The 72089-nt window shown below is 36.3% G+C and overlaps 6 protein-coding genes across 8 annotated transcripts in view; 4 read left to right on the top strand and 2 right to left on the bottom strand.

Annotated features, from left to right (window-relative positions):
- LOC104905763 (uncharacterized) overlaps positions 1–275 on the top strand; it is a 599-nt gene extending 324 nt beyond the window's left edge. Inside the window, exon 1 of the mRNA XM_010694393.3 lies at positions 1–275. This exon is cut by the window's left edge and continues 324 nt beyond it. Within this exon, the coding sequence (XP_010692695.1) occupies positions 1–167 (167 nt within the window). The 3' untranslated portion in view covers positions 168–275.
- The window catches only part of LOC104905765 (uncharacterized), a 14013-nt gene extending 9297 nt beyond the window's left edge, over positions 1–4716 (bottom strand). Inside the window, exons 1-3 of the mRNA XM_010694394.3 lie at positions 4544–4716; positions 4238–4450; positions 3870–3965 (exon numbers count right to left, since the gene is read on the bottom strand). Coding sequence (XP_010692696.1) covers positions 3870–3965; positions 4238–4450; positions 4544–4624 — 390 coding nt within the window. The 5' untranslated portion in view covers positions 4625–4716. The remainder of the gene's footprint in view (positions 1–3869; positions 3966–4237; positions 4451–4543) is intronic.
- Positions 4717–8226: 3510 nt separating this feature from the next.
- On the bottom strand, positions 8227–11186 carry LOC104905766 (hypothetical protein). Its single transcript, XM_010694395.4, has 2 exons — positions 10838–11186; positions 8227–8855 (listed from the first exon to the last, which is right to left on the bottom strand). The coding sequence occupies exons 1-2, from the start codon at positions 11012–11014 to the stop codon at positions 8667–8669; spliced, it is 366 nt and encodes a 121-aa protein (XP_010692697.1). The 5' UTR covers positions 11015–11186; the 3' UTR covers positions 8227–8666.
- Positions 11187–23046: 11860 nt separating this feature from the next.
- Positions 23047–23654, top strand: LOC104905767 (hypothetical protein). The gene has a single exon (XM_010694396.2). The coding sequence runs from the start codon at positions 23137–23139 to the stop codon at positions 23383–23385; it is 249 nt and encodes an 82-aa protein (XP_010692698.1). The 5' UTR covers positions 23047–23136; the 3' UTR covers positions 23386–23654.
- A 12310-nt stretch (positions 23655–35964) lies between these two features.
- On the top strand, positions 35965–44254 carry LOC104905768 (protein IQ-DOMAIN 32). Of its 3 annotated transcripts, none has more exons than XM_048647198.1 (6): positions 35965–36264; positions 39317–39907; positions 40009–40164; positions 41078–41149; positions 41257–42988; positions 43921–44254. In XM_048647198.1, exons 1-6 carry the CDS (start codon positions 36187–36189, stop codon positions 43938–43940), a joined length of 2649 nt encoding a protein of 882 aa, XP_048503155.1. In that variant the 5' UTR covers positions 35965–36186; the 3' UTR covers positions 43941–44254. The 3 variants fall into 3 exon arrangements, with proteins under 3 accessions (XP_048503155.1, XP_048503150.1, XP_010692700.1); XM_048647193.1 differs by having other exon boundaries at positions 39311–39907; XM_010694398.3 differs by having other exon boundaries at positions 35966–36264; positions 39329–39907.
- Positions 44255–51380: 7126 nt separating this feature from the next.
- LOC104905770 (BRASSINOSTEROID INSENSITIVE 1-associated receptor kinase 1) lies at positions 51381–58014 on the top strand. The gene is given in 12 exon segments (XM_010694400.4): positions 51381–51769; positions 53245–53374; positions 53476–53547; positions 53936–54079; positions 54701–54772; positions 54880–54951; positions 55034–55089; positions 55484–55615; positions 55706–55789; positions 55792–56046; positions 56264–56658; positions 57551–58014. Coding segments are annotated over 12 exon segments (1815 nt in total). The 5' UTR covers positions 51381–51681; the 3' UTR covers positions 57866–58014.
- Positions 58015–72089: the final 14075 nt, after the last annotated feature.

The following is a 72089-nucleotide window of genomic DNA, read 5'->3' as shown; positions in this document are numbered from 1 at the left end:
ACATGCAGTTCCAAAGCCATGCAATCTTAGCTCTTCAGATAGCATCTGAGGATTACCTTGTTGATCTCTTTGCAGATGCGAACCTCTGTGCTACTCATGCTAGGCGTGTCACTGTCATACCAGAAGACATCCATCTGGCTCAGATGATCCGCAATAAACATGCTTGAACTTGTTTCAACTGCATATCCTCTTAAATTATTCTAGTGTTTCCACCTTAATTCACTGCAACAGTATCTAATCTTAATTGAATACTACAGCCTGGAATAATAATAAATGTTCGCTATAATTGTTGTTGTTTTTTCTTTTTGCTACGCTTGCTATTCTTATTGTGAATCTTGTCTCTTCCTTCTTTTGCGATTATTGTTTCTGTTCTTACTAGGAAATTATTGTCATTATCTACGCCGTTTCGGAATGAATACAGCAAAGTTCTCCAAGGAAAAAAGATTCAGAAATTTGGTGATGGCAAGCAAAATGTGATTAAGGTAATTAAAAGATTAAAGAATGACAGTATATAAATTGTCATTCCATAATGAATGTATGGATTTCTCATGCAACTTTCTTGGCTTTCCAAAGATCTGCAAGATTAAAGCAAAAGTTGCAACACTAATTCTTAGACTGTTCAGCTCCAGGTTTGAAAATGTGGGTTTGATACCGGTCTTAGAAAGAGTAGTGTTGTCACTAGAACAGAATTGATACGTTGATCGCACACCAGATTTTAATGATTGTGTTGTACCCCATTATTATTGTGATAATATAATAGATTCTAATACTTAATTAAACCTTTCGTATTCCCTAGACAAATTGTCGTCAAATATGAAACAGATTTTGATACTGAATAAGGTTGTTTGGACCCATTATGTTTAATACAACATTACAATTACTGATGATCGATTTTAAAAATATCAAATGACATAAAGAAAACGAAATAAAAACCTTTGGTGGTCAACAACTCCACCATTGCATACCAACCACATTTATACATAACCTTTTCTCTCTCCAAGTCTTCTTTAGTTCTCTACTTTGGAAGAATATGACACTCAGAGAGAAGAAGAAAAATCAGCTCCTCCAGAAACCCAACATTCCCATAAGAGGTTAAGCTTACCTTCAAGCTTGAAGCTTAAGCAGATTTAGATGTAATCTGGACTCTGATACAAGTGCCAGATACGGGTACGTGTCCGAGTTTTTGATTTGGATACGGGTAAGGAGACACCACAGGTGTGTCTTTGTGTTTGTGTGTAATATTTTATTCAATATATATGATTTGTATGAAGTCGTAATGATTTAGGTATATATAAAGCTAGAAGTGAAAACATTAAGCAATAGTAACGCACTAATAACATCAATCGATGAGTGATTTGATTTCTTAATATCCTAACGAATACCACTTTAGAAAATATATTTGATCCTTATTCTTAGCACGCTCCTCACATATATTAAACACTAATTATCATTTTTAATATATGTAATATGTTGACAGAAAACAAAAGAAACATATGGTTTTTCTTTATATGGATGCTAGACCTATGTTACTACGCATCTTCAATTTACCTCAAGTACCCGTGTCGAAACCTCGATACTCAAACATGGGTATGGAATATGGATACTTCGATATTTCATTTTGGGCCGTGATCATGGAACATTTTAATGAAACAGATGTGTAGACACTTAGGCACGTACCCGTGTCAAACATAGGTACCGGAGTCTAAGTAACATAGTGCTAGACAGAAAACCAAAGTAAATCAAATACATAAAACATTTGGGGCCTTAAACCCACGCCCAAACAATGTTTTAAATGAATCGCCTAAGGTCAAACACTAAAAGGAATATCGAGAAGATTTTCTCTCTCCCCTTTCCTCTCTCTTCTCCTTCTATCATTGCTAGCCTATCACCATTTCTGTCTCCTTCTCTAGCAATTTAACATCACCCACACCAAATCTATCTCTCTCTCCCCCTCGCTATCTCAGACCTTGATTGGCTTGCAAAAGCAGCTGCGTCCAAATCTGCATAACATAGAATCTGGCTATGGTATCCAGATTCCGTACTCCAGTGTCTTTTCAACACAGGTTTGTGGAGCATGTTACTGAGTCTGAGGGTATTATAGGATCTTGCTATGGTGACTGCATCTGACGATGACAAACCTACATAGCCGCTGTGAGACCTTCTTGTTCTTCCTCTTCTTCTCCTTCGTGGAGCCATGCTTTTATTTTTGGTTAGCATTCAAGTCTTTTACTTTTGTTCTTCAAAAACTTTCAGATTTTCGTTCTCTAATATGCAGAATACGACTGTCCACAAGAGAACACACAACTACTAAAAAGGCACTCCCTCGTCATGTTGTGACGTCAAATGCAGGCAATTCAGGTTTTCACGGTAGACCAACCAATTTCGTGAATGCCCAAATCAGAACCAGCAAATTTCAGTTCACCAAAGTGGAAAACGATACAACTTGGACGAACCAAAATTGTAAGGCCACGTAATAACACCGTGATCGCAATTTCATAGAAGCAAGTATTTAAAATTATTAGGACCACAACTATTGATAATATTCAAGCACCTGAAATGGAAAACTAGCCTATGTCCAAAGTGATTATGTTGAAAACTTTTGGCGTTCTATTCCACCTTCTCAGTTGTAATATCTAACTATGTAGGGTGGAAACAGAAGAAATTTCCAAACGGGAACATTTAGATATGGGGAAGTGGCAATTCAAGAATTCATGTAAGCAAGGAAACGTTAAATTAATAGGAAATTCAAAATTTTCCATTTCTTATTAGGTATATCATAATTTTTATCCAGTTTGTTCTTTTTTTGGTCATAAGTCTATTTAGTGCTTAATACTAAGAAACCAAACTTTTGTATTCGTTAATTGTTAAGGTTCAACTTATAAGCCCAACCCACAAAGGGTTTTTTTTTCTTTCTGGTATAACACCAACAAAAAATTAACCCTACCGGCTTCCTCACATGAATAGTCGAAATCAAGCTTGTGACATGTGTCTCTCCCTCTTCCCCCAGACATTTTTTCCAGCTAACTAGCTAAAGCAGAAAGAGATGAAACCACAATAGGAGAGACAGAACATGTGGACAGAGAAGAACAACCGCCAACAGCCCACCGGCAACTGGCGACCATGGTTGTCATAGCAGATGAAGCTGGCAAAGTCATAGCCGGGGTCTACTGTGAGTGAGAGTGAGAATGATACATGATAGAAAACATATGCTGTTGTTCCTTGATTCCGTGCTTCAATAAGGCCTCATCTCGGCTATAAAAAAGAATTATACTACAAACAACCTCCTCTCCACCCATAAACAACTTCATACTGCCAGCAGCCCCCTCCAAATCATTATGCACCTCAACATTATCCACCTATGCAACCACGTAGTGATACTAATGGGATAAAGTTTACACTTCCAGAATAAACCAGTGAAGGTAAACCTAACGGGTTCATGAATGCAGAGAATATTTTCATCACTCAAGGAGTTCTGGAAGAAAGACGTGCTGCCTTTGCTGTTGAGTGAAAAAAATTATTTCTCCTTGCTGTGAGCACAAAATGTACTATAAGTTGAATGACCTAGCCCAAGAAGATATCTTTGTCAATGCATACACCCTAGACTTTCATAAAGTGTATGCCAGATGCCATTTATATGAGTTGCCAAAGCAATAGATATGCCTGGAATTATATATATAACATGGTAAAATTGTCATGCATTCAGAGTCTAGACAAACATGGAGTCTCCATGTTGAATACTGTCACCATTCAAAGGTAAATACTAAATATCAAGGTTCAAATTTGTACTAATCTATGCCTTCTTCTCTATAACTCAAACATCAGTAATAAAAAAACACCGACACTAAGAGTTAGGTCCGAGCCATATTTACCTGGCAAAGTACTAGTGTTGAATTCTTGAAGACAATTTCAGCAACCCAGACATAGATACCAATTACCTTGACACCACCAACCAGCAACCGAGAAACCTGAACAAACAACAAAAATAACAACCCCATATCCATCAATGCCAATTGCCAAAGACCAATCATATTTTAACTACTCAGCATAGTCAACCAAGAAACCTTTTTAAAGCATCCATGTTTAAAATATTAGACGACGACGACAACAACAACAATGTCGGAGCCTTAGTCCCATTACAATAATTACATCAATGAAAATGCAAATACCAAGCTACCTAAAAGTAAGTTCAAATTCAACAAAATGCAACTCAATAAAGCAACAGAAGCAAAATATATACCTGCCGAGCGTGTTCGGCGATCCAATCTTTATCGACAAAGAGAGAAGAAGAGTCAGGTGAAGATTTAGGCTTGGAATTCTTCTTCTTATCGGCTTTAAAAGGTTCAATGATGGAACAAGGAGGATCTCCAGCATCATTAGGAGGTGTTGGAACTAAATCAAAGATAAAACCTCGATCTAATTTCCGATTAAGCTTGCCTATCACTAACCCTACCTGTTGAGAGAGAGAACATTTAAAATTGAAGTTTGGTGCCCTAATTCTGAGAATTTCGGAGGAGAGAGAGAGAGACAAAGAGAAGGAGCAGACCTGAGCAGGAATTGCAGATTGAGCAAGACGATCTTCGGCTAATTGAAGACGAGTTTCTTCTCCCACCACTGCTTTCACCATTGTTAGTCTGTGTGATCACTTTTGAGAAGCTTCACTTGAGAACTTTTCATTTTGTTGACAAACTAAAATTAGTCGTCTGGGTTATGGTGCTGATCGTGCGTCCCGTGTAGGGGTGATAATGAGCCTGACAACTTCGCGAGCAGTTCGGGCTCGGCTCGGTCAAAGCTCGACTCGTTGAAACTCGGCTCGAACTTGGGTTCGGCTCGAGACTTAAACGAGCCGAAGCCGAGCTAGGCAAAGCTCGACTCGTAAAGCTCATGAACAGCTCGATTATTATTTTATACTAAAAAAATTATATTAAAAAAATATTTTACATTAAAAAAATTTAATACAAATTTATATTTTAATTTAGATTACAAATTATATATTTTAATTTGTGATCCAACTTCACCTCTACTCTACTAAGCACTAAAGTCCCAACTCTCACATTGGTTAAGAAAACAAAGATCAACCTTATTTTATTTATAAATAGCTACTACTTCTTACTTTAACTTAAAGTTTAATTAAAGTTTAATTTTGTATCTCCTTGATTGGAAGACATAAACTATACTTTATTTTCTTCATAGAGGGAATGAAGTATAATTTTAAATATTTGATTATTTAATACTTAAAATATTTGATAATTTTTTCTTTTAGCAAAACATGGAGTCCACATTGAAATTGTAACAATGCTAGGATGGATTCCAAGTTATAAAAGCATATGTAAACAAAATAAGGGTATAATGAGTTTTTTTTTTTAACAAAACATGGAGTCCTACATTAAAATTTTAGCAATGCTAATGCTAAGAGGGATTCCAAGTTATATAAGTATATATATATGAGAGGGAAACCAAGTTATAAAGCATGGGGACAGTGAGTTTGTTTTTCCTTACCAAACCATGAAATCCCACATCGAAATCTTAGCAATGCTAAGAGGGAAATCAAGTTATAAAAGCATATGATGGGTGAGTGAATAAGCTCACCTACTTTCAGCCGAGCTCATTAGTCGAGCCTAAACGAGCTCATGAGCCGAGCCTAAACGAACTCACGAGCCGAGCTCGAGCCTCAAATTTTAATCATGAGCTCGAGCCGAGCCCATGAAAAGTTAAACGAGCTCGAGCCGAGCCCAGTACTATTCGGGCTCGGCTTGCTCGATAAGCACCCCTAGTCCCGTGCTTACGGGCGTGCGCTATCACCTTGATTAATTGTTATTTTTCGGCCTTTGCACAAAATTCTCCTAAAAAATTTATTTGGCATATAGAAAAAAGGGATGACAAATTACGGTTGTATCATAGAGATATTTTAAGTAAGACTCCAGAGAATGCTATTGTAGTTGTGTGTTTATTTTCTCCCTCGAATTACAGTATATATAGTGTCGGGTGATACATCATGTCACTTCAGTTATGCAGTGAAATGTCTAATCTTCGGCGACAAAATACAACATCATTTTATATGTTCCCTGTTTACATAGAATATTACAACACTCCCCGTTGAATGGATCCTAAAACGTAAATGACGGGGTGACAACTGTCTTATTAAAAACTTTACATTTGAAAAAAAATCCTAATGGGATAAAAACAAACATAAAGGAAAAATAGTACAATTGGGCTTTGATATGCCTATATGTTTTTCTACATCGTTAAAACCTTGCCAAGAAAAACCCTACGGGATAAAAACTTGGATGAAGGAAAAAGAGTACAGAACATATAGGTCTCCCCTTCAATTTAATGTATATCTCGAAGGCGACACAGACCATTAGGTGTACAAGCTCTTAGAATGTTTTCCCTAGTAATGCCTTTTTGAGTAGGTCAGCTAAATTGTCGCATAAATCTTGTGGTGTTGAGTGTTGTTCAGTTGGGGGTGGTGGTGTTGAGTGTTGTTCAATTGAGGGAGGTAGTGTTGAGTGGTGTGGAGGTGAGTAAAGTGGTGGTGATTCAGTAGGAAGGCTAGGTGGTGGTGGTGGTGAGGGGGGTTGTGAAGGTGTGGCAGTTGGAGGTGAAGGAGGTGGTGTTGAGTGGTTAGGTGGACTGACAGGTGGAGGTGAGGGAGGTTGTTGTGGTTGTGAAGGTGTGGCAGTTGGAGGTAAGTTGTTAGGTGGAGATGTAGGTGGTGGTGAAGGTTGGTTCTGTGATGGTGGGGGTTGTGAATCCCCAGGAAATACCACAACATGCTCTTGTAAGGAGTAAACCCCCATATACTCACACACAACCTCAGGTGCATCAGCATCCCTAACTGGGACCTCCATAGCCACTAGGAGCCTCCTTAACTCCGCTTCTTCCCTTTCTTCCTCCTCCTGTTTTTTCAATCTTTCCTCCTCTTCAGCCTGTTTTTTCAGTTCCTCCTCCCTCTCCTTCCTTAACCTCTCCTCATAAAGTTTCCTCTGTTCTATTACCTCCCTCTCAGCTTGTTCCTTCAAGGCTAAGTATGACTTAAACACTACACTAGGTTTGTCTGTTTCCTCAACCCAAAGTTCTATGGTGTCACTACCCCAATACATATCCCACAACTTCATCAACTCAAGGTCACATGCAAGCTCTGTTTTCCTATTTGTTCTAGGCCCTCTGAATAACAGCCTAAATCCTTTGGGTAAGTACACATTTTGCTTCTCAGATTCAGTTACTATATCCTCAAACAACCCAATCAAATGACACAAGTCAATGTCACTAACCCTAACATCAAAGTCATTAGAACCATAATGCAACAACAATTACACAACTACCATCCTAACACATGCACAAGAAAGTGAACAACAAAAAAATTCACAAATTTAATCAAAATTCGCACTTTAGTGTATACCAAACAAACGCATAAACCCACAAATTAACTCTAAACAAATTGCGAACAAATTTTAACTTACCTGAGTTCGAATTTTGTTCAAAAATTTGAATTTTGACCACCGCGAACTTCCCAAAATGCTTCCTCTCAGTTGCTATTCAAAAGAAATGTGTCCTCGAGTTCAGTTGTCGAAGAAATTCACTCGCAAATATCGTTTACTTCGCAAAATTATAGGGTTTTTCCTTGATTTGTGATGAACAAAGTTTTGGGAGAGAAGAATATGAAGGGGATCTAATTTTTTGGTTGCATAAACTGTAAGAAGATTACGTGTCCAGCACCTGACAAACTGCCGCCAAAACACTTAATACTAAGTAAGGGTAATCTTGTAAATAAAGGCTAACGGAGAAATAACGGACATTAAAATAAGGGTATTTGGTGCACAAAAATGAAATGTCAGGGGTATATGGTAAATTGCTGAAACATTGAGGGTATACTGTGAATTTCTTGATTTGTCAGGGGTATTTGGTGAAAAAACCGTTAAAATAAATTGAAACTTATTGAATTTGTTTGGACCTATTTAAATTTTATTATTTAGATGAGTCAATATAGAAAAATCAAAATAGGGACATATGAATAGCAAAAGAATACTAGCATTACTAATTCTTTTGTTTGCAAGAAATTAGGCACAAGGCCATAAGTCCATGACGTTCCCCTTGCTTTTGGACCAATGTCACACTTGGTCATCATATGATTCATTCTAATTATAACAAATCTTATAAATCATTTCTCTTTCTTGTGTCAAGCTTGATGACACATCTTCTGATCTTGAAAGAAAATGCTCCAAGGACTTGTACTTCCACCTTGAAAGAAAGGTTCCAAGGAAAAATGAAATCATGGAAATTTCAATTACAGAAGTTATGATAAGGTCACCCCTGTTCAATTCATAACTAAAACAACATTATATAACTACATTTCATGTGAAAAGAACGGTATCCTGATACAACTAAGCATTGGCTTCATAGTGCCAAATATGACAACAAAACTTCCAGCAAAGTTGCTAAATATATTCACAAACTCTCGCGAGCAAGACCTCATCACACGAACCGCATATCACAAGAAAACCAAGCTTACTTTCTAGAAACATCACAAGTACTTCTTCCAAAGCCATGATCAGCTTAAGCTCACTTCCATAGAACAAGCACTAAAGCTGGCTTGCCACGAGTCGTTTTCCAGTAACTAATCAAGTTCAAGAACTGCAAAACACTTTTGACACTTCACACTTCCTATCTTAATCATTTGAAGCATGACTTCTGGGTTTAGCTGGCTTGATGTTTTCCTTTGTGAACCACGTGGAATACAAAAATTGCTTATGAGGTCCAACATGGTTACAGAACAATTTAAGTTTCTGCCTCTGTCTCATCCATCTCATAACTGTTTTCATCTGTGATTTGCTTGTCAGTTCCTTCAAACCAACTTCCTGAAAGGAATCAAAGCTCGGTTAAGACCAAGTTACCAGATATCCCTATGCTCAATTGCTCATAACATCATAGATACATCAAATAATCGATGATGACCAGAACAAATATAATCTATATTCTAGTAACTAGACATCATCTTCTCAAAACCATTTAGGATAAGTCGCTCTCAAGCCAAGGTATTTTGGATATATGGTTTAATCAAAACAATAAAGACTCAAACTACCAACTAGTATGATCAACATCTTAACCATAAACACGAAAAATGACAAATATGCTTATTTGCAGGGCTCACAAAGCAACAATATCTTGATTACCTAAAGTAACTCAAAAATGAAGCTTGAACCTAAGAAATTGCTCAACTGTCCATGTGGATGTGCGACTTTTGTCCACATGGATAAAATTCATGATTGTAGTGGCTAGGAGGCCATGTTACCAACTTACCGTAGTTGATAATAAAATCAAACTTCTGACAAAAGTTCATCTGATGATGAAAGATATAATTCAGGACCAATTTGGTTGAAGATTACAGCAGCAGATTCAGTGACAGTCCAAGGTTCTAATTTTGATGTAACTCAACAAACCAAAACGTGTGAAAAAGCCGCAAACCAAAATGGGCAGGGCTCTGACTCTTTTATAGAAGTATGTCTGTAACAATACCCCCTTTCAGAATGCACCAAAATACTATGCATCAGCATAACTATTAAGCAATATATATACAACAACCCTTGATCCCAAAGAAATCAGTATATACCTCACAAAGTCATGTAAACACGTCACACAACCAAGAAAGCAAGTAAAGTTCACCACAAAGCAAAAATTCTTACGTAATCTCAACTCCTTAGCAGTGCATACATGATCGAAATGCACAATTAGCTATAGATTTAGGAGCTTTGCCAAATTCCTCTCGTGAAGAACGTAAAATTGTTCATACCATGCCCAAACTTAAACTATTATTTATACAACATAATAATATTTTCGTTAATTTTTTATACCACATTTATCATTCGTTATGCAACAATAATAGTTTTACATACAACAATTGTCATTTATTATAAAAGTACTTCAAGAAAACAACATAAATTTTTTTTCTTTTTATTTGATTCTCAAGAAAACCTACTTCATTATTTACAAAAATCCCATGAGAGGAACATTTTACGTACTTACCTGAGAGGATTTAGGCATTTCTCATAGCGTTAGGCAATGTCCTCTCTACACAAACTTATTACTTATTCTTGTCAGAATCACATCAGACCCAACCACCTTATTTCAGGTGAAGAGAACATAGCCTTAGCCTCTACGGAGTATTTGGTAATCTATCAGTTTTAGAGCGTTTGGGCAGAACAAAAATGCCTTTACAGAAGTGGTCTTCCTATTAGTTTAGAGTTCTTGTTTTGGAGGAAAACCGTTTTCCCCATTTCCGTTGTTGGACAAAGAATTTAAAAAGGAAACCTAAGGTGAAAATATTTTTCCATTACTTTGTAAACATTTTCCTCCACTCTCTCATTCCCAACATCTCTATTTTCCCCTACTTAGCATAATAGCTTTCCATCAAACCAAACAAAGGAAAACTAATATTCATTTGCGTTTTCAGGCCCTTAGTAATATATGAGAGTAAAAGTATTGTCCAATAACTAAACTGAACTCAACTGAATTTAATTAAACTGAACTGAAAATAAGTTGGGAAAAATAAGCCCTTAGTGCATTAGCATATCAGATGAGAGGTCATGGATTTGAGTTTTGAAACAAACATTTTCATTGCTTAATATGTCATTTGATTGTGTGGGAAAAGGGAGAGTAGATGTGACAGCATGATATTTGTTTATCTTGAGTTTTAGATATACATATATATAATATTCCTAATACATACAGAAAAAATGGCATACAAATTCACTTAGTTCACAAAAATCATTGAATGATGAGCAATTCGATCAAAAAAAAAATCTGCAAAATAGTGAAATAAAAAAAAAAGGAAGAAAGAAACCTGAAGTCTTTCCCAAGTTTGAGCGATGGTGAGAGGTCCATGCTCCTTCAGAATGTCGAAGATGGTGCGAGTAATAGTCTGAGTTTGCTCCGGTTGTTGTGATTTGAGCTCAATTGGCTTCATTTTTGGCTTTGGTTTCTTGGCTGTCATTAACCTAATTGCCGTCCTAAACACCATTTTTGTACTCCTTCAATTCAATTCATCAACTGTAATTCTCTGCCTTTTTTTCTAACCACTGCAAATTGCAATGCCAATTCAAAAAGAGTTGCTTGCAGTCGTAGGTTCAAATTTAAGGCATGTTTTTTAGTTTAACCCAAAGTTTTAAGGGATTCTTTTTCCTCTTTTTAACTTGTTAGTTGGGCTCTTAGTATTATGTATGGGCTTCTGTTACTTTTAAGTCCGTCCTTTACTTTTTCTTTTTTCACCGGGTTAACTAAGAGTTAAGTACACAGGAGGGTACTGAACTTTGAGAAAAGTTTCAGTTAAGGTACTAAACTTTCAAAAGTTCCAGTTAAGGTACTCAAATTGGATGTCTGTTAACTTAAGATACTAAACTTTGGTTTGTACCGTTATCAACCCCAAAAATAAAAGAAAAATATAACATGGCATTAATTAAACAGAAAAAGGTGACATAACATTAATTATAAAAATTCCAAACTCTTTTTTCTCTCCTCTAATTCCTCCCCCTCTTTTCTCTCTCCTCCTCTATTATTCCTCAAAGTTCAACCATTGCAATATTGTTATGTGGTGAATGGTGATGCAAACATAGGAAATAGGAATAAGATGATGGTTGTGATTGTTTGATTGTTTTGATGGGATTAGAAATCAACAGTGATGACTATAGTATGGTTTCTAGGTGAAGGTCCAGCATGTACCGCGACACAAAGGATCCATGTCACATTTTTCTTTTATCAAACAAACCCACAAAATTATCAAAGTTAATCCTCTAATCATCCATTGCTTTACTTCTAGATCGATTTGCCATTGATAATCTTAATCTATCAACTTTTTGTGCATCACCCAGTAGATTTTCCAACTTATATCTATCTTCCATTCTTTTTCACGTCCACCATTAACACCTTTTCTTTCTCTAATTACTTCACCATCTTCAACTTTACACATTATGCAAAATTCTTGGGTTTTTTGCTTTTTTTCAGCAATACCCATGATTTATTTTCTGCCAAAGATAAGGTAAAGTTTCAAGCTTTCAATTTCCCGCTCAACCCTTATGATAATTTGAAGCAAATTTTCTGAAACATAAAGAGTATAAATTGTTTTAGAATAATAAAAAAATATATCAGCAAGCAATTATGAGGAAATACCCAGGAAATTGAAGCAAATAGAACAATGGGAGATAAACGAATGAATGAATCTAAAATTTTAAGAAGAGTAAGTTAATCTGTGATGGTTTCAGAACAAATAATTAATGAAGTTTGCCTTGAAATTCTAAAAACAAAATACTAGTATAAATCTGCCTTGATAATGGTAAATCTGAGTAGAAAAAAGTTCTCAAATAGTCAAAGAAAATATTTATAATTCCACAACAACTCAAACTTTTTTTCTAAAAGAATGGAAGAATAATAGCAAAAAAAAAAAAATTCAAGCAAACCTTAGGAATAACGCGTGCTGAAATTTAGAGCAACACTTTTCTAATAATCATCTGAGAAACTTAAGAAAAGAAAAAGTAGCAAAAAAGTAAAAAGAGGGTGAGGAATCAGAGGAGAGAGAAAAGAAAGTGAGGAATTAGAGGAGAGAGAAAAGAGTGTGGAATTTTATAATTAATGTCATGTCACATTTTTCTTTTAATTAATGTCATGTCAAATTTTTCTTTTATTTTTGGGGCTGATAACGGTACAAACCAAAGTTTAGTACCTTAAGTTAACAAACAATCTATTTTGAGTACCCTAACTGGAACTTTTGAAAGTTCAGTACCCTAACTGAAACTTTTATCAAAGTTCAGTACCCTCCTGTGTACTTAACTCGGTTAACTAAGGATCTATTTACTTTGTTTGGTTTGACGAAAAACGAAAAAAAAAACTTACTATATTATATAAAAATCACATTAAAATAAATTAAGGGTTTGTTACTTTGTTTGGTTTGATATTATTTTTCTTTTTTTAATTGTAGTCAGTTTTTGTGGGATAAAATTATATGTAGATAGTGTTAACTAAGGGTCTGTTGATATTATTTTTCCTTTGTTTTGTTTGATGGAAAACTAAGGGGAAATTCGAGATATTGGGAACAAGAGAGTGGAGGAAAATAGTTTTCCTTCAAATTTTGGAGGAAAGTGTTTACAAAAGGATGGAAAACTCTTTTCCGCTTAGTTTTCCTTTATAAATTTCTTGTCCAACCAAATAACGAAAAATGGAAAAAATGATTTTCTTGGAACATGTTTTCCTCCAAATCGAACGAAAAACTTAATAATCACGATGATATGTGTATAGCATTATATTATTTTGTGTAATTTTGAGAAAGACTATAAGTTTTGTACAAATTTTTCAAAAATGAAAATAGAGGAGCGTTTTGATAATAATTTTCTCTTTTTTTTCTTCAAAAATTACAAATGTGATACATATTAGATAAATTATTAAAAGAGACGGTCTAATTTTAATATAAAAGTAGACCTAGTAACTAAATGGATTAAACTAGTGACCGAAATAAATTAACCTAGTAACTATTGGGCTTCAATATTGGGCTTAGCATTGCCTAATTTTAATTTAAAAGTAGGCGGTCTCTTACAAGACAAACTCTACATATTATCCACATATGACAGTGAGTTGTGAATTGTGATTATTTAGTACTTTCTCCTTTTTCACACTACCTATTGTAAATTGTAACACTCCATAACTACATGTCTAACCTACCACGCACTTAGCTTGATTATCAACGCCTACTATTAGAAATTTAACTCCACAATGTGAATATCATCTAGTAATAGCTTATTTAATAAAGTCGGAAGGAGGTGGTACGTTTAATATAAAGGATCAAATCTCGTCTACATCAGTACACTATTTGTCTATCTACACAGATAAAAATAACTAGCTCTACGTTTTTCTAATATCAGGGCAAATTTCTCTGATTTTGTAATTCATTCATTTACAATTTAGGTGGTCAATTTTATAAAATTTGATCCCGTAACTTCAAGTTCATAAATGAAAGTTTTAACCACTCAAACAAGTGATATTTGGTATTATCATATTAAAGTAAAATATTAATAAATGATAAATTATAATTACAAGGTATAGTCGAGCCTAAAAAGTAAAAACTAGTTATTGACAGGGGCTCTGTTAAGGGAAGTATTTTAGGTGCCTAAAATGATAAGTTGCTAAAACATTCAGGTGCTAAAATCAATTAGGAAAAAAAACTCGTATGAACCTGGTGCACACTAATTAGTGTGTACCTAATAGAGTTATGTAGGTTGTAATGATTACAACTTCTACTATTTTGTTTTTTTATCTCCTCAGATTTCCTTGCCTTTTCAAGTTATGTCTCATAATTGCTTCATTTTCTTTCTCTTCAAGTTCTTACTCTTTTTTTTTTTGAAGGAATCAAGTTCTTACTCTGTTTTTCAGTTTTCGTGATATAGTTGATTGTACAAATCTAATCAATATCGATAGAGTGTGTTTGTGTGTGGTATAGTGTGTTTCTTTGTGCTATCTTAAGTTTATTTGTGATAGTGTGTCTTTGTGCTACAGTGTGTTTGTTTGTGATCTAGTGTATTTCTTTCTGATATAGTATACCTGTTTGTGATATAGTGTGTTTCTGTGTATTATAGTTGATTGTACAATTGAATCTATTATAAGATTAGGAAAATATTGTCAGTTTTGATATAGTGTGTTTGTTAGGACTCTTATTCCTATTATATTATAGATAGATATTATTATGCGTAGTTTGCATAGCATCAGGACTCCATCCTCTAGATTGTATAAATACTTTTGATGATGAATGAAAACTGAACACAACTTGACCAAATCTTATCCTCACTAGTGGAAAAAACTTTATATGTCACTTCATAACAGATGCGGTTTTAGTAAAACTGCATCCGAAAATCAACATAAAAATATAGGAGGAAAAACTGGGAGGACAATCTGATGCAGTCCACAGTGGACCGCATCAAATTACAAAATTGGATGCGGTTTTTTTAAAATCTGATGCGGTTTGTGGACCGCATCAGATTTTCCTACTTTTTTTAACATCTCGCGCAGCCTATGTTCGTGGCCCAATTTCCCTGGCCCAATTTTCGTGGCCTCATGACTCCCAGCCCAGTCTTCCCATAACTCTCTCATAACTGGATCCCTCTCTCTCACAACCCTCTCCCTCTCCCAGTCTCCTTCTCCTTCTCCTTCTCCCTCTCATAACCCTCTAACCCTAAAACAGCGGCCTCTCCCCCCTCTCTCTCTCTCACAAACCCTAAAACTACCACCTAAACGGCGCCTTCTCCTCCCTCTCACAGATTATTCGTCATTTTCATCATCCCCCATAAAAAATTCGTCATTTTCATCATCAAAAATTCGTCATTTTCATCAACCCAGATCTCGTCTCTCCTCTCATCACTCATCAAAGGTTCGTCAATAAATCTCGTCTCTCTCCGTCGCTCGTCTCTCTCTGTTGGTCGTCACTCTCCATCAGTCGTCGATCGTCGCTGTCATCAAGTCCGTTGCTCGTCGCGTCCGTCGCTCCTCTCATTCCTCTTCGTGTTTCGTCTTTTTCCAGATCTAGGTTTATATTTTGTTAAGTTTATAATTTCATTTCTGATTTTTATTTTCATTGTTATTTTAAGTTTTTTTTTTCTAGATATGGGTTTTAGTTTATGTTTATTTCTTAATTTCCGTGTTTTTGTTCGATTTTTTTGTTATATTTTTGTATAAGTTTTCGGTTTTTATTTGGTTATATTCATCTGAATTTTTTAGTTTGTATAATTATTTATATAATTAAATACATTTTTAGTTTGTATAATTTTTGTATAATTGAATTCATTTTTAGTTTGTATAATGTTGGTTATTAGATCTGAATTTTTTTAAAGTTTCATTAATTAAGACTGGCTGTTGTTTGGGTTGTATTATTTGAATTGTCTTCCTGCTCTGTTGATGCAATTTTGGATTGTTTCTATGTATGATATATATATATATATATATATATATATATATATATATATATATATATATATTGTTTCTATAGTTGACACTAATCAAGCCTTACTTTATAAATTTGGACGTGGCATAGTGCAGACCTACAGCTTGCATGTCTGCATTTTTTTTAGACATCAATTTACAAATTTTGATGCGGTTCTAAGGTAAAACCGCATCAGATTGTTCCCATAATCTGATGTGGTTTTCCCCATGAACCGCATCAGATTATGGTTTCTGATGCAGTTTTGGACCGCATCAGAATTTGTTAGAGAGCTGTTGTGACCCCACCTGATGCGGATCAAAATCAAACCTGAAAGGTTAGTTTTGACCGCATCATGTGGGATTTTTTCCACTAGTGCCTGGTATCAAGAGCCAGAGAACCTAAAACCTTAAAAAATTATTTCTCCGCAATTCAAAATGAAAAAAAAAACTACAAACATCAAACAACTGAACCCAGTACACCGAATTCCAAACTCCAAACCCTAATTTTTTTAATCCCAAATCTTCTACCCGGACAAACAGTGGCGTATCCAGGAATTACGGGATGGGGGTACGGATGAGAAAAATTCAAATAAAACAAAATACAATACTTGAGTTAAGTTATGACTAAAAATTCAAATCAAAATACAATGCCAATATCAATTAATAATTCAAATTACAACTAATTTAAACCGACAAAAATACATAAGTTTCAAATAAAAAAAATTACAAGTGCATCCGACGACCTTTCATAGATTGAAAGCGCTTAAGTACTGTATAAGTAAACATATTATTAGATATTAATATCAAAGTTTCTTGTTTCAAATTACATTTCACAACATTTAATTCCAAATTCAACTAATTTCAATTCACAACCTCTATTTCAATTTTACAATCTCTACTTTCAATTCAAGTAATCTCAATTTCAATTCAAGTAATGAAGTAATCTCTAATTTCAATTCAAGTAATTTCAATTCAACTATTCAAGTAATGAAGTAATTAGTAATCTCTAATTTCAATTCAACATTTAAATCTCTAAGTTCAATTCAAGTAACCTAATAACCTATCCTTTATAAATTAGCAGAAATTATAAAAAAAATTAAAAAAAAAAAACAGAAAGTGGCGAGTTACAGACTTACACTTACAGTGAGTTCTGTCGGCGGTGGCGTCTCGTGGCGTGGGCTCATGGCGACAAGAAGAAGTGAAGAACTCCGGGCGTCCCTCCGGCAAAGGGCGACAACGTCTACAATAATTCTGGGCTGCAAAGTGTGAAAGTGGCGAGTCTGGCGACTGATGGTGAAAGCAGCCCGGAGTCTGGGTCTCCGGCAGGCGAAAAGAAAGAAGCCAAGAAGGAGAGAGAAAAGAAAAAAGAAACGTTAGACTGACCAGAGGAGAGAGAAAGAAGGGACGCGTGAGTCAGAGTCTGAGAGAGAGAAATGAGGAGAGTCTTTTCAGTTTTGGCCTTTGGGGCGCGTTTCTTTTTTTTTTTTTTTTCCTTTTTTCTTTTATTTCCCACAAACTTTTTTTTGAAAATGGGGGTACAGCTGTACCCATTGTACCCCCGGTGGATCCGCCACTGCGGACAAAGGATGGTGATGATTGATGGACCAATGATAACCCCATTGATTAACGATTCAGAACCAATCGCGAATTTCATGCCGGAAACGTTCCCCTTAATCGCCGGAGATCACGACCCTGTAGATTTAATGGCGCTTGATCAAGAAGACTCCCATGATGATGAATTTGCGGCCATTGATTTGGAGGGATATCAGGTGGAGTTGAAGGATATGATGAAAACAGTAGCACAGGTAGTTAGTAAACAGGACAAAGAAAAAGAAGAGTCGATCGGGAAGATTGAAGAGGAGAGAGAAAGTACTAAATGTTTGCACACGAAAAACGTTATGCAGCATAGTTTTGGTTTTTTGAATTTTATGCAGCATAGGGGCGAAATTTGGCGGACAGCAGCTCCAAGATCCTGATGTCGCGAGTCTTGTGGGGATTACACTAGAACAATGGCAATGTTGGATGTATTGAATCTCCCTCCACCTAAAAATAGGATAAATAGTAAATTCTTATGGATTTCGGATACCGATGCAACTCATCATGTCACCGGCACGTTTTCTTACTTGTGTACGCCCCGAAAAATTAATGGTTGTCCAGATGCTACACATGAGGGAGATGTGATTCTTCCTAGAAACTTGAAAATTACTAATGTTCTATTTGTGCCTAATCTTGATTGTAACTTCATTTCTATTCCATAATTGTTGGATTCTACAAATTGTATTGTCCAATTCACTAAAATATTATGTGTCTTATAGGATCGCAACACGAGGACGTTGATTGGAGCGGGTGAACGAAAGGATGGACTTTTGTTTTTCCGAGGTGTTCTAAAGGTAAATTTAACGGATTTTTCACCAGGTACCCCCTGAGGTTTCCGAATATTCACCAGGTACCCTCACGTTTTCTAATATTCACCAAGTACCCCCGAGGTTTGGTAAAAAAATCCTGAAATGCCCCTACCATTAAGTTTCCGTTAACTTCATTAGGTTTCCGTCCAAATCATTCATATTAACCCAAATTAACTTTAATTAACCCTAATTAAACTCAAATTAATCCTAATTAACTTTAATTAATCTTAATTAACTCTAATTAACCCTAAAACCCTTACTAACCCTAAACCAACCCCCACCATCCCCCCACCAGCCCCCACCCAACCCCACCATCCCCCCTCCCATGCAGCCGCCACGCAGGCCCCCTCCCCATCTCTGGTGGAACCCACGCAGCCCCCTCCACCGTGCAGCCACCCTCCCCCTCCCTCGCGCAGCCCCTCCCCCCACCCCCTTGCATCCCCCGAATTGATTTCCCCTCCCTCCACCCCCGTCGAATTTTACTCCCCTCCCGCCCCCCACCCCATCGAGTTTCGCTCCCCTCCCTCGTCGTTGCACGATATTCACAAGACCAAAACCAGAAGGTTAAGAAAATTAGACGTGGTTGGGGGGGTGCAGGCAGGTGGATGGGGGGGGGGGGGTGTGGCGCTGCGCGGGGGGTTTGGGAGGGGGTGGGGTTTAGGGGTTAGGGTAGGGTTAGAAGTTAGGGTTAATTAAGTTTTTTAGGGTCATATTTAACAGAAAGATGACGGTAGGATCACGTCTAATGATTTTTCAAAACCACAGGGGTACTTGGTGAATTTTGGAAAACGTGAGGGTGCCAGATGAATATTAAGAAACCTCAGGGGTACCTGGTGAAAAAACCGTAAATATAATGGTTGTTGATGGCATGGCATCGATAGATATACGACATAAGCGTTTGGGTCATCGTTTGGAGAAAGTTCTGTGACATTTACCTTGTGTGAGTCCCTCTACTATTACTAGCTGCAATAAAGATCGGGGTGATGTCTGTTTCCGTGCCCATTAACCTAGAACTAGTTTTCCAAGGAGTGATAGTAGAGCTAATAGGATTTTTGAATTAATACACTGTGATTTATGGGGGGCCATATAGTACTAAGTTTGCATGTGGTGCTTCATATCGTTTAACAATCGTTGATGATTTTTTCCGGACTGTTTAGACTTATTTATCATATAATAATAAATTGGAGGTTGAAATTGTGTTTCTACATTTTGTTGCATTGGTGGAAAGACAATTTACTCAGACAATTAAAAGTGTTAGGAGTAATAATGACACTGAGATTGATTGTTTACTCCCCTATTTTGTGAAACAAGGGATAATCTTTGAAACTTCATGTGTTAAAACCCAACATAATGGAAGGGTCGAACGAAAACATGGACATATATTAAATGTCGCACGTGCATTGCGATTTCAGGCTAATCGACCTTCAAAGTTTGGGGGATTGTGTTCAGGCGGCCTGTCATTTAATAAATCGAACCCCCATTGTAGTGCTTGATTATAAAACCCCCTATGAGTGTCTGTTTCGCAAGCCCCCTACGATGACAAATATTCGAATTTTTGGTTTTTTTGTTATGCCTACAATATTTATCGCAGGCTGATAAGTTTGCCAGTAGGAGCCATCGTCGTCGTGTTTTTGGTTATTCTTATACTTAGAAAGGATGCAAACTATATGACTTAGACACCAATAATATTTTGTTTCACGCGATGTGAAGTTTCTTGAACATAAATTTCCTTTCGTCGTGTCTGAACTTGTGAATGAGTTGGTTATTGGGGGACAAGCAGGAGTGGATGAATTTTGTGATGAGGCGATACTATGTTTGTTGTTGAAGTTCCCGTTGATGTTGAAGGGGGACTTGGGGCGGGGGTGTGGATGTGGCGCCGGCTGGAGAAGCCGACCCATGCTCGAGATCGCGGAGCCTTGCGTGTTGGGGGATGGCGCGATAGGTCCTGCTGGCGTGGCCATCGAGGTCGGTGTTTAAGGAGGGATTAGGGTGGATGATGGAGACAATATGGGACGAGGGAGACGAACCAAAATCCCAAGTAAAAAGTTGCAGGATTATGTGACTCATACTGTAGTGAAAAAGACAAGTTCATCAACTCATGCACATGTTTCAGCATCGTCCTCAGGTACTCTCTATCCTATTACACATTATGTTAGTTGTGAACATTTTTCTGATAAATATCGTAGATTTCTAGCAACTATAACGGCAGGGAACCCCCCAAAGTCATTTAAAGAAGCTATGAAGCATGAAGGGTGGCGTGAAGCCACTGGAGCTGAGATAAAATATCTGGAGGATCAAGGCACATGGGAATTGCAACCTCTTCCTCCCGATAAGAAGGCCTTGGGGGGGTAAGTGGGTGTATACAGAAAAATATGATGAGCGGGGAAAATTACAGCGGTTGAAGGCCAGATGGGTTATATTTGGTCATCATCAAGTGGAAGGAATTGATTATAATGAAACTTTTGTCACTATAGCGAAAATGACAACAGTTCGTACTTTCCTGGCTATTACAGTTGTAAAAAAAATGAGATATTCATCAGATGGATGTCCATAATGTGTTTTTACATGGTGATTTGGAGGAAGAAGTGTATATGAAAATTCTTCCTGGGTTTCAGGGGGAAATACTAATCTGGTGTGCAGGATGAAAAATCGTTGTATGGTTTGAAACAGGCACCTAAGTTTTGGTTTGCAAAATTGGTCACTGCTTTGAAAGCCTATGGGTTTAAGCAATCTTATTCTTTCTATTATTCCTTATTTACTTTGACTAGGAAAAATATCTAGCTGAACGTTCTTATATATGTGGATGATATGATTATTGCAGGGAATGATCAGAAAGTTTTATCGAACTTCAAATCTTACCTTGGAAAATGTTTTAAAATGAAGGATTTAGGTTCTTTGAAATATTTCCTTGGCCTTGAAATTGTCAGGGGGCCGCAGGGAATTTTTAGGATTCAACGAAAATATGCCTTAGATATCATATCTGAGGCCGGCTTATTGGGTGCCAATCCAGGTGAGTTTCCTATGGAACAATGCCATCAGCTCGCTTTGGCTGATGGTCCTTTGTTTGGTGATGCAGAGAAATATCGTAGATTGATGGACAGGTTGATTTACCTTGTTGTTACTAGACCTGACCTAGCATATTTTGTTCATATTTTGTCACAGTTTATGCACGCTCCTAAAGTTATTCATTGGGAGGCCGCTCTGAGAGTGGTTAGATATATGAAGAAAAATCTAGGACAGGGAATATTATTTCGTTCTGATAGTGATCTCCGCTTTGAAGAGTGGTGTGATTCTGATTGGGCTAGTTGTCTTATTACTCGAAGATCCCTGAGTGGGTGTTTTGTATTGTTGGGATATTCTCTTGTTTTCTGGAAGACTAAGAAGCAACCTACGCTGTGTCTTGATCGTCTGCAGAGGCAGAATATCGTTCTATGGCTGCTATATATTGTGAATTAAAGTGGTTAAAGCAACTACTACTATGTGATCTTGGAGTTCAGCATCTGGTAGGGATGAGATTATCGTTAATTTGCGTTATATATTACTAAGAATCTGGTGTGTCATGAACATACTAAACATATTGAGGTTGACTGTCATTTTATTCGTGATGTTGTGACGGAAGGAATAGTGAGTCCATCATATATTCTTACTCTCTCCGTCCCATAATATAGTGCCTACTTCATTTTTGGTGGGTCAAACTTTAAAATCTTTGACCGAATATTCTCATTTGTATACATAAAAAAACATATTCATATGTGATCTTGTTAGATTAATCTCAATGTTTAGTTTCATAATATCAACTTTTTATATTTTTCATTAATACGGAATTGAACATATTAAAGGTCAAAGTTACGTTTTGGAGACCGTGTAAAAAAGAAACAAGCACTATATCATGGGACGGATGGAGTACTAAGTTTCAGTTCACATATATTTTTACTGAAGAACTTGGTAGGACCTAATTTGAATTTTTGTTGTCCAAGTTGGGCGTTCACAATTTGCACGCTCCAACTTGAGGGAGGGTGTTAAGACTCTTATTCCTATTAATTATATTATAGATAGATATTATTACGCCTAGTTTGCATAGCATAAGGACTCCATTCTCTATATTGTATAAATACTTTTGATAATGAATAAGATGAATACAACTTGACCAAATCTTACCGTGTTTGTATGTGATATAGTGTGATTCTCTGTGTTATAAAGAGTTATAGTGTTTCTTCGTGCTATATTGTATTTGTATATAATATAGTGTATTTATCTCCTATATAGTGTACTTGTTTTATAATAGTGTGTCTCGATTCACGTGTGTGAGCCTGGTGTATACTGATTTTACGGTGAACCAATTCCACACAAGTCGAATTGATCAATTAATAGTGTTCGAAGATTATCTAAAGTAACATTTTAGATACTAAAGTGTTTAAATTTGACAAAATAAGTATAATAACGTTTCAAGATCATATACCTAAAATCTCCGAAAATCTTTTGAACTTATCTACTTCATCTTTTCTCAAATTTACGATGAAACTGGCACACTAATACTCACTTACCTGTTGACACGTTGCTAAAACTCAAAGTACTTGATGCTAGTGAGAGCTACCAAGTGTCATCTACGTGGGGAAAATCCAGTGCATGTATTCAACTCTTCTACTCCTACGTACTTCATGCAATCCTTATCACTATCTTTCATCTTCCTTTTAAATACTAGATGTTCGCCTGTTAGCTACCAAAAACTAAACTTTGCTAATAAGTTTCTACACAGTATTATTAGTAGTGAGGAAGCAAATTAATGTCAGGAGCACAAGGAGCACAGCCGCCGTCGTCGTTTACGGCGACGACGTACGAGTCGGTGCCGGAACAAATGCAAGAGAACAGGCCAAGGACGGACTTAAGGTCTAAGGAGGATGACAAAGGTATTAAGATTGACAAAATTCAAGACAAGGTTCAAGATGCTGCGGGACTAGGTGGTCCGGTTTTTGGTCCTGGCAAAGACCAGCCTCCTAATAAACAGGATTTGGGTGTTACTGGGACTGGCTAAATTAAGTTTTCGTGTATACCAAACAACCACTTATTAGGTCCGATTGATTGTAAAAGGATCTGATATGATTTGGTTTTTTTTTTTTGTTGATCTTATAATGAATGCAAAATAAATTATCTTTTTTATGGTTTGTAATAAGTTTATTTATGAAGTAGTTGGATATGAACATGATTTGTTGTCCTTGCAGTGTGTAATAGTAGACCTATGGGAGTTGTAACTTTGTGATTAAGGGAGTGATTATCAATAAAGATATGGGCCCATTTCTTTTTCTTGATGGCTCTTTTGCACTTAATTTAATTATGTGTATTTGGTTAAAAAGATATGCATGGTTCAACACTAGTGATGATTTGTATTAACATACATTTGTAATAAGTGTGATTTCTTCTTTGGTCTTGTTGATTTAAGATTAGGGCTAATTCAGTAAAAAAAAATAGTTATGGTAGTTGTTAGCTGTCCTCTTTTAAATATTAGAGGTAAAGTTTTAATTGTAAAATTAGCTTTTATAATAATTAGTATTTGATAAAATTAGTTGTTTTTATAAAAAAAATAATAAAACATAAATTATAGTCAATTTTTAAAAGCTACACTAAAAGCTATTTTTAACTCAAAAGTTATTCAAACACCATTATATTAAACATAGTTTTTCACTACTATTAAAAATTTAGAATTTTGGCTGTCAAACACTAAAAAGGTAATTTAGAATTTTGAGTGTCAAATACTAAAAGATATTTCAAAAGTTATTGTTTAACACGTTTAAAAAAAAATTGAACAATACGTATTACTGTAATTTAATTGCAGTTATACTTATTTCACGTACTCCTTTCGTTTCATAAAGATCTTCCCTCTTTCTGTTTAAGTGCGTTTTTAAAAGATCTTTCCTCTTTTACTTTATTCCTTATTTGAAATTTTTTCCTTTTTACCCTCTCATGTGCCTATCATATGGTCCACTATTACATTATTAATTCGATTTTACTCCCTTTATTTCTCTCACCTACTTTAACCCTTTTTTATTTGTTTATTTATCTTAACCCCTTTTTCTCTCCTACTTTACCCACTCTACACCTCACACAAATGGGTCTTCCTTGATATCTGTAAGAACAGTAACAAGGAAGATCTTTAGGAAACGAAGGGAGTATGCTAATTAATTAACTAACCATGTAAATGTATAAATGCTCTTTATCAGTAGAACTTGTTATGAATCATAACTTATGAATCCTATTTTTAAACCTAGCTAGTAAGGTTTGGTTTATTGGTAAAGATTTGATAATTATGATTTTAAGGTCATGTGATAAATCCACTAAGGTTCTTTGAGGTGATGTGAGGTGTCAGTTCAATAAGGTCTTTCATCTTACTATAACTTCAAAAAAAAAATTATTTTTGGAAAAGAAAATAAATCGAGTATGAAGTGTTATTATCTAAGAGTATATATAGAGTTATAGACATACATGTAATCTTACCACAGTTACTATAGTTGGCAAAATAGACCTTATTCGTCGATCCGAATTAAATACTCGTTCACCCGAAAGTGGCCACTCAAAGTATAAACAAAACTCGAAATAACTCGATTCGATTCCAGCCCGAAATCAAATGCAAATGTACTCGAATATAACCTCAACCCGAAGATGACCGATCGAGTCTACTCTACTTGAAGTGACCTAACAATCATGATGACCTGAACCCGATCGACCCAAAATAGTAATGAAATATATTTCACAAACATTAACTTATGTATTTTATTTATTTAGAAAAGAAATCTCATCTTACCGAAATTTATCCTGACCTAAAAAACCTGAAACGGTTCAAACCGACCCAATGCTGACCCGAATTATCAAATCAACGTATCTCGACTCAAAATTTCATTGACCCAAGATGGATCGCACTCGAACATATCCGACCTGCACGCAACCCGAACATAAAATTGACTCGAATATAAACTGACATAGAAAGACCAATTTGTACCTGTATGATCCATTTGTCACTGCTAATAATTACTACTCTTCAAATTATTATTATCGAATGTCGGCATGTAGCTCATAAAATAAGTACTTCCTCCGTATCTAAATAAGTGCAACATTTGCATAGTGTTTACTATTCAAGTTTAAACTTTAATTAGCTTTGGTGATATACATTTTAGGAAATACATAGTCATGTGGGATCTTGTTAGATTCGTCTGAATGCGAATTTTTTTAATACTTTTTATAATTTTTACTTATAGATAATTGAAGATATTAATGGTTAAAATAATACATTGGCAAACGTGAAAACAAGAAGTGTTGCACTTATTTAGAAACGGAGGAAGTATATACGTTATACATGTATGAGGAATTTTTTCCTTGAATAATGCAAAAGTGGGTTTTAATTTCCAAAATATGGCCAAAAAAAAAAAATTCCCTGCGTACCGTCCAAGTAGGACGGCACGCGAGAATTTTTTTTTTCTACTTAAGTAAAACCGCTACTTCAAGTAGCGGTTTACTGAAATCCACAACTTCAGAGTTTGATATGTGCTTGCACCATTTTGCCCAGGTAAACCGCTACTCAGGGTAGCGGTTTATATATAATATATATAAACCGCTACTTGAGATAGCGTTTTATGTGTATAAACCGCGGTTTATTTTAAAATAAACCGCGGTTTATTTTAAAATAAACCGCGGTTTTCGTGGGCAAAATTAAAAAAATAAAAAAAGTTTTTCGCGTGTCATCCTACGTGTGGACGGTATGCAGGGAATTTTTTTTTTTTTGGACATATTTTGGGAATTAAAAATCCACTTTTACATTATTCAAGGAAAAATTTATGGTTTGTCGATTGGTCTTGTTAGTTCATATAGATTGTGTGGCTAATTAGGCCAAAATTAACGAGTCTGCACTACATATGCGTTAAATTAAGTGGCGAAAGGAAAATGTATTTAACAACTTGACTCTTTATAAAATAGAAGTGAGAAGTTAGTAGAATAAAAGTAAGTAAACAAAATATAAACTGAGGAATCCCCTAGTTTATTTTTCACTTGCTATGTCGTATTCCATGAGAACTTGTAGAAAGTTCTAACTGTGACACCAAATTTCTTTACTATATAAGGTGACATAGAAGTAGTAACTTTGTTTGAAGATGATGGCTTGATTATATGCATTTGAAAAACTAGCTTTCTTGCTCAAAACTGTCTTTGAAATTGATTTTCTTTTTTTTAAAAACAATTATAAGGTAAGGTACTTCCTATCAAATAGCAAGTGAAATAAGGGATAAAAAACAAATTTTGCATTCTCAATTTGTAGGGGGAAACGTTTAAATCAATGATAGAAAGGACACCTAAAAGTTCCTTTATTTGGAGGCTAAAATTAGTTGTCCTGTGAAATTAAGTGTCAATAGCTAATTGTTTTGGAATATTTTTAACCACTTTATTTGGCTTTCAATTTTTGAACTTCTATTCTCAAATTTATTTAAAATCTTTCCAAATTTTTTTTTAGACCATTTTACCCTTCTTTTTTCTCCACACCACCCACCATCCTCACCACCCACCATCCTCACCACCTACCTCCCCAACCACCACAACCTTCGCGTCACACCGCCACCAGTAGTTAAAGGCATTGATTTTTTTTACCATGGGCGAACGTCCGGCCACAACGTTCCGGCCATGGGGTGAACGTCCGGCCAGGACGTTCCACCTAGGGGTGTTAACGAGCCGAGCCGAGACCGAACAGGGCCAGGCTCGGCTCGGCTCGAGATCGTGAGGGTCCGAGCTCGGCTCGAGCTCGAAGCTCGTCGAGCTCGAAAATCCGGGCTCGGCTCGAGCTCGAGAAAAGAAAAAATCGGCTCGGCTCAAGGCTCGGCTCGAAAAAGCTCGAGAATGTTTCTGCTACATTTCAGCACGAAATGCATCGAATATCTAGTTTTTTCCAACGAACGAAATGCATACTTCAAACTTCGAATTTAGATTAGATAGAAAAACTTAGAATTCATCGTACTATGGCACATAAATTCAGATTAAATCGAAAAAAACAAAAAAAATTAACGAAAACAAGTGGAACACTACCTGTCATCCTGCTCGCCGCCGCAGACTGCTTCTCGCCACCAAGAAGACCGACGCACGCGGTCGTCGTCGAAGTTTCGCCGTCGGGTCTGGTACTCGAGATTGGGGTTTAGGGTTTTTCGAAAACCGTTGAAGAAGAACGACTGAAATCTGAATGTTGGCGTTTAACTTTCCAGTATTTCTTCTTGGTGTTTCAATGGTTTGTTTTGTTTTACATTTTATTTGGGCTGAGAAAAAAGCCCTTAGTTTGTATTTTTTAATTGGGCTAAAACTTTTAAATTGGTATATATTTTTAAAGTGGACTTGAAATTGAAATTCAAGTTGGGTTAAAAATTAATGTACAAAAATTTTACTTTAAAATTTTTCGAACATGTTTGCGAGCTTTCGAGCCGAACTCTACTAGGCTCAGGCTTGGCTCGTTAAGGTCACGAGCCGATCTCGAACTCAAGCCGAGCCCTCTCGAGCCGAGCTTTGACCGAGCTTTGACCGAGCCGAGCTCGAACAGTTTGCGAGCCACCCTGGCTCATTAACACCCCTAGTTCCACCCATGACGCGAACGTCCTGGTCGGACATTCGTGCCATTGGGCGAACGTGAAGGTGGGGGTGACGCGAAGGGGGTGGTGGTTGGGGAGGCTGAGTGTAACGAAGGAAGTGGAGGTGGTAGTGGTGGTTGGGGAGGCTGAGTGCGACGAAGGAAGTGGAGGTGAGGATGGTGGTGGTACGTTGAAGAAGGAGAGAGGGGTAATTTAATGGAGATGAGGGTGGTGGAGTGAGGTGGATGGGTGGCAGGATGTGAAATATGGTGGTGGTGGCAGGTAGGAGTGAGCACAACCGGGTACCCGGTAGAATTTCATATATAGACCCGGATCCAAACCCAAACCCAATGGATATTAAAAATCTAGAATTGGAACTGGAACTGGTCTAACCGGGTCCTAAATTTTTGGACCCAGACTCGAAACCGGTGGGTACCAGGTCCAGAACTGAGTAGCCAGTTGTAAGTTTAACAACATACTAAGATGGGCCAATTGCGCTATAAAATTTTTAAAAAAAATTAAATGGGCTTAAAGGCCTACTAAGTACTAACTTTTTACATAACAACTATTATCCAATTACCAATTCTATATGAGTATATGAAAAAAAACCAATTCTAAGTACCGGGTACCCGGACCTAGATCCGCTCCAACCGGGTACCCACCAGGTACCGGGTCCGACAAAATTCTACACATAATGGAACCGAATGCAACCGGGTCCATTTTTTTTTTGACCCGGACCCGGTTTGGTCCGGGTTTGAGTCTTGATACCCGGAATTTTCGCTCACCCCTAATAGCAGGATGTGAAGGGCGGTGGTGGTTTAGAGATAAAGATAGAAAAGATTAGAGATGTAATTTTAATTTTTTTGGAACGATTTTAAGTAGTTTTTGGACGATGTTTAACAAACCCCCTTCTTAAAACGGGTGGAGTTTTCTTGTATCCAAAATTTATCAACTTTTTGTGACCTTCCTTGCATATGAAAAAAATAATGCAAAAAGAAAATCAATAGATCATGTCAATTACAAACGATAAATTGGGTATGTAAACTATACATGTATCAAATCAACTAAGATACTTTTGGGCAGAAAGTACTAAGCTTGACCAACTTTTTCAGTTTATATTAAATTGGCTAATCAAGTTCAAATTATGAAATCTTGAGTTAAAATAGTTTATCACTTTGACATAATTATTTCCCCTAATATCCACCCAAAAAAACCATGTGCAACATTTCAAGACGAGAAACATGTAAACTATAGCATACTTAGTATATTAGTATATATTGGAGTACGTTATTAAACAGCTCCAATAATTAATCTCTCATATTTTTTGTTAAGAGAAAAACTGTACCCTCTAATCATTGAGTACTATCCGTTAGAAAATTTGACTATTTAAAAACTTTATTGTAATACATTAACGAAATTACTAATTATAGAACCCACTAGACTATAATTAAAATCAGAATACAGTAGGAAAGTACTAATTATGGAACCCACTACACAATATAAATATAATGAATAATCTGATGCCATCTCATTTTGCAGCATCCAAACATGGCATTGAAAAAACTACAAGCACAATTATTAATCAGATGGACTAAATGAACCAACTCTCATGTGCAATTATACGTGGCATCTTGATTGCAACAACACGTGTACAAGAGAACAAAAGAGTTGTCACCTTATTTGGTAAGAATAATCCCATTAAAGTTTCAATTTTGACGAATTGACGGTAATCCTAACAAAGCCATTGTTGGGATCATTGGATGGGGACATCAGACATGACATGGTTAGTAATTAAGTAAGTAGTACTATATAGTAGACTTTAATCTTATGGATTGCAATTTGCACATTATTCTCACATGAAACTTCTTGTACGTAGTCCCCAACCTATTGATGTGTTCTTTTTCACTCGTAATAAGTTCTTTGCTCTATTATGATGGAGAAAAGGGTCCACAAAATTTACAAGCTTCAAAAACTAAGGCTCCGTTTGGTAGGGCGTAAAACATTTTCAGTGTAAAATGATTTTCATGGAAAACAATTTACAATGGAAAACACAATTCCAAAATTAGTTTTCCGTTGTTTGGTTCGATGTAAGAAAAATGATGAAATGAAAGGAAAATGAAAGGGAAAGTAAGGAGGTAGTGAGTGGAGTGTACACGAGAGATAAAAAAAATAGTTTTCCCTTCATTTTGAAAGGAAAATGGTTTTCCATCATTGGGAGAGCAATTTTACCCCAAGGGAAAATGGTTTTACCCTTTTTTGCCAACCAAACAATGTAAAACTGAAAAATAGAGGAAAATAGTTTTTCGGAGAAATGTTTTACGCCATACCAAATGGAGCCTAAATGGAAAGTTTGTATTCTACTTTCTACATGTTTGAGGTTAGGTTAGGCATGAGCCAAAAAAGTTCGAAAAACTAAGTTTTGGAATTTTTGATACAATATCTGCTATACTTATCTAACTTATAGATATTCGATTAGAGTTTTCGTGGATAAATTCGGATGAGGTTATCTGGATCACATTTTTTCTTAATTTGAATATTCGTATCTAATTTAATTTTCTCGATTTCTTATATTATTTTTAGATTTATATTATATAGGTCTATTATATTATCCGGTCCAATCCGAAGTATAATTTAACGTTGACTTGAAGGATATATAAGCTACATAAAGCTTTAAAAATACTAATAAAAGAAATATTTTTTTCAAAATGATTAATAAATAAACATTATCATTATTACTATTATTGTTGTTATTATTATGATTGTAACAATAACAATAATTGTTATTATTATTAAATTGTCATATAATCATTCTCATCATGATAACAACATTAATCATTATTAATAATTTTATAAGGAAAATTGTTAAAGATTATTATTTAATACTAATGACCAATACACAAGTCAAACTTTAATACAAGTCGATAATTTGTGATCTGGTTGAATCAGACGTCCAAAAACTCAAATATATGGTTAAACTATATTGAATACAATATGTTAAGAGTTAGTATTGTGTCGGACTCGTCCGACAATAATCTTTGGTCGGACGACTTTCAGGTGGTTTCAATTTTTTTTTCAGTTAGCCTTAATTTTTTCAGTTAGTCTTCATTTTTTTCAGTTAGTCTTCATTTTTTTTCAGTTAGTCTTAATTTGTTTTCAGTTAGTCTTCATTTTTTTCAGTTAGTCTAAATGAAAGTAAGTTACCTCTAAATGAAAGTAACTTATGTCTAACTGAAAGTAACTTAGGTCTAACTGAAAGTAACTTAGGTCTAAATGAAAGTAACTTAGGTCATTTTTTTTCAGGTAGTCTTCATTTTTTTCAGGTAGTCTTCAATTTTTTTCAGTTAGTCAGGTAGTCTTCATTTTTTTTCAGGTAGTCTTCAATTTTTTTTCAGTTAGTCTTCTTTTTTTTTTCAGTTGGTTTCAAATATTTTTAAACACCAACTGAAACATATAAAACACCAACTGAAAGAAATAAAGAACTAACTGAAAGAAATAAAGAACTAACTGAAAGAAATTAATAAAGAACTAATTGAAAGAATAAAAAGACCAACTGAAAGAAATAAAAAACAAATTGAAAGAATACAAAAACTAACTGAAACAATACAAAAACCAACTGAAAGAAAAAAAAGAACTACAAAAACCAACCGAAAGAAATAAAGAACCAGCTGAACTGAGGGAGGACTAGGGTGTTTGATTAAGTAGTTCTTATGTGACAGTGTTATGTAATTTGTTTATAGCACCAGGTACAAAATGTTTACAACATCAAAATGAGTCCCAAGGAATAATTAGCAATTGCGAAACTCACATCTATTGCTATGAGCAAAAGACGGCCAGTGTGGTGGCACTTTTCAAGCTTTGACATAAATCTTTTACTCTTTGATATCTTCTCTGGTGTGACATACAATATCTTGAGGTCTCCTTCATTCTTTTCAAGGGCCTTATAAATGAACTTCTCATTATCGATTGTGTGGATGGAGCACTGTCGACGGCGAAGAGCTTTCGGGTAAGATTGGCAGCATAAGTGACGAGAACTTGTTTTGGGCTCAGCCCGTCTGACAGTAAATATTGGTCAGACGGTCTGACCCAATACTTTCACATATGTGAATTAGTTGTGATCTGAAAAATCGAATATCCAATCCGGTTTCTTGCTCATCCCTACTTGAGGCCTTAATTTCATTTTAGGTGGACGAAGTTTATTTTTTTAAAAAAATTTCCTCCATTTATTTAGTGGCAATACTTTGATTTATTCTTATTTGTTAATACACAACTTTAACCCTTAATATTTTTAGTTATTCATTGGTAGTTGTTGTTTGATACTCACTCTGTATTTCTTTTTGTTCACCCTCTCTACTTTTATGATAAAAAAATTTCTTACTTTGACCATAAATAATCACCAGTCAATATATAGAGAAATATATATTTGGCTATAATGACCTTTAAATATTGACTTTCTATAGTTTTACTGATGTATAATTAGTGATATTCTAGTCAAATTAATTTGTACATTGTATACCGCGCAAACAAAAGAAGGGAAAACAAAAAATGAAAGGAGTATATAAAAGAAAATTTCGTCTAAAATTACTTTACAAAATATATTGTTTGCGAGAAAAACAACCTTATGAAAAGAATTCTTTTGATAAGCTAGCTAATTAATTTTATGAAAATTTTCATGTAAAAAAAGTACCACTCAAGGAAATATAGTAGGTCGGGCCAAATTTTTGGACGTTGAGAATCATGTGGCAAATACACAATCTTTCTCCCCTCATTCTTTTCGTTTTTGCAATATGATTTTGGGATTCACGAATCAATTTATAAAAAAGAATTGCAAACACACTAAGAAATGGGAGGAAGAAGGAACAAATTTGGCTAAAAAAGAGGCCATGTGCTTGGCGCGTGATGGTCAATTACAGAAAAGAAGTTCAATTTACTAAATTTCATTGAGCAGTCATTTTCACAACAAAAAGTTCCCATAACATAGTTTTCTAAAACATTTTGGTAAAAGATAGTTTCTCCTGGAAAAAAGACTTCTTAAATTCTAATTTGGTTGCAATATTAGGGGGAGAGAAGGGGCTCAAAGACACATAAATTTAGGAGAAAAGGGTGATAATATGAGCCTTATATATATGATGATGAGAGATATAGAGTGAAGGAATATTTTTAATAAGTAACCTAAACTAAAATAGGAGAATTTTTTTGGTAGATAAGACTATAAAATGTAGGAGCGTAATCAGACCCGTACCTGACAATTTTTAGGTTCGGGGCATTATGATACACACTTCATCTAAACATTTATCAATGGCTCCTTGTTGTGATTTTTATAATTCATCTAAACATTTTTTTTCCTCACTTTCAGACAAAAATCATTTAGTCAACATCTTGACCATAACAACAAAAAACCTCAAAACATATATATACAAATTAAAGAAGTAAAGAAATTGTCAAAATGCTACCAATTGTTTTCTTGTCTAACTTGAAGTCTTTCTTATGCCTATGCATTTTTCTCTGTAAATTTAAATTAGTAAAAATAAATTAAGATACTGTAAATAATTAACAAAACTATAATTAAATGAATAACAATATGAATCTAAAAAGTAAGATAAACATTACTAAATTACTAATTACCTCGTTAATTGACACAAAATTAACATTACTTCAAAGTTGTTGGAGTTCGGAGGCCAACAGATCGCACCTCATTTTGGGTATAAAGCCCATTGCCCAAAAACTTCAAAGTTTCACTTTTTACCACTAACATCAACCTCAAACATAATTTCACAAGATGGAAGTTCCAGTTTTAATTTCTCTATTTTTGACTAACCATTAAAGCTCCAATACTAATTTTTCAAATTTGAAGACCAGACACTATTATTAATTACTTGGATGAATTAAGTATGTGTATGAGAAAGAGAATTAGAGAAATTGAGAGATTGAAATTTTGATTAGATGCAAGAAATAGAGATGAGAAAATCCAATATTTATCATATAATTTTTTTTTCCTGTTGCAAAATCTCTAGTAAAGTGAGTAGTCATGAGTGAATTGATTGATTGTTGAACTGCTGAAGAAGAGTGAAGATTTAGATTACCAGAGTAGATAAACTAGAAAAAGTACAGAAGTTGAAAGAGGTGATTGAGAAGGGGAAAGCAAATATACGAGTGTTCACTATTCACTACTCAAAACATATATCCATTGGTTCTAAACTTATGGATTTTTAAAAACATAATCTACCTTTTCATCGGTCCCTGGGCAATCGTCCCCCTTTAAACACCCCTCAGGGTTGGGTCTAAGCATGCATAAAGGGCTGAAACTTTTTCGAAGTCAATCCTACCCAAATTAATATATTTGACATTTTGTAAATGCGGAAAAAAGATAAGAAATTCCTTATCTTGAAAGTGCTTTTAATAAATTAAACTCTCAACTAGACTTGAAGGTTAATATGTATCCCCTCTATATTCAGTCTATCTCTTTCATGAGCATTGTCAATACTTAGGGTCATCCAAACATTTTTTCCTTTCGACATACTCCCTCCGTTTTTTCAATTACTACATTGTTTAGACACGCATTTCAAGATGTTTTTAGACCCTTAATATCTTTTATTCATTTTAAGTAAAAATTACAAAAAATTGATATTATAAATTTAACCATCGAGATAAATCTTACAAGACCATACATGATTATATTTTTATTTATTAAAAAATAACAATAATTAATCAAAGTTGGTGGTTTGATTTCCTAAATAAAATTGTATCAATTAAAAAGAAATGGAGGGAGTAAGTCCATAATGATGTCACATGTACTCTCCCTTCCCTCGCACAATCAAATGAGACATTAAGTAATAAAAATGTGTCAAGACTCGAAACCATAATCTCTCATTGATATGTTAATGCAATAACCAACTACGCTACAATACTCATGTTGGTTTTTTTCCTAAGGGAAAAATTCATTTGAAAATAATATACAATTTCTATTTTTAGAAACATCAAATGCAAATTGATAAATAATTCGGACGTGTCACCGGGAACAAGTAGGGATGACAATTGGGCGGGGCGGGTGCGGAGGATGGTACCCCCACACCCGCATCAAATTCTCATCACCATCCCCGCCCCCACCACCCGTTGCGGGGGAAGATTCCATCCCCATCCCCGCCCCACCACCCATTGCGGGGGGAAATTCTAGACCCACCCCCGCCACACCTCCGCACCCGCGTCGTACCCGCGTCATACCCACTTCATCCCCGCAAAAAATCCACAAAAAAAATCTGCCATAAGCCCATTATAGGTGTCTACTTCACAAAATCACAATATATTATAGTAAAAGAAAAGTTAAAATACATTAACAAAGGCAAATGTTTTATTACATTTCAAAATTCTCTTCAAATACATTAGTAATATATGTATATACATAGAACTTTAATAATAAATATATGGGGCATGGGTGGGGCAGGCGGGGGTGGGGCGGGCGAGAATGGGGTGGGTATAACATAAAATCCACACATGCTCCACCACCCGTTACAGGTACAATTTTAATCCCCTTTCCTATCTCATCTCCGCCTCAATTGGGCGGGGATGGGGCTGGATCTCCTAGAAACAAGAACTAGTTTTTATCATAAAAGGAAACGGTAACCGTTTTTGATGCATGCGTAATAATGAAACTGAGTTACAGGTGTACATATACATGAGTTAAAAGTAGGTACTAGTGTGTAGTGTATCATTTATAGCAACCCTTACCCAACGCCGAGACGACCCAAAAGGATAAAAAGAGTAGAGTACCTCCGAGAGCACAAGATATCTGACACTCTTTTCCTTTCTCTACCCAAAGTAACGGTTTACTTTAGACAGCCAAAATAACCTTAAATCATATATTATCCAATTCAATTAAAAGAAAAATAAAAAAAGGTAAAAAACACTACTCAAACCCAAAATAAATAAAAAAACAAAATCCGGACTTGAAAGATAAAAAAGTAAGCTATATTTTAGGAGCAACGTTGAGGTCCGTGTTAATGTTTTTTTTGTACTTTGTTAAGTGATTTTCCATTTTTCCCTCTCTTAAGGTTCAAGTCCCAATAATAGTAGTAGTACAACTCTCCACTAGATTTACAAATGGAAATCAAAATGAAAATGGTTTCTCTTTCTCACTATCATACTCATACTATCTCACTTTAACAACAACAACAAAAAAACACCTAGAGAGAGAAATACTAATTCTTATTCTAGAGAGAGAAATTATACTAGTTCTAGAGAGAGAAGAAAGTATGGGGACTTCTTCCTGCTTGAAGATCATCGTTTGTGGCAGCGATACTCCCGACAATGACGATGCTCATTCTCCTCAGGTTCTTTCATCTTTTCTCTTTTCAATTACCTTCATTTCCACCATTTTTTCTAAAAAACTTTGATTTTGCTGGTGAATTTGCCAGAAACTGCATCTGCATTTAGTGTTTCTTTTTTTTTTTTTTGAGGTAGTAATTTGGTGTGATCAGTGTTTATAACGGTCATTTTTTGAGTAAATCAGCAGTTGTTTTTGAGTAAATCAGCAGTTGTTTTGAGTGTTTTTATGTTTAATTTTTGAAGTGTAAGGTGGTGGATTAAGTATGTGATTAATGATGTTATTATTAGCTTTTTGAGTTTTGATTTAGTTGTGTTGATGTAAGATCTGGTTCATTAAAGTATTCAAGTTCTATACTTGTGAAGTTTCTGCTGATTTGATTTTGAATTGGTTGAAGATTTGGTAAGTTTTTAACTTGTTGTCGTGCACAAATCTTAAAATGGTTTGAATATATGTTGACAAATCTAGTTTGTTTTGGTACATTCAAGCTTATTTGATTAAAGGATTTGATGTTTTGTTGAAATTATTGCTGTTATTGGATCTGAGTACTTCCAGTAGATGTGGATGGTTTGCTAAGTTTAGTAAGCTGTGAATGAAGTAGTTGTTGGTGTGGGGTATTTAATGAAATGTCGAATTTCGGTAGATAGGACATTGGGACTACATTTGGGACGCCCAATCTGTGGTATATCTTCAAGTGTATGTGACTTACTGACATGTTTCTTCACCAAATTTCTATGCTATGTTCTTCTTTTGTTGCGTCTAGAAACAGAAATATATACTAAAAGAAGATACAATTTCACTTTGCGGCCCGCGGCCAAAAGATTCAGGCGGCTACTTAGTCTTTTGCATTCTGAGATCTATCCTTTGATTTACCAGTGAGTGGTATTATTGGACTGATCTTTTGGTGGGAAATGTTCTTCATTTTAGATAACGAAATTAGGTTTTTGGAATATCTTTTTGATAGGCGCTTCTATCTGTATGGGGAACTTAATTAAGGCGAAAAACATTGGAAATACTGTCACTTGTAGATACGAACATATTCTGTTAGTAGATTTGGTGAGCAGTGGATAGATTGTCCCATAAAAGTGTTTTAGTTCTCAATATAGATATAATTATATTTTGTTTACATTGTAGCAACTAGCATAAGAAATTTTAACTAATTATTCAATTGGAGCTTGAGTTTTGAGATTTTTTAAAGCAAATCTGTCCTTCAATCTGCTTCTCTTATTATCTATCTTGGAAAAAAAAAATAGATTAACCCCTATCTACTCTTTACCAAACGTTACCAACTAAGGCAAATATACTGTTTAGGGTTGAATTGACCTTTACCAAACACCCCTCTTGACCTTTATTACAGTTGCAGCACATTCTCCTTGAAATGATTTCTCTCTCCCTCCTTTTTTCTTGTTTAGTTTTTTTTTTCTTACTTTCATTGTTATTATTATTATTATGGGGGGTTCGGGGTTGTGCTGTTTAAGGAAAAATGAGGACAACATTTCTGACCTGCTTATTGAATTGGCATTTAAAAATGGAATTTAGGCCCACGTGGGAGTTAGTAGAGAAGAGTCTCCTTTGTTTTTCATCTAGATCTTTACTTTGGTGGTTAGCACTTAGCAGACAGGCAACCTCACATTACTCTTTTTAATATAGCCCCTCTTTATATTTAGCTACTGGAAAGGGGGTGAGGGTGTGGGAGTAGGAACAAGGCCTTTGTCTTTCAGCCTTAGGCTGGGATTAGGAGTTGGGAAAACTGTGGTTGCTTGGCCGAGCCTATGATCGGAAACCTCAATTACTGGATAATAAACCCAGGGTGAATTGACATCACTATTAGTTGGGCTAGTGATTTAGGAGCCTTTCAAAAAGTTATCCCCTTTGGATTGAGAGCTTTGTTTACCACGTAATTTGGGCAATGGGATAAATTATGTAATATTTCTAAACTGATGCAGCACTAGAAAGTTGAACATAGGACTCATGGACTGTTCAAACTTTAGTGCTTACATATATCTTGCAAGTTCAATATATGTGACATACTCTAGAAAAATTATAAAATAAAAAATCGAGTAACCCCAGCTCTCCAGCCTTGGCACTGAAGTTTTGGCCTCTAGGTGCAGAGTGAAGGAGCACCTTTATCAGCCTCTATCACTCTGACATTTCAGTTACCATACTGCAGCTGAACCCCTGTCTGATATGTATCCAGCACCTGGAGTTGATATGGATACTTGCTTATGATCGTTGTAAAGTTGTAATACTAAAATGTGGAGAAGTTTTTTGTAGTTGAGTTGGATACTTCTGAAGAGTCTGAATAATATGTATGGCTATTAGCTGGGCTAGTCTTGTTGGAGTCAGTCATTTCTAGATGTGGTTAGGGAGGGTTGGAGGAAAATTAATTCAGTATCAGGAAGCTGTCTCCTTGGAATAAGAACTCCGAAATCCTCAAAGGTATGGCATGACATGCCTGTGTCCTGGATGGAAATAGTTTTTGAATGAGATAAATTTTCTTTTTAAGGGGAAATTTGACAAGAAGATAAAATGTTAGACTGGTTTGATATAGTGTTAGAAGAATGATTTTGAATATAGCATTTGACATACAAAATGGGCAAGTCAGAAATAGTATTTTTTTTTTGTGCTGTTAATAGACATGTCATATGTGTTCTTAAACCTTCAAATGTGTGGGAACCTAGAATGAGAGAAACAGTGGATGGATGCTACTGAGGAACAATTTGAATGGAGAGGAAATTATGTAGGCATATATGTCCTTCTCTATGTTTCATTTTCTATTACAACTTGTACATTCTAGATTTTACAATGTTTTCTTGACATGGCTTGATGTTTTATATGCTTGGAGGATATTAATTTCTTATATTTAGTATCATCATGACTATTTCGGTATTTCTCATTTTAACCATCTTGCTTCATGCCTTTGCCACATCATTTTTGTAGTAGTCAGCTGTAATATTGCTTTTCTAGATATTTATCTCTGTCCAGACTCAATTCCTTTGTCCTCTCTCCCGACCCCTTTTTATATTACTCCTAAGCTAGAATGTCTCAAAAAGTGGCAGCTGAACTTACAGGCTAAGGGATCAAATGATAAACGGGGTTGGAGTTTCAGGAAGAAATCTGGCAGGCATCGGGTGCTAGGAAACAATGTCAGTTCAGAAACTACTACTTTTCCAGAAAAAGAGACCCCACAAAGTGGTAGTATTGATTTCCAATCTCCAGTTAAGTCTGCTAATGTTGATGAGAAGCCACAACTGCCTAAACCAGTTGAGGAATTTAGTAAAACTGTTGTTGGTACAGAAAATGATAGTGAATTGAAAAAATCCGTGGTGGTGGGCCCTTCAGAAAATGGTGCAATATGTGCAGAATCAAAGTTCAGTCAGGATGAGGTTGCTTTAGAGAGAGTAAGCAATGAAACATCAGCTGAACAGAAATTGGCTGATGTTGCTATTGTTTCAGAAAATGATAGCAATGAAACATCAGATGAATCAAGTATAGCTAATGATTCGTGTGTTTCAAAAGATGAAAGCATTGAGTCAGCCGAGTTTAAGATATCTGAGTCAGTGATGGCTTCAGATAATATTTGTGATGACAATGTTGCTCTGGATGAAACCGCCGCTATTAATATTCAAACAGCTATGAGAGGCTTCCTGGTACTTATCTATTTATTCACAGTTGGTTTTTTCATGGGTTCACATATTGATCTTCTCCAGACCAACATGTCTTTGATCATTTTTCGTATATAATTTGCCAGGCGCAACAAAAGCTCGTGCAATTAAAGAGTGCCATCAAACTTCAAGCTGTTATTCGTGGACATCTAGTCCGGAGACATGCTGTCGGAACTCTGCATTGCATCAGAGCCATTGTCAAGGTTCAAGCTCTTGTTCGTGCTCGCAATTCAAAGTCCTTGGTAATGCACTAGTTATATGTATTACTGCATATCCACTGCTTTCTTTATATGATGATATGTTTGTGTTTAGCTACTGCTTTTCCCCTCTTGCAGTTAAACATAATCAATACTCTTTCTCTGAACTTGTTTGAATCTTTCCAGCATCCAAACCACTCTAATTGCTCGAATTTTACTTTCTCTAGCCTATAGGCCTCGTAGTTGCAACATAGAGGGGATGCATGATATTTTAGAAGATGTGACAGGATAGAGATAGAGAGTGATGGAAAAGGTACCCATGTGATGATGAAAGAGAGACAGAGAGAGAACTCATATGCCAAGAGAGCTATGTTCTAACATAGTTAGAACATCAAATTAGGAAAATATTGCAGCTAGAAAGAACAAAGGAAGCATAAATATGTAAGATAAGCAAGCAGTGATGTAACATAAAGCTTCAAGGTTTTAAGATCTTGTGTAGTATCATCACACCACACCTAACTTTTTGTATCTTTATGTTCTGATCTCATGTTCCCCATTTGTTAAGCAACATAATAGTTGCCGTCATACTTGGCAATGACGCACTGCTTTTGACTGAAATTGCTCTTATTGGAGCATAATGTTCGGTCTTGATTGGTATTCCATACTCCTTGAGTTAACCTGTTCATAATTTGGATGTAATCCTTACCATTATAAATAGAGAATCCAATTGCATAACAATGATGTTGGAGCTTACACTGATATGAAGGCATTATTTACTTTAAGCTTGTCTTCATACACCCAAGCTATTTGTTCATTACCTTGATTTCAGTGCGATGGTCAGTATTTCAGGCATCTCATGCAGTCGCATCATTTTATTTATTTACTTTGTATATTAGTTGCAATTTCTCCCGTACTAGTAGGGTTTGTTAGTCATCTAACCTATTTGATTTTGTTTCAGGGCCAGAAAATTAAACCAAATGATGCTCACTTTTCCACTGTGAAGCTGCTTCAAAATAGTTTTGCCCGCCAGGTTAACTATCTTATGCTTTTCTTTGCCAACTTGGGTCATCCTTAATTTTTGTGACATTGAGCTTTCTTGTTTATGTAACGAGGCCGATTGCTGTTGTTGTTGTGTAGCTGTTGGAGTCTACATCAAAGCCCAAATCTCTGAATATTAGATGTGATCCAATGAGGCCCAATTCAGCCTGGAGTTGGTTGGAGAGATGGATGTCTGTCTCAAAATCTGAAGTTGTTGAAAAACTAGAGCCTAGTGTGGAGGCAGAGAAGGAGATCGAGGTTCAGAAAATTGCTACACAAGCAGGTGCTGAAGTTTCGTCAGTGGCTCTTTTGGACTCGGTAGAGTCTAAGTTCTGTATGAAGAAAGGGGAAGAATTGTTGGAAAATGAAAAAAACTATGTTGTTGATGAAGTTAACACTGTTGATTCCTGCTCACCGTGTTCTTTGCCAACAGAGTTCATGACAGAACAACCTCATATTCAAAAGCAAGAAATAGTTAAGGAGGATGTAGCTTCTGCTAAGATTGAGGCTAATGAAACCGAAATTCCGCGTATGCAAGCAGAACCTATTTCTTTGGAAGATGAACCTGCTACAATGGCCACAGAGATCCAACAGCCAAAACTTTCTACAAAGCGGTCAGCATCTTCAGAGCTGAACGATGAGGGAAAGAAGTTTGTATATGGATCTAGAAAGGCAAGCAGTCCTGCATTTATCGCTGCTCAGTCAAAATTTGAAGAACTGACTTCAGCTGCAAATCCAGGTGGAGTAACTATAACATCCCACGAAGATGTTGTATTGGAATCCCATGTCAACTCAGTCCCGTATCTTGAAGAAAGTGTCAAGAAAACCAATACTCCTGCTTATGTTGAAACTTCTGGGACTTCTTACCCGCGGATTCATGTTGCTGGATCTGAATGTGGGACTGAACTCTCAATTTCTTCCACTCTTGATTCACCTGATAGATCAGAAATTGAGAATACAGAAGCTGAGCCGGAAGTCCAGCTTCTGGAGGAGGCATCTTGTCCACCTGACGTTCGAGAGAAGCAAGATTGTGAAGCCAATGACCTGTCAAGCAAGCGCGTGACTGATGTACCTTCTGTCATGATTCAGCAGGGAGAGGTTCGTGGGACTAATGATATATCTGTTGATCCAGTTGATGCTGAGGTCTGCCAACAGTTGGAAGATAAACTTGAGACAAAGGCATCTGATGTGAAGATTGACGTTGCAACTGTGGGAGCGATGACCAATATGGACTCCTCGCCTGTGGAGAAGACATGTCAAGAAATTGGAAATGATGTGCACACAGAACATGGATTAGCAAGAGATCATCAAGCATACAAACCATCACCTGAATCCTCACCTATAAGCCATAAGACGGTGCCAGAGTCTCAAGGAACACCTTCCAGCCAAGCATCAGTAAAAGGTAAAAGGAACAAGATTGATAAACATGGATCCAACAGAAAACGTAGTTTCCCATCTGCAGAAAAGCGGTCCCCATCAAACCCAAATATTGACTCTGGTGCAAGAAGTAGTACCGAGCATCTGCCTAAGGATCATAAGAGTGGGAAAAGAAGGAATTCTTTTGGCTCAGCAAAATCTGACACTGCTGATCAGGAGCCCAGAGAGAGTAGTAGTCGTAGTTCTTTGCCGAGCTATATGCAAGCTACTGAATCTGCCAGAGCCAAGGCTAATTCCCCTAGATCAAGCCCAGATGTCCATGATAAAGAACTTTACTCCAAGAAGAGACATTCACTACCTGGCGCAACTGGGAGGCAGGTTTCTCCTCAGATTCACCGATTAACGCCCGAAGTGACAGAGGGTGTAAAAGCAAATGGCTCTCAACCTTCTACAGGTAATTTCTAAATAAATCTATTGGAATTATCAGATACTATACGATTTTAGTCCATTAGTGTCAGCTTTGTCGAAAAGGATAGGATAAGGAAAATGGTTCTTTGGTACTTTCCATATCCAACAGTGGTACTGGTACGGTGGTACCCACCGTGGCTATCACTCATGGGACCCACTGCTGTCCGGAACTTTCTGGAGTCCTTGACTTGAATTGCCTTATCTTTATACAACTAAGAGGTAGGAGACTAGGAGGGTAAGATAAAGATTAGAATGTCACCATGGCACCATTTTCTTGGTATTATATAGTATGATAAACTAGAAAGGAAGAATTGGCAAGTCTAGGGTGACAATCTTTGTGTTAGTCAATTCGTAAAGCATGGAAAGTGCCTTGGTGACTTAAAACTATCATTGATTATTTTTGATGGATGTTCAGTCCTTTTCTTCTCTTCCTTTTGATCACTGTTTCAGAGAAGTCTAATATGGCTGTGGATTTCATGGTGCATTATGGCCATATCTGCCGTTAATGCCTTTGTTTAATTTGATTCTAACAGTGTGAATCTCTTCAATCATCACCTCAAGCCTCGCCTATAAGCCAGCTTAGGTTTTCTATATCGTAATTAAAATAAAAATGGAGGAACTTGTATCTTTCTATCAATTGCTCTTTACGGTAGATAAACGTCTGCGCGCGCACACACACACACATGCTTTCCCGCTCTGGTCCTTCATGTTTCAAGTTTCAACTGAAGCTCCAACATCTTCCTGATTTTTGCTATCTGATTTACTACCACCTAATGTGATCCATAGTACATCAACCTTTTTTCGCTTTCAGCCTTTTTTTTGGGCATATAACGCAAGTACTAATTATATACTACTGCAAGAAATCTATTTTATTGTTTACGGAAACAGAAGAATTAACTGAATAATCTCTCCTTACAGAAAGAAAATGGCAAAGGTGAAAGGCGCTGCAAACAATTGTATGGACTACTGATGCAAGGACATTCGTCTGATGTAACCGAGATCAATGCACAAGAAACTTGCCATTACCTTGTAACTTTCCACTTAAGTCTAGATCATTCAAATGAGTGCGAGTTTGGTTTGTGAAATATATATTGAGGGTATATCTTTTTTTTAAAATGTACATTATAAACACATTATTTTTTATTTTTCATCAACAGAGTTTTAACTTCCAGGTTTGCGATATCAGAGTGTGCAAATGTTTGTATGACTAAAATCTTCTGCTATGTATGTTAAATGTAAGCCGTTGAATTCATTGTTCCCTGTCAATTCTCACTTCTGCATATTTGGAATCTGATTCTTTTCAGTAATATATCAGCTGGAGTAAGATTTTTACTACTCCCTCTATCCCATATTACAGTGCTTATTCTTCATGTTCTACAAGAATTAAGGAAAGCGGAACATGAATGATAAACAATTAATGTTGTGGGAAAAAAAAGTTGATTTTAGGAGAATGGTGTATAATGGATGAAAGAGTATTAAATATATGATTAATTCAACCCTTAGGTTCAATAAACTAAGAAAAAAAAAACTATTTTCAAGAAGCAAATAAATGATGTTTGCATGGTTTTGGGGGAATTCAAGGGAAATTGTGAAAATAAAAAATAGAAACAAGAATAACATTTTGGGACATCCAAATTGCAATGCAAGCACTATATTATGGAACGGAGGGAGTACTATTTTGAGTAGAGTTATCCCGGATAATTTCGGAGCTTTGTGTCGGGCATCAAGTATGGGCCTTATGGGGCTATAAAAAGGATTCATAATTCCATATATTTAATAAGTAAATTTAACATTTTATTACAAATGGTTGAAAAAATGATTAACTTTTTAAAAATAATTTAATGTTATTTTCATTTTCAGAAAGGAGACACCTTAAGTATAACCAATAGTAAAGATATACCAAATCTAAAACTCAAATAAGCTATGATATATGAAAGAGAATTTTACATAGGGGTAAAAGTTTTGAAATAACATATGTAGAGACTTTTTTTCATCTAATAAACTCATAGAAACAAAGTTTATAGATCGGCCCCTTAACATTGATCCCCGTGAGTGGTTAGCCGGTCACTTTCTCTACTCACGTATCTAAGATCTCTTTAATTCGCCCTCGCTCTTTCGGGTAGGGGAGACAGGGGGTATGTTAACAGTGTCTCAAGCTTATAGGAGGTCACAACTCTCCGTCTTGAGTCTTTTCACGTCATAGTATGAAAATCCAAAAAACGAGTAGGTCTCATCACAAGCCTACCCCAAGCTCATAAGCTCTACTGCTCTAAGGGTGTGTTCTCTTCAACTTAAAAAATTAAGTTTCAGGTCCAATAAGTTCAGATAAGTTGCAATTAGGTCCAATCAGGGCAATAAGTTCCAAGCAGGTCTAATAAGGTAAATAAGCAATCAGGTCTAATAAGGTCCAATAAGTTCTAATTAGGTGCAATAAGTTTCAATCAGGTCTAATTAGGTCCAATAAGGTCAAAATAGTCAATGTTCAATAAACATTTGTATTATTGTCCATTATTTTATTATTCATATCACTATTAGCTGATTATGTTATTATTAGAATTTTAATTAAAGTACCACAATGATTATATAGTATTACACTTGTGTTATTGTCTATTATTTTATATTTAATATTTGTATTATTGTATGTCTATTACTCCCTCCGTTTCCTAAAGATCTTCCCACTTACTGTTCCTACAGATATCAAGGAAAATCAAGTTGTGTGGGGCATGATGTGAGTAAAGTTGGAGAGAGAAAGGGGTTAAGATAAATAAACAAATAAAAATGGGTTAAAGTAGGAGAGAGAAAGTGAGTAAAATCAAATTAATAATGTAATGGTGGACCATATGATAGTGACATGAGAGGGTAAATAGGGAATTTGTTTTGCCAAATAAGGAATAAAGCAAAAGAGGGAAGATCTTTTGGAAACACCCTTAAATGAAAAGAGGGAAGATCTTTAGGAAACGGAGGGAGTATATTATTATTCATATTACGATTAACTGATTATGTTATTATTATATTTTTTTTATTAAAGTACCACAATGTATAGTTTTATACTTGTATTATTGTCTATTATTTGATTATTCATGTTACTATTAGCTAATTATATTATTATTAAAAATATTATAATCATGGTCAAATAAGGTTAACAATAATAATCATTATAATTACAATATTTTGCAATTCGACTTTAAATAACTAGAGATAACATGTGGTGAAATAACGTGAGATAACAATATTTCTAGTAGTGCTTTATGAAATCAAAACAAGACTTTTAGGTATATTAGTGGTGAAAGTTATGTATAAGGAAATATATATATAGTAATTTTTTTTGTAAAGTTATTTATCATACGAGATAATTAATAATAATTATTGTTTTAAAGGACGATTTTAATAATTATTACTTCATACTAAATTTTGAGGGGTAGTATTTACGTTAGGGGTAATATTTATGTTATTACTCGTCAATTTGTTTTGTCTAATAAGGTCAAATAAGTTTCAATCAGGTCAAATAAGTTTCAATCAGGTCTAATAAGGTCTAATAAGTTTCAATCATGGCTAATAAGGTTTTATAAGTTTCAATCAGGTTCAATCAGGTCCAATAAGTTGAATCAGGTCCAATCAGGTTTAATAAGTTCCAATAAATTCAATTCAGGTTCAATAAGTTCAGTTTAGATAAGTTCAAGGCCAATGAAGAGAATGCACCCTTCAACTTATTGACCCTAAACTTATTGGCCCTGAACTTATTGACCCTTATCTGAACTGAACTTATTGAACCTGAACTGAACTTATTGAAACTTATTAAACCTGATTGGACCTGATTCAACTTATTGGACCTGATTGAACCTGATTGGAACTTATTGGACCTTATTGGAATTTATTGACCTTATTGAAACTTATTAGACCTTATTGGCCCTAATTGAAACTTATTAGACCTTATTGGACCTGATTGAAACTTTTTAGACCTTATTGGACCTGATTGAAACTTATTTGACCTTATTAGACAAAAAAATTGACCATTAAGGGTGCGTTCTCTTCAACTTATTGGCCCTGAACTTATTGGACCTTATCTGAACTGAACTTACTGAATCTGAACTGAACATATTGGAACTTATTGGACCTGATTGGACCTTATTCAACTTATTGGACCTGATTGAACCTGATTGGAACTTATTGGACCTTATTGGAACTTATTGACCTTATTGGAACTTATTGACCTTATTGAAACTTATTAGACTTTATTGGCCCTGATTGAAACTTATTAGACCTTATTGGACCTGATTGAAACTTATTTGACCTTATTAGACAAAAAAATTGACCATTAATAACATAAATATTACCCCTAACGTAAATACTACCCCTCAAAATTTATTATGAAGTAATAATTATTAAAATTCGTCCTTTAAAAAAATAATAATTATTAATTATCTCTTATGATAATTGATTTAACAAAAAAAATTTACTATTTATATATTTGCGTATACATAACTTTGACCACTAATATATCATACTTTTGTTTTGATTTTATAAAGCACTAGTGGAAAATCAAAAGTTTATTAACATTTATTGCTAACAAGTTAAAATTGGCACATATGAAAAATTCTCACCCCACTTTCATTTATGTGAAGGCAGTAGAATGCATTAACTCCTTATCTCTCACTCTACATTTATATCTTTCATTGTTATTAGTAACGAAAATATGTTATCTCTAGTGATTTAAAGACGAATTGCAAAATATTATAATTACAATGATTATTATTGTTAACCTTAATTATTTGACCATGATTATAATATTATTTAATAATAATATAATCAGCTAATAGTAATATGAATAATAAAATAATAGACAATAATACGAATATTAATAAAATAATAGACACTAATACAAGTACAATACTATGTAATTATTGTGGTACTTTAATTAAAATTCTAATAATAACATAATGGACAATAAATGTTTATTGAACATTGACTATTTGGACCTTATTAGACCTTATTGGAACTTATTGGACCTTATTAGACCTGATTGGAACTTGTTGCACCTAATTGGAACTTATTACACTTGATTGGAACTTATTGGACCTTATTAGACCTGATTGGAACTTATTGCCCTTATTGGATCTTATTGCAACTTATCTTAACTTATTGGACCTAAAATTGAATTTTTTAAGTTGAGGAGAACGCATCCTAAGTTGAATATACTTCATACACATAACACATAAATTGGCTCCTTGCTTAGCAAAAGAGCTTGTTTTTGTCATCCAGTTGTTTGAATTTTATTTTTATTTTCTCTTGAATATCACTTAGATAGGTAGATAATTGAACTGCGACTATCAAGATTTTTAGAGGCTTAGGCCAAAGTGTGCGGGTGCCTTTTTTTGCTTACCTTTGGTCAATGATTTAAAGTTAGCACGTGCATATAGACTTTATCTATTGACTTGTTCAATGATTTAAGGTGTGATTTGACCGTTATGCAATAAACAATCTCCTATGGGCGTCTAAAAAGACATGTAACCCAAATTTTCGATTCACAAAAGCACAACTGAACAATCTAGGAAAGTAGCATTATCCATAAGATGAATGAAGACATGCAAGTTTGCTCAAAAAAGTTCATTAATTTCTGTAGAAGTGGAACTTAAAGTGGAATTAAATTATGTTATAGAATATCTAGATATCAAGACGTTTAACAAGTCATGTGAATGATATTTTTATTTTTTTTTACATTTTCCACCTATATGCGGATATTTATAAAAAATACAATAGGAAAAAGTCAGGAGATATAAATTTACAATCACAAGTTAAATCAACATTTTGAGGTACTCGTACCACTATTTTAAAATGGAGTTTTGCGCAATCTCAAATTAATATGCATATTCAAATGTCAATCAAAGAAAACAGATCCTTTCATATTAAGACAAAACTTTCAATCAAATAAAAATACAAAGATGTAGTATTTAGATGCTGAAACAAACTCTTGTTAAATTAAAAATATTTAAATACATATATAACTCCACAATACGACATTTATAAGTTAATACTACATTAATTAGTAATCTAATACATGATTCAATTAACATGTAAGGTAGGTATATACAACATTTTTCTGCAAAATATGACATATATGAACCACAATACAACATTTGTAAAAATAACTATACAACGTTTATAGATTTGTAAAACATAATTCAATTTATTTACAATAATGTCACGGTCACTGATATGCCATTCTATATTTGACATTTCTCCTTAAAAAGTAAGGTTTTAATATATGAAACACGTCAATCAAAACATTTAATATGACAAAAGCTAACAAGCGTCCTTGGTACGTTAGATAAAATAACTAAAATTGAAAATATCAAACGAATCTAAATATTAATTATATTATACCGATTGACACGTAATTTTAGAATACATTTTTAACTTCTTAAATACCGCCACTTATCATTTTCTTAAAACGTAATACTTGTATCTAGAGATGGCCAACAGTGCGAGCCAATCCAGCCTCGCCCACCTCGTGGGTCGCCCGCAAAAAGCCAGGTCCAGCCCAGCTTGAACCATGAAATTGGTGGGTGGATCGTGGGCCAAATTTCTTGAGCCCAGCCTACTAAAGCTTGCTACTAAAACCGCTCAGCCCGGACCACGAAACCTGTCCGCCTGGCCCATGAACCGGACCAGCCCAGTCCAAGTAAATATTGAACCAAATTGTGTATATTTTAATCAAATTGTATATATTTTAATCAAACTAGTTTTGAAGCCCGTGCGTTGCACGGGTTGTTTTTTATATATTTTTTTGTAATTTTTTGTTAAACATTATTGATTTTGTGTTACTGTAAAATAAGATTTTTCAACACGATTTTATTTACATATTTCATCTGTTAATTATTTATTTGGACCAATCAACCTTATGTAAAAAAAAACAACAACTATAATTGTTTATCTTACCTTTACTTTATGTTAATAAAATCATCATTAATTATTCATCAAATTGCCTCATAAAGTTGCACTTACTTTATTAATGATTTACTTATCCCCTACACTTGTTAATTAAAGGAGTACCTCTATGCTAAACTACACATTTTTTTTCATTTTCTTAAAAATCATGCCCAAACCCATTATTGTAGTAGAAAAAGAATTGATAAAATATTTGTCATTATACCCTTATTTTTAGATTATCTTTAATATCTATAATTATCTATTAATAAAGTTTATAAAAAGTTGATATAAAGTTAGTATTGCAATGGTTGTTTCCATCTCTAATAAGTGAAGGCATGTTGACCGGTATTGTCAGCTAACATATCAGAGTATATCAATATATCACTATAATAAAAGTTTAAAAATAAAATAAAGTAGATATTGAATGGCTATAAATGCAAAGAAGTTGTCATTGAAAATGTTGGCTACTTTAGTAGATTTGCAGCAGTTCATTAGATGTTATTGTATGGTTTAGGCAAATCTCAAGAATCAGGTTTTTTTATTTTATTTTGTGATTTTATATGTGAATCATAGCCGTAGAGTGAATATATAGTAGAGTAGTACTTATAATAGATCCCTAAAAGATGATTTTTTTTGGTTTTTATTATCTCTAAAACTCTAAATATTATCTCTAAATTAATAAAATGACGTGGCAATCCTAGGTGGCACAATGTTGGCTACTTTAGTAGATTTGCAGCAGTTCATTAGATGTTATTGTATGGTTTAGGCAAATCTCAAGAATCAGGTTTTTTAATTTTATTTTGTGATTTTATATGTGAATCATAGCCGTAAAGTGAATATATAGTAGAGTAGTACTTATAATAGATTCCTAGTTATAATAGATCCCTAAAAGATAATTTTTTTTGGTTTTTATTATCTCTAAAACTCTAAATATTATCTCTAAATTAATAAGATGACGTGGCAATCCTAGGTGGCACGCTCTATGCTCCCGAAAAGTTCCTCTTTTATATATATATTGATTGATTGATTGCATATATTATAATTCAATCAAATTTTAAAATAATGGAATTCTTCATTAATATTAATAATTGTATATATTTTAATTCAACAATAATGAATAATTTCAATGATTAAATAATTTTGAAAAAAAAATTTCTCATGCCGGCCCGATCCAGCCCACTAGACCCACAAACGCTCCCCGAACTGTGAACACCGGTAACGGACTGGTGTTGGCCAAGATTTTTCAGCCCGCAAACTAGCCCGCCCAACCCATGAATTTCACGGTCTGGTCTTGAACCGTGAAATCTCAGCCCAGCCCAACCCACTACGATGCACGCTCTGACCCGCCCATCCCGCACCAGTGCCATCACTACTTGTATCTCAAATCTCAATCTTTGCTTCGATTTGGAAGCACACTCAAGATTGGTTCAAACGTCAAAGCCTCCAGATAGTCTAAAAAACAGGGCCGATGCAAAAAGTAGAAAATATCTAGACCGTGTCTTTTGTCTGCGATTTTGACAATGTATTTAGAATAATATTATTGTAAAAAGTGAAATTTCTATGATAGTTTGAGAGGAGGAAGTTATGGCAGGAGTTAGGACACTCTTCCCATTAATTGAAAGTTGTTGTCTGCATTTCATATCTTTCTCTCTCCTCTTTTTCGCTTCCTGTCTCATGAACTAAAGAAGAAACAGCTTCAACTAATTACAATCCCCATTTTTAATTTTTAACAAGAACCCAACTAGCAAAATTATGGAGCAAGATATTTCCGCAATTGGGTTTTCTCTCTCTTTGATTTTGGTGTTCACTTGTTTTCACAATGCTTCTGCTAATGATGAAGGTTAATCTTTTTATCTTTCCTGCTCTTAATCTTATTATGGTGTCTTTGTTTGATTAAAGCTACAATACTTATGTGACGTACGCTTGACAACAATTTGCATTGACCACAAATATGTAGAGTGTATTCTTTGCCCATTTGGAGTTCTTATTGTGTAAATTTGCATATATGGAGGTTTTAGATGAGTGATGAGCAAAAACACAGTACCATATGCTCGTGGTACACCTGATGTATGATTAAAGTTGTAAAATAGGAGTATCTCTTGTAATAGGACAAATTTGATGATAAGAATTATAGAATTTATATTGGTGTTAGACAAATATTGTAGCATTATTATTTCCTTATAATTCATTTCAACATGAAGAGTAGTTTACTGTCAAAGTTTGATCATGAAAATCGTACATCGATTGATCAATTAAGTTTTAAGGTTGAAATTTGGGACTTGGGAGCACCATTCTAAGAAGGGTATGCTTGAAATGAGTAAGGTCATTTCATTAAGTTTTTAGTTAGCTAAGTGTTTATCTTGTGGGTCTACTACGCGCCGTTCCTATCTTATACTCCCTCCATCTCATAATCTAGTACTTGTGTCCTTTTTGCACGATCCCCGGGATAATACCATTGACCTTCAATATTTTTAATTTCCGTATTAATAAAGAATATAACAAAGTTGATATTATGAAAATTTAGTCAATTTTTCAAAAAATTTTGGCCTCAAAAGAGAGAAGCAAACACTATATTTTGGGACAGAGGGTGTATCATCTAGCTAATTTTGTGGAAGTACTTAGTTATATTTTTTGTAAGGAAGATGTCCAATTCCACAAGAATGTAACGTGCCCATGGGGTATGAGCAACAATGTAGATCACAACTCAATATCTGGTAGATTTAGAGAAAAGTGGCAATTTCTTTTGAGCACCAAGAAATGAGATTAGGACCTAGGACGATGGCAAACCTTGTAGTTGATCGAGAACTATCTTGATGGATAAGCCAGGCCATAGTAGAATGTTCGGATTTTTGTAAGATCAAATCATGAGTAGATGTGCCCTGTAAGTATGTAGAAAATTGAAAATACTTAACATCAACCAAGTGAGTAGCAGAAGGGGAATGCATTACATGAGGAAACTCACTTGTGATAACAAGGGAAAGGTGAACATTTGGATGCATCACTATAAGTTATTCCTGTCTGAAACTCACTTGTGCTTATATATTTAGTGCACCTTGGACCATTTTATAATGGAAGCAGGAGTTTAGAACATGTTCATACTATTGTCCATTCTATCCAGCGATGTGTGTTCTCTTTATTCACTGTAAATAAAAGAAGGCTCCATATAATAGAAAGTTATGAACAAAGCTAATCCCTTATACATTCTAGATATTTTGATCTACTTTCCTCGATGCTGCTCATGACATTGTGGCATTGCGGCATTGCATTTGCATAAGTGTAATCGCTTTTGGTGATGGTTTTGTGTCTATTACACAGTCGATGCATTATATGCATTCAGATCCAATTTGGTTGATCCTGATGGAAGAATGGATAATTGGGAGTCTCACCTTGTTACTCCTTGCACATGGCACCACGTTACATGCGTAGGTGAAAGAGTCACCAGAGTGTAAGTTGTACTACTCTGACTGAATCCTATGCTTGCTTGCAAAGTTTTGCCAATTACTTATATTAGTATAGCTGATCAAGTTATTTAACCTTTTGTGTCAGTGAACTTGGAAATTCACAGTTAACTGGTCAACTTGCTCCAGAACTTGGCCAGCTCGCAAACCTCCAAGTATTGTAAGTTAAACTGTGACAGCATTTCTTCTACTAGCGGTTGTTTTTGCTGTTAAGAGAAAGCCCCTTTCAACTCAAGTTGGGACTAGTTGTTCCACGTTGAAGAACAAGATAGAGGATGACCAACAATCCACCGTATAAGGCTAGTGGGCTACTCTAGCTATTGCCAAAAATGATTTTACCATGGAACCTCACTGCGCTTGTATATGGCCAAATTCTGGGAACATAGTGATGAGCTGAATTAAGATCTTTCAAAAAAGACAATTCACATATATTTATGCATGTTTCTATATAAGGCAAAAGGCATATATTACACGTCCCTCTATTATTTCTATCATACCTCTTATTTCCCAACTCTGGTGCATGATTCTCCTTTCCTTTCTTATGGCAGGTCCCTCTACAACAATAATATAAATGGTACAGTACCACAAGAGTTAGGGAATTTGGCAAACTTGGTGCGTTTGGATCTCAGTTCCAACAATCTTATTGGTCCTATTCCAAATACATTGGGCAATCTCATTAGTCTACAGAACTTGTATGAATGCATCCTTTCATGCCTTTTGTTGTTAACATACGGATTAGTTTACCTCCTCGTTTATGTGACTTGTTGCACAGTAAGCTTTTGGGAACGTTGTATTGGTCTCTGAATCATGATACTAATCACTGTCCCCAACTAATTAAGATCTTATATTCTTAGTTGTTATCCCACTCCGTTTCATATTGTCATGAAAGTCTGAGAATAGACTTCTTTATTAACTTCTATGTACAACATGTAAAGTGCGACACATATATGGCTTAAGCTTCTCTATATTATCTGCTCCTGCCAAAGGGGGTGTGTCTTCTTGTCAAAGAGAAAAAAAGGGGGAAAACAACAGGCTTTTAAGGTGTCGATTCTTTGTTACACTATTTCTTTCAGGCATATCATTATGGTTATTGTTAATCTCGTGGATATCCATGCTTAAATATGTATGTGTCAGCACACTTCCTTCTAGAATGAGAATTGTGCTTCGCTTGAATTAGACGTGTGCATGTATTCAGCATTTTCCAGATATCTTCTTTAGTAGAATGTCTTTTATTAATTGAGATGTTCTTCCAGAGTGTTGCCTTGTCTTTCCGTTACAACCCTTGTGACATTTTGATTGTTTTACAATGATAGGAACTTGAATAACAACAATTTGTCAGGAGAAATACCCAGGTCACTGACTGCTATATCAAGCCTGAACACACTGTAAGTGTTAAGTCGCTCTTTTGAATTCTATCAGGAAAATGATGTGGGTCACTAGTATACAAAGTTTTTGTAGGATTAGTTAGAAGAGGTATATAACTCTCTTACAGTGATTTGTCATTCAACCAGCTAACAGGAGATGTTCCTGTCAATGGATCCTTCTCAAGGTTCACCAATTCAAGGTCAATCATTTATCCTTTTTCCTTTCTCATGTCTCAAAATTTTTCATGACATTGAGGTGGTTGGCATGTTTCCTTTTTTCAGTTTTACTGGCAATAATAATTTGAGGATGCCCGCCATAAGTCCTACGGTCCAACCAGGTTTGCTTTTGCTATAGTATTACTCCCTCCATCCCCCAAACGATCGCACATTTGCTTCTTATTTTTTTCATGGTGTCCACTACACATTGACCACAGTTATCTTTAACTATGCAGTAATAAAAATTATAAATACATTGACACGAATCTAATAAGATCCATGTTAATATATCTTTTCTCTTATATAATCGTAAGAATAAATGGTCAAAGTATGTGAATTATGAAGTTTGAGTGTTTGACTTTGAAAAAGCAAATGAGAAACATTTGAGGGACGGAGAGAATATAATATTATGGTGGTGATATCTTTGAATCCCTACGGTTTTCCCCTTTTGGTAAATGTCAAAGCATCTTGGTTGAGATTGTTGCTTAACAAGGGATCTTATGAACAATTTTTCAGGAAGTAATAGCTCCATTGGAGCTATTGCTGGTGGAGTTGCTGCGCTGGTGTCACTCTGTTATGCAGCTTGCATAGTTAGCATTGCTTTGTGGCGACGTGGGAAACATCGAGATCATTTCATTGATGTTCCTGGTTAGTGGAAATTCAGTTTCAGCTTGTTGGGTTCATATTAGTACTACATTTGATATGTATAGGACATTATTTTTTATTTCTTGAACACAGATGAAGAGCATCCAGAACTTCACCAGGGACAATTGAAGAAATTTTCCTTGCAAGAACTACAAATTGCAACGGATTCTTTTAGCCATGAAACTTCATTGGTAGAGGTGGATTTGCAAATGTTTATAGAGGACGTTTGGCTGATGGCACCCTAGTGGCAGTTAAAAGACTCAAAGAGGAATGTGCTCAAGGTGGAGAGATCCAGTTTCAAACTGAGGTTGAAATGATTAGCATGGCTATCCATCGCAACTTGGTTCGTTTGTATGGTTTTTGCACAACGCCAGTAGAAAGATTGCTTGTTTATCCTCTGATGACTAACGGAAGTGTAGCCTCTTGCTTGAGAGGTATTATCTATCTTTCTCTGTAATGGCCACCTACTGATGTTCTGTATAACTCTCTCCATAAATAGTTAGGCCACATTTGTTTAAAGAATTGAGTTTAAGTACTACAACTGTCCACCACAATTCAATCCCTAAAAGAGGCTTAACTTAAAATGCAAAAAGAAAGTGTGGTTATTACTTCAATTACTTTTTAACAAAGGTTTTATTCTCTTAAATGTAGAACGCCCAGCAACACGTTCACCACTTAGTTGGGAAATCAGGAAGCGGATTGCGTTGGGAGTCGCTAGGGGGCTTGCTTATTTGCACGAACATTGTGAAACGAAAATCATCCATCGTGATGTCAAGACTGATAACATATTTTTGGATGAGGAGTATGAAGCAGTTGTTGGGGACTTTGGGTTGGCGAAACTTATGGACTACAAACATACTCATGTCATTACAAAAGTATGTGGCACAGTTGGGCATATTGCACCTGAGTATTTCTCCACTGGAAAATCTTCAGATAAAACTGATGTTTTTGGATATGGAGCTATGCTTCTGGAGCTCATCACTGGACAAAGGGCATCCCATCTTCTCCCACCAACTGATCAACAGGATATTACGTGGTTGGATTGGGTATGTACTTATTCCTTTTGCTTGATTAGCTATGAAGATGCTTTCTTTTTCATCTCGGCTTGACTGTCATCGTTGATGTTTCAAGTTAATATCATTATCATAAGGATAAATCGCATCTTACCACCTAGACTTTTCACGTTTTTAGAAACTCCCACCTTAATGATTTTTTTTTTTATAAATTTCCACCTACCATTTTCAATTTTATTAAAAACTCCCACCACTTAACAATTTTTATTAAATTTCATTAACAAAACCGTTAAATGGGTCCCTCATATACTCCAAAATTAGTCAAATAGTTTTCCTAATAGGTAGGACTAGTTGCTAATAATTAGTTAGTGGGCTAACAAGTAGTGGTTACATAATGGTCTATTAGTGGGATAAAAGTAGTGGAATAAGTAGTGGATATGTTATTAGTAGTGTTTTGTAAGCCTATAAAAGGCACTTATTATATTGAGATTAATTGAGCAAGTTTAATGCAAAACTTCTCCATATATTATTTAATCTCCTCTCTAATCTTTCCAAGTTTTTCTCTTTCCTCCTCTAAAAATTCTACACTTAGTATGCAATCTCTTCACCTTATTTTACTTGAACTTATCGGAACAGGACCTATAGAACCTATTAGAATAAATCTGAACTTAGTAAGAGTTATTTTGTACGGTGTTGAAACCTATTTGAACATCTTCAAGGCTTGAAACTTATTTTTTTTAAGGGTGAAGTGAACACACCCTTAAAGTACTTCCACTTGACGATCCACTTACTGGGGGAGTTAGGAACTATTTTTTTTCCTTATATTTCTTTTTCCATCACTAAATTCACTAAATTCAGTAATTCAATGTGTCATGTGAAATTGATCTTGAATCTATATACTTATTATATATGCATCTAATTCTAGGTGAAAGGAGTTTTGAAGGAGAAGAAATTGAAGGCATTAGTTGATGGTGATCTGAAGGGTAATTTTATTGAAGATGAGGCTGAACATTTGATAAAGATTGCTCTACTTTGTAGACATACTTCTCCAATAGATCGTCCGAAGATGTCAGAGGTGGTTAGAATGCTTGAAGGTGATGGTTTGGGTGAAAGATGGGTGAGATGGGAGGAGGAAGAGATTACTAGTCACAAATTTAAACACATCCACCAGTCTAATATTGATCGTGTTCTTGACTCTACTTCAAACCAAGCACCTGATGAATTGTCTACTGGCAGATAATGTTTATATTTTCTTCATTTTTTTGTTGTTTGTATCTTTCAAATGTAATTATATTTCCAAGCCTTTGTATGTAAAAGCTCTTTTTGTATTGAAAAAAATTATTGTTCTAACTCATCATTTTGTTATTTAACATGATTCATATTCTCTTCCTTGTGAATGTGTAAGTCTACTATGTGTAAATTGAATCAAAAAATTTTGAGCAACATTTTTTGTCACAAGGAGATGCGAGATTGAACTAAGGTAATATTTAATTACTCCTTTTGTTTCTATAGATCCAAAGATCGAGCAAGAAGAGGAAGGAGAAACTACTAGTGTCAAGTACTATTTTTACTTTCTGAAAACGAGAGCAACACAGTGGATGTGGGATATAGGTAAAACTATGTTGTTCATGAAAGAAACATATAAACAGTGGTGTTCTAGGGCTTTGGTGGTGGACTGGTGGTCGTCAATGCCACGGTTGAAGCGGCAACGAACTAACCATAATGGCAATGCTCTCTTGTTCTCGAACTACATCATGGTGGTAGTACAAGGAATTGAGCAAAGGGATAGTTCCTAGCTATTTTCTTAGTTGCTTTTTGTTCTTCATGGATACAATGTCTTCGATATTTTTCTTTGACAACGGGAGAGCATACAATAGAAAAACGAAAATAAAGAAAAACTGAACAAAATAAGCGTAGGACCCTAAAAGGCCCTACCCTACGTCCTTTATCCAAAATCCATTTTGTGTTGTCGACACCAATCAACCAGATGTTTCGCCGCTTGAATCTGTGATTTTCCCACTCGAATAATCTGACAATAAAAGCTGGTATTGTTAGTAGATCGGATTGCGTCAATAGTCCATTACATGGTGATGTCCTGGTAATCAGTTGTCCGAAGAATTTGTATCAGCCTGGAGGACGACGTCATCAAAGTTAGATTCCGGTACCCTTCATTCTTAGCCCAATGAATAGCTTTAAGGCACGCCAAGGACTCGGCAGCCAAAGCTGATGAAGCATAAGAAAAACATCCAACTTTTCGTAGGGTGGCGTTGTACGGATCTGAGAGAGTCCATCCTAGACCCGTCGAGAAGTTGTGTTTATCCCAAGCCATACTTATCTGCAATGTATAATGTCGCTCCCCTGCATTCTGTGTCCCGATCTGAGCTAGGTGAAAGCCTGGAGGGGTAGGTGGATCGCTAGTAGTCCTGGGGTGCTCGTTTTGTTCACAAATAAACCTAGCGTGTTGTTCGTCACTTAACTGAAGGTGCCTCTGGATGGATGTTGATGTCGGCCGTACCTGTCTAAAAACTTGTTCATTCTGTAGTATCCAGATAGTCCACAACGTGGTCACAAAACCCGGTAACCTACTTCCTTGGTAACCCTCCTCTTTATAGATTGCTAGTAACTAGTAGCGTAACCAAGCACGAAAAGTGATAGCAGTATCAGTAGTTTGATGCGTCGCTAAATGGCGGTGCGCCCAAACCTCGAGGGCCAAAGGGCAAAATTGAAATAAATGATGAGTATCCTCTGAATCATAAAGGCAAATTGGGCATTCACTAGAGTCACTAACCTTGCGGCGATGAAGATTCCGCTTTGTAGCTAGTCCATTATGCCACAATTTTCAGATAAACAGTTTCCATTTTGGCATGATGCGCAATCCCCAGAGAACACGGAAAAATTTCCTGTCTGTGGCGGATGTCATGCTGCAGATTTCGTTTTGATGTTGGTGTAGAACCGCATACCCCGTTTTGGTGGTGTATCTTCCTGAATTAGTAAAAGGCCAGAAAAGTTCATCTCGTCTCCCAGGGCCAGAAGGAAGTTCAATACTTTTTAATCTGGCAAGATGAAGCTGGTTCAAACAACCGATTTATTTTCCGAAAATTCCATTGACCTTGATCCCATGTGATTAGGTCCTGCACTTTTAGGTTGCGAGCTTCTGATAAAGGAATTTGGTCTCTAAAAATAGGTTTTGACCCATACATCCAAAAATGAGTAGATACACCAATATCATGCCCATCCCCAATTTTCCAGTGCGAAAACTGAGCGAGTAATGCACCGGCCATGACAATGCCTTTCCGCCCCCACGATGTAAATCCAAGGTAAACCCATAAATTCTTAACAGTATTAGGAAAAAAAAAAACAATTTTTTGCCAATGAGACTAAGTTTCAGGTCTAATAAGGTGAAATCGGAGTTAATCAAGCCTAATAAGTGTCATTCAAATAATTTAAGGTGAAAATAATACATTCTAACATGTACAAATTATATATATACAGATAATGATGGTCAAAACATGCATTGAAAACTGTGTATAAACCATAAAAAAAGAAATTATTTTAAGTGTATTAATTTGTACAACCAAATATTACCTAAGTTTTTTTTTTTAGAATAATTATTGTTTGGGCCCATTTCTTAGACCAACCCACCTATGGCAAAGTTACTAAAATACCCCCACATCTAGGAAAGACAATCCTCCACCAGCTGGAGCTAACTAAAATACCCTCATTTATTGGAGGTATCATCCTATATAAATAGCGGTGTCTCATCTATCCAAAGGTAGGCAATTCTAAGCTACAAAACTCAGAGCATCTCTCTCTACATTGATCACTTTCTCTCTCTACCTCAATCATTTACTGACTTGAGCGTCGGAGGGGGGATCCCGGGACCACCCCCGGGGTAAGATAACCTTGTTTTGCAGGATTCTGACGTACGGATAACGGAGCTCATGCGTACCTTCTTGGGGCCCACATCAAGTCTCTAGCGCACATTAGCATCCTTAATTTCTTGACTGAAATAATTTGGTGCCGTCTGTGGGGATAGTACAAGAAGTTACTTCGCCACCACTCAACAAGATTCACCTTGTTGCTACTCAGCAAAACTCACCTTATTGTTTCTCAGCAATACTCACCTCATTGTTGCTTAGCAATGGCCCCAACCAAGAAGACACGCTCCTAAGCCAACCGTCCTCGGAGAGCTCAAGCATCCCATATGCACATACGGTGCTATCCATCTATCCCAATGATGATGATTCCACCCCAATGGGGAATCCACCGCGAAGTCGGTCATCCCTCGGCCGTCCCAGATATAAGCATCTGACCCTCCACCCATAACTGCAACAAACGTCACCTTGATTGCAACTCATCTTCAACAAAATCTCCAGCAAAGTCAGATGGGTATGGTTTTCACTCGTCGCGAGGAGATCATTCCTCCTTCCTGAGTTGCTCAGCCAAACCGACGGGGACCTAAACAGAGGGAAGGATCGTGTCAACCCTCAAAGGGAAAAACATGTTATCACTCGTAAGAATTTATATCGAAGAACACAACCCATGAAGACTGATCTGAACAAGGGGTGTGGTGACTCGAAACCGCAAAACAGAGGGAAGGATCGCGTCCCTTGGGTGCCCAAATATACTCAACTAGAGGTGTCTGCTCATCATCGAAGGCACTCGATCACTCATCAAAAGCACCCACTCATTAACGATACCTACTCCTTCAATGTACCCGCTCATCCTTGGGTGCTCACTCAGCCGGGGCATCTACTCGGCCTTAGAGGCCTACTCAACCAATGAGAAATTTATCTCAGCTTCAATGGCACACTATCAAAAGCCTTAAATCACCCATATCAGTCAAGAAAAACTAAGTAAATACCTCGAAGACTCGGGTCAATGAAGGCGAACAAAAGGAGACTCAAAAGGCGAGAATTTCGCCATGGCACCTCCTCGGTCATGAAGGGGGAATCTCACTAACATAGCCGAAAATGGCTAAGTACAACATATTGAAGCATTCATGATGTCAAAGTGGCGACGCTCAAAGCCATCCATTTCTGCCATATCCGAACCCGCTCGGCCAACTTGGCGCGCGCAAGCTACCTGCATCCAAACACGACCCCCCTTGGTCCAAAGAACCAACTCGGATAAAGAAAATGACTCGCACATCAGGGCACCTAAGTTGAAGTGAGGCATAATCTCAAGTCCCCCTCCCTCCCCTCTAGGGACTAGCAGGGTACCCCAGAGCATGACTAGCATATCAGGGCACCTAAGTTGAAGTGAGGCATAATCTCAAGTCCCCCCCCTCCCCTCTCGGGACTAGCAGGGTACCCCAGAACATGGATCTCTCTCGGTTTTCGCTAGACGATCGCCTTGGGAACGGATGATGCTACCTTATTCGTTCATCCAGCGTGGGGTTAATCACTTGAAACCCCATTGTTGGATAAATAAATACTCTCAAAGGAGGAAGGATGGGGCTAATAAGCCTCATGAACCAAGAATTTCTAACACTAAAATACATGATTAGTAATCAAATACAACATTTGTAAGTTAATATTACATCAATTAATAATCTACTACATGATTTAATCAACATGTAAGGTAGGTATATACAACATTTTTTTTCAAAATATAACATATATAAACCACACACTAGTGGAAAAAAACTCAGCTGATGCTGTCAAAACTGACCTTTCTGATGTGGTTTTGGTCCGCATCAGGTGGGGTCACAACAACTTAGAAATATTTTATGATGCGGTTCAAAATCGCATCAGAAAACAATTTACTGATGCAATTTTCCCTAGGAACCGCATCAGTTTGTATATATATATATATATTATATATATATATATATATATATATATATATATATATATATATATATATATATATTATATATATATATATATATATATTGAGAATGTACTACAAATGAAGTTTTAAATAATTACTAAAATAAAAAAGAAGCATATAGTGTAAGTAGCTAGTAACATAATCCTAAGAAAGAAGCTTAAAGCCGCGACATCATCTTCACATGCAAATGCCGATAAGGTAGCGTGCTAGCAAATCCCGAACCTCGTCTATCTCGGAGGTGGTGAAAGAATCCTCCTTTGACTTGCGCTTGATGAATACCTTATAAAACAAACATAAGGAAACACACATAAGAAGTCAAAATGAGACTAAGTGCGGGAGGTTCGTGAAAGTTGAGCTAAGAAGTAAAAAATCGGTCCGAATTGGCCTTCACTTACCTAAATTGGGTTTCAAAGCATGAAAAATGATTGAACTTGACTCTAACACTAGTAGAATAAACGCTATTTGCTGCGGTGATATTGCTGCGGTTTTACCTATACGCAGCAATATAACACGAAAAAAAAAGAAAAAATAGAAATTGACAATATTGCTGCGGTTCCCGCCCAAAACCGCAACAATATTGTCCAACGGATTAATTTTGAATAAAATGTGGAGCACATGCCAGCTATTATTGCTGCAGTTTCCACTTAGGATCGCAACAATATATTAAAAAAACATTTTTTTAATATATTGCTGCGGTCCTACGTGGAAACCGCAGCAATATAAAGGCTTAATATATATTAATCGGTTAAATAGCAACATTTTTTTACAAAACCCTAAATCTAACCAAAAGGCCGCGCCTCCCTCCTTTTCCCCCCCTCCCTCTCACTCCAACTCCTTCCTCTCTCATTTTTGCAGATCTGCATTCTCTCTCCTTCACCCTCCTGCTTTCTCTCTCCTTCACCCTTTACCCTTCATTCTCTCTCCTCTTTCTTCGCCGAAAATACACGGCCTCTATGTCCAGTATCTTCACCGGAAATACACGGCGACATTCGTGGCTCGTGTAGACGCTATCGACAGTCTTCGTTCCCTCTATCATTCCACCGCTCGCGAAATACATGGCCTTTATCGTTCCACCGCTCGCAAAGTCGTCGCTCAGTCCGAAGCCCCCACAAGTCGCCGTCACTCAGTGCGAAGCCTCGCCGTCAATCAGTGCGAAGCCTCGCCGTCGCTCAGTGCGAAGCCTTGCCGTCGCTCAATCCGAAACCTCGTCGTCGCTCAGTCTCGAAACCTTGTCGTCACTCACAATTCGAGACCTCGCCGCTGCTTTGTTTAGATTTGATTTTTTTTTCTTTTTCCAGTTTTTTCATTTTTATTCAGATCTGATGTTTAGATCTCTTTTCCGTTTTTTTTTTGATAAATTATGTTAAGAGCAGAGTTATTAATAAATTAGTTTAATTTTGGTTTTTGATGCTGATTTCATTTTTTAGATCTAGCTTGGTTATTGATGTTGATTTATTTTTTAGATCTGGGTTGATTATAGTTTCATTTGCCTTTGCTCGTTTTTTTTTCTGTTCTTTTTATTTTTTTAAGAATATTTTTATTTTTTACCTGTTTAGTGCATATTGTTGCGGGTCCTAACATATAAACCGCAGCAATATTACCTTTTTGTTTTTTAATTTATAATATTGCTGCGGTTTTGGGCCAGAAACCGCAGCAATATTACGTTTTAAACAGGTAAAAAAATTATAATATTGCTGCGGTTTGGCCTAAGAACCGCAGCAATATTTTCAAATATTGCGGTTTAAAACCGCATCAATATTATTAATACCTATTGCCGCGCCCTTAATTGCTGCGCGCCCAAAACCGCAGCAATAAGACATTTTTTAACCGCAGCAAATAGCATTTATTCTACTAGTGTAATGGTTAAATATATTGTTATAGCTATACATGTTCTAACATGTGACTAATGCGAGAATTAAGGAGAATGAACATGAAAATCTAATTTCGGCCCTAAATGACTTTCATTTACCCAAAATGGGTTTCAAAGCATGATAAATGGTTTTTCTTGACTCTAATGGTTATATATGTTGCTATTAGTACTATATATGTCCTAACATGTGGCTAAATGTGGAAAACTACGTAATTGAACTTGAAAAGGCAAAAGTAGGTCCGAAAAGACCCAATTTAGGTAAGTGAAAATCTAATTTCGGCCCTAAATGACTTTCATTTACCCAAAATGACATTTATCTACCCAATATGTTGTTATTAAAGCTATACATGTGCGTAAATGCGGGAATTAAGGAGAATGAACATGAAAATCTAACATCGGCCCTTAATGACCTTCATTTACCCAAAGTGGGTTTCAAAGCATGAGAAATGGTTTTCTTTTTGCTCTAATGATTATATATGTTGCTATTAGTATTATATATGTCATAACATGTGGCTAAATGTGGAAAACTATGTAAATTAAACTTGAAAGGCCGAAATAGGTCCGAAAAAACCTTCATTTACCCAAGATGACATTTATCTACCCAAAATGGATTGAGAGCACATGAGTGGACTTTACTTGACTGTAATGGTTAAATATGTTGTTATTATAGCTATATGTTCTAACATGTGACTAAATGCGAGAATTAAGGAGAATGAACATGAAAATCTAATATCAATCCTAAATGACCTTCATTTACCTAAATTGGATTTAGAAGCATGAAAAATGGTTTTTCTTGACTCTAATGGTTATATATGTTGCTATTAGTACTATATATGTCCTAACATGTGGCTAAATGTGGAAAACTATGTAAATTGAACTTGAAAGGGTAAAATAGGTCTGAAAAGGCGAAAATGGGTTGTTATGTATATTACCTTCTAAATATCCCCGAATTTCTTGCAACTTGAGGCTATATCAGACATGAGCCTCAACACATAGTAGCCACACTCGATTCCCCTGGGTTGTTGAGCATACTAATTATAGAATTACATTAAAAAATCATGTAAGAAACATACATGTTTGTTTTTTTGTAAAAGAAAGAAGTAAAAAAATAATATGAATTACCTTCATTGTTTTCCACTGAGGAACTTTTCCCGTTCTCTGAACCTTCTTCAAACAGTTGTAGTTATGTTAATTTCATGTGAGAAGTGGACAAAGGAAGAAATTAGTGAAATGTGTTATGCTAATAATAATAAGCATTATAATTAAGTAACAAACTACCTATTTATGCATGATTTGAGGAGTAAGGATCGTGGTGGATCTTGAGCTGTACTGATATACTGTGTTGTTTGAAGGAAAAATCACAAGAAGCGACCAATGGGCACTAAAATCCCCAAAAAAAGTGAGGAAACAATCATGTGAATTCTTGTATTGTATAATAATTATTAAGTGGTAAAAATGGATACAAAGGTTAAGAACTATACTCTTCAAAACAAGGGGCAAATATGAACTTACGTTGTGCATGTTTAGTTGCTTGGAGACATAGCCAAATATACTCCTTAACCTCAGCTGTGTTTTGCAAACAATTGTCAGCTCGGACGAAATTTGGACATAACCACCCAAACTGATCGCGTCCACAAGGAGACTCTTGGAGTAATCTTCAATTCAAAGCACAACCATTTACATAACACAGATATATTATTATATATTGCAAAGAAAGTTCATATGTTTCATAAGTACAAATGCTATACGGCTATACTTCATGAATGCTTGAATGAATGAAACATTCAATAGCTCTTCGCAAAGGAACTCCTTCACATCATGCTTGGACACCCATGTCGATGCTTCCTCGTGGTAGTTGAATTCCATGGTACCCAACTTAACCTACACAGGTCTATCATCCGGTATCTCACGTATATTTGCATGTAGCCATGAGCATGCCTTAGTGAGACATTGAAGCATTGATACTCAATCCAAGTATCTTTAGGAGCGTTTTGTTGCTAACTTGAACCTTTGGAGACTTGTGTTCCTTTCCCCGAAATTGCCTTCTTTGGCTTGCTTGAACCCTTCTTTTCCTTCGCCTCTTCTAGAGGAGGTGAGTCCGTCTTGCTTTCCTTGGGCTTCTGTATTCTCTCCAAAACCTATTGATTGAAATGGAAAAACATACAACTTACTTAGTTAATACTTAATAGATATAAATTAAATAGATCAATATGAATGAAGACTTTAGTTGCTTCATTTTACCTCATCTAAAAACCTCACCCATGCCGATAGCCACAACACATAACCACCACGAGCATCAATCAAGACATTTATATCAACCGACGAGTTAGGCAATAGGAGAGCAAAGTCTTAGTAACCAGGAGTGATGGTGACTAGATTAACCGCCAAGTGCTCATTGTCCAAAGACACATGATGGACTATTGCTCGTTTACTTCGTGGTTGTGCATTTCCTTTAGCCACCACACTCTAACCCTCATCTTTCAAATCTAGTAAAAGCTGGCAAGGCGTTTCATTCTTCAAAAGTATATGAATTATGGTTAATTTATATAATTACTTACTTTTTGAAATTATAAGAAGAATAGTAGTTACCTCTAACTCAAGTATACATGATGCTGATTTTTGTGTGTTAGGATTGCTAGCTTTGTCCTCCAAAGGACGATCCAGTTAAGGTTGACGTATCGCCGGTTGACCATACTCTGAAAGGACCGCGTTGAAACTTTCCATGAGTTTCTCCATCACCTTCTCTGTAATTTCCTCCGTAAGCTTCTCCCGAAGAGCTTGTACCATAGCTTCCATATCATGTGGTGCGGAAACATTAGAGCATGACTTTGTGCCGGTGGAAGAATCTTTACTGCAGGCTTTTATCACACTGAGACGAATACCACCAAAACCCCTCAAATGTCTATTGTGGTCCTTTCCCAAAGTCTTGTAAAGAGCATCTTTGTTGGCTTCGGGAGTGAACTCGCCGCTAACCTCTTTTTGCTTGAGCCCCATCTACATAGATTATAGAAAAACAACTGTTAGTTTCTAAAAATAATGAATTAAGGTGGGTTGTGCAAGGAAGGGAGGGATTGTGCAAGTGAATAAGAGCGAGTGTGAGGGGTGGGGCAGCAAGGGAGGGGGGGGTCTGCAGGGGGTAGCAAAGGGGAGGGCAGCAGGTGGGAGGGTGGTAGGCTGAAAGGGGCGTTTGCAGGGGTGGGGCAGGTTGGGAAGGGGGTGGCAGGTTAGGGAGGGGGGTCTGTAGGGGTGGGGAAGGCTAAGGGGGTGGTAGGAGTGGGGCAGGTTGGGGAGGGGGGTTTGCAGGGGTGGGCAGGTTGGGGAGGGGGGTTTACAGGGGTAGGACAGGTTGGGGAGGGGGTTTACAGGGTGAGGGGCAGAAGGTGGGAGGGGGTTGGGAGGGCAGCAAGTGCCTTGGTAGGGTGGGTGGCAGGGCTGTAGGGTGGGGGCAGAAGGTGGGAGGGGGTTTGGAGGGCAGCAGGTGAGGTGGCAGATCTAGAGGGTGGGGGGTAGAAGGTGGGAGGGGGTTGGGAGGGCAGCAGGTGGCTTGGCAGGCTGTGGGAGGGTTGGCACCAGGGTGGCAGTAGGTGGGAGGGTGATAGCAGGGGGTGCTAGGCTGTGGGAGGGGGGGTCTAAGGGTTGGTAGGGGTGGGGTAGCATAGGGAGGGAGGTGGCAGGGGGCGTGGGACAGCATGCTAGGGGAGGAAGGAAAAAAAGCGGGTGGAGGAAAAAAAATCTGGGGAGCAAGAAAACAAGCGGAGGAGCAAAAATAAAAGTGGGGGAGCTAAAAAAAATCGGGGGAGAAAAATAAAATCAGGGGAGCCAAAAAAAACGGGGGGAGCAATTTAAAAGGAGCGAAACAGGTATTTACAACAACATTGGTTATCTTCAAGGTCCCGGGATCTGAAATGGTCATTTTATTTCCTGAATCACACCTATGCATGGAGCACCACCAATCAGCAACACGGTCAACTTTGATAGATGTGGCGTTGGAGGTAGAAGATGTCATCGTAGAAGGGTAAAATTGGTCGTCGATCCACATCTGTCTCACCCTCGCATAGATGTAGAAACCCATATGATGGTAGTGGTTCCTCTGTCTTGCATTCTGTGCATGTTTCTCACACTTAGCCTATAAAGATAACATGGTTAGTTTGAAAACACATCCAATTTTACTAAGAGTAATATGCAAATCCTAATATAGCTTAATGCACAATACTTACCACCATCTCCGGCGTAGTATTTTGGGCAACAAATGCCTCCCAATTTTCTCGTTTTAGATGTGGCCGAATCTCAAAAGGCATGCTATCCGGTTGTCGTGGATCTTCATCTCCCCTGTCCTAATCTGTTTCTTCCGTCTCATTTTGCTTTGATTTTTGAATTTTCCTCCTCTTTTCATTCCTCTTTCTCCGTTTAGTGATCCATCCACTAACTAGTTTGCTTTTGAAAGCTCTAAATATTTCGACCACCGCAGATAGGAACAACGCCTTTTTAGCTTCATTAGGAGTAATATGGAACAAATTCTATAGAAACAAGAAATAAAAAAGTAGTTATTTTCCATATACATATACATCAATGAAAACATGTGGCTATATACAGAAAATAAAGTACATTTCTTGACTCTAATGGTTATATATGTTGTAATTATAGTTATATATGTCCTAAAATGTGGCTAAATACAAAAAAACAAAGTACATTGAACATGAAAAGCGAAATATGGCCCGAAATAACCTTTACTTACCCAAAATGGTGGCTAAATGCGTGAAACTAAGTACATTGAAGATGAAAAGCAAAAATTCGACCGAATTGGCCTTCATTCACCCAAAATGGGTTTGAAAGCATGTGAAGTGACTTTTCTTGACTTTAATGGTTATATATGTTGTAATTATAGTTATATATGTCCTAACATGTGGCTAAATAATAATAAAAAAAAACATTGGACATGAAAAGCGAAAATTGGCCCGAAATGACCTATAGTTACCCAAAATGGGTTTCTAAGTATATAAATGACATATATGGTTATATATGTTGTTATTACAACTATTCATGACCTAACATGGCCTAAATTCCAAAAAATAAAGTATTTATGTTAAAAAGTAAACTTACACAAGTGTCTTCTGATTTCTTCATTGCCTCGGGCACATCTTTCCACTTGACCAAAATGTTGAGTTTGCGCATACAAAACCCAATATGCTGCCCATACTTTGCACGCCACTAACCACAAGGTTGACCCAAATCATCATACTCGAGGGTCATACGGGTCTTAACATTCAAACCCTTAGTCGCACCCATTCCTTTCCGCTTCTTTATTGTAACACTCCTTGAAGTTTTGGTTGAGACTTGCAATTCTTTCCCGATATTTTTGGATGGCACAATGAGCGATGAGACACATGGATAATCTTCCCGAGCATTATTATCAATGGGGGAAGCATTATCGCCTTGCTCCTCAAGGACTTAAACCTTGTGCATTCCCTCATCTTACAAGCGCTTCTCCTCATCATGTGCTATGTCTTCCGGTTCACCTTTATCCTCCTCCTTCTCCGCATCATACTCATCATCATTCAATGACTTATCATATTCATCATCGTTTTCTTCCTCCACAATCACATCATGTAGGACCATGTTTGAAAATCTTGAAATATTAAAAAAAGAGATTAGAAACGCGCAAGATCAAATAAAAACATGAAAGAAATCAGAAATGCGCAAGATTAAACAAGAACATGACAAAAATTAAAAATGCGCATACTTAAACAAAAAAAAAAGAATTTTAACACTTACATGCCACTGCCACTACCCCCTCCTGCACTGCCACTGCCACTACCCCCTCCTGCACTGCCACTCCCCCCTCCTGCACTGCCAACCCTCCCCCTGCACTGCCACTCCCCCTGCACTGTCCCCCTCCCTACAGTGCCACTCCCCCTACATTGCCCCCTTCCTGCACTGCCACTCCCCCACTACACTGCCACCCCTCCCGCTGCACTACTACTTCCCTCTTCCCCTGCACTGTCACTCCCCCCTGCACTACCACTCCCCACCCCCTCACTGCACTGCCTGCCCTTCCCACCCCCTCCCTGCACTGCCACTCCCCACCCCCTCCCTGCATTCCTCATCCCCTCACTACACTGCCTGCACTCCCCACCCCCTTCAAGTACAACCACTGCCACTGCCTTGCCCTGCCACAACCACTCCCCACCCCTTCACTACCCTCCCTACCCTGCCCTACCACTGCCGTGCCCTACTACTACCACTTCCCACAACCTTGCACAGTCCCCTCACCCCCGCACAATCAAGAATTAGGCCATAAAAGATATTCATCTACCCAATTCGATTTCTTCCATCATGTGACCCAACTTTAAGTGACTCTAATGGTGATACATATACTAACATGAACTATACATGACATAACATGCGGCTAAAAGTGATAAATTAAAGAAATTGAGCTTGAAAAACTGAAATCAGCCCAAAATGACATTCACTTACCCAAATTGGATTTCAAAAATATGTGAAGTGAGTTTAGTTGATTGTAATACATATATATATATATACTAATTAGAACTATAAACTACCTATATGAGGCTAAAAGCAATAAATAAAGAAATTAAGCTTGAAAAGCCGAAATCGGCCCAAAATGACATTCACTTACCCAAATCGGGTTTCAAAACATGTGAAGCGATTTTAGTTGATCGTAATACATATATGTGTACTAATTAGAACTATAAATGACCTATATGAGGCTAAAAGCGATAAATTAAATAAATCGAGCTTGAAAAGTCGAAATTGGCCCAAAATGACATTCACTTACCCAAATCGAGTTTCAAAACATGTGAAGCGAGTTTAGTTGATTGTAATACATATATATGTACTAATTAGAACTATAAATTACTTGTATGAGGCTAAAAGCGATAAATTAAATAAATTAAGCTTGAAAAGCCGAAATCGGCCCAAAATTACATTTACTTACCCAAATTGGGTTTCAATACATATGAAGCGAGTTTAGTTGATTCTAATACATATATATACACTAATTAGAACTATACATGACTAAAAGTGAGAAATTAAGTCAAATGACCTTGAAAAGCCGAAATCCAGAATTTGAAAATGAAAAGTCGAGCCTATTGTTCAGTTTTGCCACCTTCCTATGAAGTTTCAACTATTATCCCTTCCTCATGATCTGCATGCATGTAATTTGTCGCTAACTCCATATTACTGATATCGGAGTTGGGAATGGTGAAAGGCAGGGTGTCTTCAAACACATCATACCCCTGCTCATCCTCAACATCACCAACTCCAAGTATACTTCTTTTTTCCGCGACAAAAAATTGACCACTTGTTATCAAAAGGGGAAGTTACATAGAATACTTGCTTAACTTGTGATGCAAGCATGAATGGCTCTTCACTATCACGCAACCGACCCAAGTCTACAAGAGTAAATCCACAAGGATCATCTTTTCTTATGTAGCGCCGATTATAATCAACCCACTTGCATCGAAATAAGCAAACCGTGAAACTAGAGTAGTCAAGCTCCCATATATCTTGAACCCGCCCATAGTATAACAATATAGCATCAATAGAAGACTTATCTTTATTTGTCACTTGCATACTGTGTAGATGATGCCTCTATTGAAACACCACTATTCTGCAAAGATCTTGAATTTTTATCTTGACAATCTGTTCAAAAGGTATATCCATTAACATCATACCCCTCATAGGAGTGCACAACTTCTGGAGGACGAAATGCTAGCCACTTAAGAGTTTCTGAAATAGT

This window comes from Beta vulgaris, chromosome 1, assembly GCF_026745355.1.
Source record: "Beta vulgaris subsp. vulgaris cultivar EL10 chromosome 1, EL10.2, whole genome shotgun sequence".
Lineage (NCBI taxonomy): Eukaryota > Viridiplantae > Streptophyta > Magnoliopsida > Caryophyllales > Amaranthaceae > Beta > Beta vulgaris.
This window is presented reverse-complemented; position numbering and strand designations above follow the sequence as displayed.

Bases quoted from the DNA above. Each gene is read 5' to 3' on its own strand.
- LOC104905766 (XM_010694395.4), bottom strand. From the start codon at position 11,014: ATGGTGTTTAGGACGGCAATTAGGTTAATGACAGCCAAGAAACCAAAG. The intron at 8,856-10,837 runs GTTTCTTTCTTC...GATTCCTTTCAG, and splicing joins AAACTTGGGAAAGACTTCAG to GAAGTTGGTTTGAAGGAACT.
- LOC104905767 (XM_010694396.2), top strand. From the start codon at position 23,137: ATGTCAGGAGCACAAGGAGCACAGCCGCCGTCGTCGTTTACGGCGACG.
- LOC104905768 (XM_048647193.1), top strand. From the start codon at position 36,187: ATGGGGACTTCTTCCTGCTTGAAGATCATCGTTTGTGGCAGCGATACT. The intron at 40,165-41,077 runs GTAATGCACTAG...ATTTTGTTTCAG, and splicing joins CTCGCAATTCAAAGTCCTTG to GGCCAGAAAATTAAACCAAA. The intron at 42,989-43,920 runs GTAATTTCTAAA...CTCTCCTTACAG, and splicing joins TGGCTCTCAACCTTCTACAG to AAAGAAAATGGCAAAGGTGA.